Here is a 68960-nt window from a genome sequence, read left to right as displayed (position 1 = left end):
CCACCGCAGGGCAGCATCCCACCGCAGGGCAGCATCCCGTGGTGGGGCAGCATCCCAGCCCAGCCCCAAGGGGAGGAGATGCTGCCAGGAAACCGAAAGAGCAGGACACGGACCAAGCGAGGAGGGCAGAGGCACAGAGGTGTAGAAGAGGAAAGACCCGGAAAGAAGTGGTCGACTTTGATTTTCAGATTTCTAGCTACCCCACGACGCCCGGGGCAGGGGCCACCCCGAGCCCCCGTGCTCAGGGGCTGGCACCTACCCTAACGCAGGAGGTATTTCAGGCACATCTAAGGCATCACAGGAGTTGTCTTTGCTTTCAGAATCGCCTCAGTTTCCTCCCTACAGCTTCTCCCACCAGCACGTGGTGTCAAATGATAGAAAAAAAAAAAGTCTGGAGCGGATGAACAGAGATAAGCTCTCATGCAACTACCACTGAATGTCGTCACAGGAGTATGAAGCACCAACCACGACACATGATTCACTTTTACTTGCAGAGCCGAAGCTAACCATATACAAACTGTTAGAAAGTGGGGTTTGCTAGAAACAGGGAGCTGCCGGCGCCCTCGCTAACCCGCCGCGGGGCCGCTCAACCCCTGTGCTACGCTACCGCCAGAACTTAAAAAGCACAAGACCGAACATTGAGTAACATCATAGTTATCTAACCTGTCGCTATATATCTGACAACTTAAATAAAAAATAATATTTTGGAAAGAAACCAACAATATCATTCCAAGAAGGTTATACACATCCTTAGCAGTTACTTTGCTCAGCACAGCTCTGGTGCTTTAAATATGGAACAATCAAACAATTTTGTGAGCAGAAAAGTGACACAAATTTATTCTTTACATATTTTTTTTTCTTTCTAGGCAACTCTATAGACTTCAGATCTTTTGCCTCGCAATGCAGATCATCTTATTCCCCCAAAGGTGGCCAGGTTCTTTAAACATGCACATCTCTGTAGCTTCCAGGCCGTGTATTTTACTTATTTTTGTTTAAATTCTGTGGACTAGCAGGTCGTCCCCGTTCCTAAAAACTCTACATCAGTGTTCAGGGTGGCCTGAGTGCCGGTCAGGCTCCTTGAGGGTTTACAGGATCACGCAGAAGAACTTCTTCTCTCTAAAGGGGTTTTCTGAGGCCGGGACAGGGGTCAATAGGGGGTCCTCCTTGGCGTGGGCTTCGCAGTACGCCATCAGGTCTGCTGCCGCTTTTGACACCTGGAATAGAAGGAGCCCCGCGTTAGGGACGGGCTACGCTGGGGACATCCCACCCCGAGAGATCCCAGCGGTGGGGCTGGGCTCGCGGCATCCCCAACCCAGGGTTTGCAATACCATACCCTGGCCGAAGACCAGACCGGTGAATCGACAGCATGTCCCCGGTGGGGCTGGTTTTTCACCTCTGGGCTCTAAGCTCTCCTGTCGGTGGGTGCTCCCGTGAGCATCCTTCACGTCCTTCACCCATTCGCATCCTTCACCCGACTCGATCGTAGCGAGGACCGACTATAGCCGGCACCGCCGCGTCCCTGCCGGATCTGCGCCCCATCCCTCAGCAGGGATGTCTACAGCTGCTCTAGCAAGGTTTGCTGCCTGTAGCCACCGACTTGGCTATTTATCCAGGACATGGTGGCAGCTCCCGAGCTGCCGGAGCTCGTCCCAGCCCTCAGAGGTGAGGTTTTGCTTGCAAGCACCCAGACGTGCCTACAGCCACCAGCCGGCCCCGGAGCACCTCTCTTCCCGGGACCGGCTGTCATCCAGAACCTTGGTGGAGAAGACAAATCCTATGGGATCTCAAGCGTAAAGCCGATGAGCTTTGGCATGCCCAGAAGCAGCAATTCTACCGGGGTGGAGCAGAAGCGGTCAGAGCAGAGGAAACGCCTCCCAGAAAGAATTCGGCTTTCCATAGGAAAGAGGCTTCAGGACAACGTTGTTTTTAGAGTTTCCCCGCTAACCTCAAGGCTGAGCACCGACCACTGCCCAAAGGACAGTTTTAACAGCAACTGTGACAAACAGCGTGGGGTTTAACTTGTTCCCAGGAAGGTGAGATGCCCTGGGGAGAGTCACCCCTTCCCACGCCCCCGGCAGGGCTCCAGGCGATGCTTCCAGCTGCCTTCCACGGGCGAGCATCTCCCGCTGCCTTCAGCCACAGCCCCCGGGATCGCTTAGACAAGCATCCTCCCTAAACACCGCCTGCCACCGCGTCCCCAGCTCCCACAGCGGGTTTTTTGGCAGCTGCCCAGCAGCAGACCCCACCTCGCAGCATCCCTCTGAGCCGACAGCCAGCTCCCGAGCCACGCTACCTTTATCCTGTCGATGTTGGCCTCCATCTTCAGCTGCTCCACCAGCTTGCGGGCTTGCGCTATGCTAGCAGTGTTGTTGCTAGCCATGGGCAGGCCAGGCGAAATCTCCGGATGGGCTGCGGGCACAAATACACGGGGATGAATTCTTGAGAGCTGCTCCCGGCCCTGAAATCCCCAAAACAAAAGGTTAGGGTTGCATCTGTGGAGCTGTTAGAGCTGAGCTGTGTGAATGAGGGCGTGAAGACGGGAGATGCAGACCTGGGCGTTTCAGACAGCGTTTAATTCTGTGTTTATACAAGGGCAGTGAGCCGCCAGCCTTTGTGGGTGTGCGGGTAGTCGCACGCTGCCAGTGGTACCCTCCTGTGTCCTCCCCGTCGTCCCCAGAGCGGGGGATGCCCTGTGAGCCGTGCTTAGGGGCCACGGGGACCTTCTAGATCACAGCCTGCAGCAGCAGGACCCCGGCTGAGCTGTATTTTGGGTTTTGCTGGTATCGAAAGGCTGTGGTGGCAACAAAGCAAAAGGAAATCGGAGAACGGGCTCCCCCCAAGCAGCCCCGTGCTGCCCAGAGCTTCTGTGCTAGGCTCATTCCCCTGGCCCGAGCCAGGCACATCATCCAGCCCCGCGCCGGTGCCCAGCAAGCGTCCGGTGTCCCTTGGCCTCCCTTGCTTTGTCCCTGCTGCCAACTCGAACATTGAGATGCTAAACAGGATGCTGGAGTTTCCTGTTTCTCGAGATTTCTACCCCAGGCAGGCGGGGGACGCTCATTAAGTCCACGCTGTCTTGATCGCGGATGTTTTTCCGTCACCTTATAACAGCAGCGAGCTCCGGCAGCGGCGGCCAGAAACCCAGCGTTCAGCTCCTCCGGCAACCGACGTTTTTACAAGCAGCGAGTATTTTACAGCAGAGGCACAAGCCGTGCTGTGCTGGCCCCTGCCTGGCTGGGGCTGCCCGCGAGCTCGAAAATGGGGGGATTTTGGGGATGTCCTGCAATAGCAGGGTGCAGCGAGCCCCCCACCAGGCCCCTCGGGCGATGGGACAAGGATGGCACAGTCCTAAAATTTGTGGCTTGTGGCATTTTAGGGAGGGGACCGAAAAGCTGTGGGCACATTTAGCTCAAGCCCGTCTTGGGGGATATAAGGGTGTTTGGACAGAGGCTTATCCTGGGACCTACAGAAAAAAAGCAACCTGGCACTAAGCAAGGTGCTTGTGCTCGGAGGTGACTGGAGAGCAAGTTGTGCCGGGGCCAGCCGGGATTTTGGGATGAGACCCCTCCCCAGCCACCCCCTGCCCATTGGGAAGCGCGAGGAAGAGTTCTTTTTTACCAGAAGCAGGTCTCTCCGGGGATTTGTGCCTCTAGGGGAAGATCTGCTCCTCTTGGCCGTCCGCTACCTTTAAATAAAGAGAATATTAAAAAAAAAAAAAAAAAAAAGGAGCCAGGTTAGGTTGCTGTGATGCCAGTCAACGCAACGAGAACATTATTTATGGCACCAGGAAACTCAGAGCCCTCGCAGACGCCGAGTCCCGTACCCTGCCGGGGAGGCAGAGAGGCTGTGGGTTTCCTTCCGTATCCCCCCCCCGCTCCGTCCCGTGCCCTCCAAGCGCAGCCCCCAGCAACAATATTTGTTTGCATTCAGTGAGGTTTTCTGTACAGGAAGAGGTTTCAAGTCAGCAGGCAACTATCCGAGGGCTGTCGGCAGCAGCCGGGCTTTTTGCCGTTCCCCAGCTTGCGGCGAGCCCCACGGCGCATCCGAACACGCCGTAGGATGCAGGGCGAGAGGGGATGCAATTTAACCGTCTGGTGCACAGAGCACGTGGCGGGGCGGAAAGAGCATCCCCCCGGGGAAGGCTGCCAAAATCCTCCCTCCCTTCGCCGCAGCCCAGCTCCCACCCAGCATCCCCGACAGCCCGAGCTCCTGCCTGGGTCTGCCCTCATCGGGCAAAGCTCTGCACCATCGCTTAAGGTTTAGCTCAAGCATTTGTCCTCTTTCCGCGCTGGTTTTTCTCAGCTCTTCCCCAGTTTCTTTGCTGGAGAAGCAGTTGAGCAGCAGGCTACCAGGGTGACTCTCTCCTGCTTTTGCTTTCAGTTCTCCCTGCAAAGCCACAAAGTGGATGGCGGTGGCGGTGCCACCACGTTTCTGATGCGGCAACCGGTGCTGGGCTCATGGGAAAGCCGGTGGCCGTATAGGTTCACCGAGGTGAACATCAACCAAGACGCCGTTGCGTGGTTTGGATGCCGCAGAGACTTTTCTAAAGCAGTAAAAGTTATTCTCGGTGATGTTGTGCCATTTCACACAGAGGACCGTGGTCTGTTGCTGCTCCGGCGGCATGGAGTCACTTAGGGAGTGAAGTTTAATGTCATGGAAGGAGGCATGGCAGCAGGGAGGACTGCTAAGTGCTTCTGTACGGCTGCTACAGCCTCGATCTTTTAAAAAAATATATGCATCCAACCCTCAAGCAAGGAAATCCTCCCGTGCTCTTACTACACCAAACCCTAGAGGCGCTAAGGTGGAAAAGAGCCTCAAAAAGAAGGCCAGAGAAGACCGAGACCCTGCTGGGACAAGAGGAGGGGACATTTGTGTGAGCATCCTGCCGTGCACCGGGCTGGGACGATGCTGGGGACCCGGGGGCAGCTCAGCCAGCTCGCAGGACCAGGAGCCGGCCACGCACCCCGGTCACGCTCGGCCCCTCTGCAGATGCTTCACGTAGGAACTTGAACCAGTTTGGGGCCAGCGATCGTTTTACAGCATTACCATGCTTCGAGCAACTGGGCGTGCTTCCTTCAACACGAATAACAAAAAAAAAAAAAATAGCAGGTGACACTTCGAAGTGAGCTTGTGAGTATCTCCCACTGAAAAACAAGCCCTGCGACAGCCCCAGCACCACTCGGGCAGCAGCAAAGCTGTTCAAACAGGGCAGCCACAAAAGCAGCTTTTTTTTTATCCCAACGTGAGAACACCCCACCGTACCCCAGGAGGTCGTGAAGCCACCAGGAGTAAACCCAGAGCCTCCATGCCTTTTCGTTTGGATTTGATTTAAGCCAAGCCAAGCTGCTAAGCATCCTCTTCTCCTCCCCAGTGCCTCTTTACTACCGATTGCAATCAGCCAAACCACCCTGGCAGGTGCTGCTGCCCCACAGCAATACATGTATTTCAGACTAGACATAAGGAAGAAATTTTTTACGCTGAGGGTGGAGAAACACTGGCACAAGTTGCCCAGAGAGGTGGTAGATGCTCCATCCCTGGAAACATTCAAGGTCAGGCTGGATGGGGCTCTGAGCAACCTGGTCCAGTTGAAGATGTCCCTGCTCATTGCTGGGGGGTTAGATGAGATGACCTTTAAAGGTCCCTTCCAACCCAAACTATTCTGTGATTCTATGATTTATTTCTCTTCCCCAAGACCCAACGAGATGTGGGGTTCCCTGCCGCCAGACCCCACGCTGAACTAGAAAATACTTGTTAGTGTGTAGATGCCAAGAGCATCAGACTTCAGACAAATTAACACCACACCGAAAAGTATATAAATCCTCAGATCGGAGGAAAAAATGCCAATAAATTTGAGAATGGCTGTTAGAAGGAAATTTTCTTTCCAGGCAGCTTAATTCCTAGCGGTGTCATCCCTCTGTGGGCCGGCACTGGGATGGAAGCTTTCAGAGCCAGGGCTGGAGACCCGGTGGATGCAGCGAGCCCGCCTGACCCCGTTCAGGGAATCCAGGTATTCCCAGCACGGCGGGGTCACGGCAGCTTTTGGGCACAGCGGGTTTGTACGGGGATCGATGGGGCTGAGCGAGCGCAGAAGGAGCCATCGCGCAGGAGGGACACGTGCCGGCGTTCGCCGCCTTATTCCGATTTACCTATAGGTCCCCTCCGGCTGGCAGAGCTCGGCTTCTGACCCTAGCCATCAAAATCCCAACCATAAAGCTAAAAATCACCACGTTTCCCAATATTTCCCGATCCTCCTGTTGTCATGGGGCTGTTCTCACACCCGATGCTGTCGTGCTAAAGTTTGCCTGCAAAGAAAGGGCTTTAATGGCACTCACAGGGGAATACGGATGGCGTCTTATTTCACCCGTTTAATGGCTCGTGTGCCTGGATAATAGGATTCCTGCCTTGGAGCCCACAGGTTAATGAGTACGGATGCTATTTTATTTTCTTGCTAATGATGTTTAGCATGTACAGTACATAGATATCGTCTCTTTTGGGCTCTGCACTGTAATTACAACTCAGGATCTCGCCAGGCTGTTTTGATACTTGTCTGTTGTACAGAGGTGTCACAAGTTATTTACTGCATGTGGCAAGAGGTTGAATTCATTTAAAAGGATGCAAAAGCGCTTGCAATAAATGTCTGGACTCAGAAATTTTGCTGCTGATTTTTGCTAGCTGGTACCTATGCTCCAAGAAAACACCTAATTTATTGTTGTCTCTGTGTTTAATGATGAGCGATTGATAAACAAATGATATTTTCTTCTTTCACCAGTGGCACCCAGCCAAAACAGGCACCAAAACCTGGGATTTTGTTGGGCAACCGGTGAGGGATGCCCCTGACATCGGGGCTCTGATCCAGCATTCATGGCTGTGTCTGCTCTTGGTCTGCTTGCTCTGGCTTTGCCAAAACCTTAAGCTTTTACCCGTGACGTGGAGCAACAAAACCCAGCCCGTGAGCTGCCCGCTGTCACTGTTTCAGCATGCACACAGCGAGCTGCTGCTCAGTGGGATGAGATTGGGGTTTAATTTGTTCTGCGTTAAAAGCCACCATGGCTTCAGGCCAAGGGACAACCAGCCCTCCTCCATCCCAGTAGTTAATCACATCTACCTTGCTTTCTGGATGCATTTCTCCCTCCCAGCACATTTATGGATCCTGCACCCCCTTTAAATATTCTTCTGATCCAGGGGAGAGCATTGGTGGTCCCCGAGCGAGGTGGCATGGAGGCACCGACCCCCATCCCTCCTGCCAGCGCACAGCCCAGCCGCTGGAGACTCGTTTAAGTCAGCAGTAAATTAATTTGCCAAGTTGCCTGCTGCTCCCCATCCAGCTCCGGCCTGGTGACTTGCCGGGACTGCCTCCTGGCACGAACCGCTTTGCCACAACATCGACCGAGGCAAAACGCCGTGTACAACCCAAAAAAGCCACTGTGAAAGGAGCATTGCTTGATGCCGGAGCAATCGAGCTCTCCTGCTAAGCTGCCATCCTACTCCTTCCTCCCTAACTGGGCTCCTATGGGGCTCTGGCATCCCATAGCTGCCAGCCCTGCTTGCAAGAGTAATTAGCCTTCGTTTGCCAGCTCCTCGTTAGCACGAGCTGCCGCCTGCTTTGCACAGAGCTGTGCCGAAAAGCTGCAGAGTAAGCGCTTCGGCATCCCTGGCCTTGGCACGCCTTGCGCCAGCTCCATCACCAGCCCCAAACCCCCAAAATCTGAGCCCAACCTCCCCCCCAGCTTTTTCCCCCCCCCGCCTTTTGCTTAGGGTTGTATCTCAAGTTGCACGTGGGTGGAGACTGGAATTCTCCTAAATGTTTTAAAAAAATGGCATTTTAAGGGTGATTATTTACTCCAATTACCTTAAACAGGCAGCTATCTTTACAGAAAGGGTATCTCAAAGCATGTTTTGCACTGGGTTGGGTCCATCACGGTACAAAGGCAGCGCTAACCCTGGCTGGGACACCAGCACCCTTGGAAAGCATTTTCTTACGTTCTTGAAGGTGCAAACGGGCATCGAGTGAGATTTTACAGGTGTCACGAGACACCTCCTGCATCTCGAGGGGTCTGCAGGCTTTGCCCACCCAGCTGTGGTCCTCCGCGGTTTTTAACCTGTGGATCACACCCTCTCCTGTCGCCCAATTTTCCAGACTTTTTTCCCCTGCCAGTAGGTTTTTCTCCATTCTCCCCACACCTCCCAGCTGAACCGAAAGGAAAAGCGGCGGAAAGAAACCGAAAGCGCTGACATCTGCCAGGGCAAAACCTTGCTGTTCCTCCACCATAAAGACCGAAAGCAGTTCCCCAGAGCGCTGCATGGCATCCCCCACCACCGAGAACGGTTCCTTTTCAGAGCGAAAGCAGGAGCCTCCCTGCTTCTTGGTTTCGATTAAAAAGTCATGCTTTCCATCACTGATGCACCAGTATTTTCCACTCAGTTAGCAGCAAAGTGGGAGAACCCCACTGGAGCAGCCAGGATTTGGGGGAGCGCAGGGCTCGGGCTTGTTCCTACCAGGCAGGCATCACCCAGGGTTTTTTTTGGTCCAGAAAAGGTGCCAGGCTGGGTATTGTAACAGAGGGATTTGTTCCAGCTCCCATTCGTGCTGGGATTGCTCCTGGCCCCTGCACATCCCAGCGGCTGAGGCCAGCCCAACTCGCTGCATCCCAGAGGCACAGCCAGATGCAGGACCAACGCAATCCCCACCGAGGCAAGCGGGCTCTCCTGAAAACTGCCTTTTCCTCCCCAAAAACCAGGTGTGATGCAGCACCCAGAACAGATAACCGAGCGTACGGCCGTGCCGTCACCCCCCTGCAGCCGGCATTGCCGGTCACCGATCGGCTGGAGCATGGGAATCCCTCCCGCGGGGCTGGCTGGCTTTTGAAGCCATCCTGTTGCTTTTGCTAAAAACCATCGCTAAAAATAGGCCGCTCGGCTGAAAAATAATTACTAAATATATACAGAAAAATGTAAAAATATTACAGACAAAAAGAAAATAGCACGTTTCCAGGGGGTGGGAGCTGGTGTAGTCGCGTTGATCTCAACAGCAGTTGCAGACCTGGCTGGGAAAGGAGCCTTAATACGCCCAAATTACATGTGTTTCATTATTTCCTTAAGCAAAGAAAATGTTATGAGCTAAATTTGTGCCCGTGGGCTCCCATCGCACCACTTTGCTGGGGCAAAGGACCTTAATCCTCAGCGGTGGTTACAGCCACGGCTCCCAGCCCCCGTCCACGGGGATTTTATTCCCTTTTCCAAGGTCCATTTTTTACGCCTGATGTCCAATATGGTTTTAAATCACCGAAAAGCAGCTCACAGGACAGAGACATGCTGGCAAATAAATAAATTAATTAAAAGGCGCCCGAGTGGAAAATGAACCTGTTTCCATGGAAACGGCTTCATTATCACACCAGCATCCGATCCCTTCTGCCAAACAGGGGCGAGGTGGGATGGGTGCCCGTTTCAGCCCCGGTGCCGGTGTTTCGGCCCCGATGCCGGCGGGTTTCAGTGCCTGGCCTCCCACTGCTTCTGCAGCAATCAGGGAGGGTGCCAAATCTGTTGCCCACCTTAGCCTTGCGCAGCCCTATTCAGCCATATTTCACCCCAAAAAGCAGCACTGGGGTCAGACCCAGCCCGCCACTGGCTCCGCCAGCCCTGGGTCCCCTGACAAATCTCACTATCAAGGCAACGCAAAGCATACAGAGTGAGCGGGAGCTGCAGCAAAGATTTTCCCTCTTTCCTAATTTTGCTGGGGCGTTAAATAAAGAGCTCAGCTCTGGAGCTGGCTTTGCAGTGAGCCCGGCTCGAGACGTTCCCTCCATCCACCTTGTGTTGCCGGATCCGACCGCGACTGCTTCCCAGACCTCATTAATATCCACAGTCGATAGCACGTTTTTCCACAAAGTTTGCAAGCAGTAAAGGTTTTAACAACGTCCATTTATTTGGAGAGGCGAGCGTGTCCCAGCGCAGCCCGCCCGGGCTGAGGCTCCAGGAGAACCCTCCTTCCCAAGAAGCACGTACGAACCCGGAGAGGAGCAAGGAGGCAGCTGCGATGGAACCAGGCGGTTCCAGCCCCGCGGGGACATTTCGGGTCTCGCAGGGCTGTCCCTTTTGCCTGGAGAAATCACCACGCCGTGGGCGTCACACAAAAGTGAGAATCTCAGCTTTTTATTTTCTCACAGGCATCCTAACGGCTCAAAACGAAGGCAAACAGAAACCGACCTCGACTTCCTTTTCTTTTTTTAGTTTGGTTTTTTTTTGCTTTTTTTAAAGAGATTATTCGGGTGAAGGACCAGCCACCAGACAGCACAGTCTGGGACATCTGCTCTGGTCCCTCCTGCCACCATTCATAGAAAATGGTGGCTCTCTCCGGCGGGGTACCGCGGGCAGGGAGCATCGACCCATCCTCCTCCCGCTCCGGGGTCAGCACAAGGCTCCGGCACCGCGGGAACGCCGCTGGGGTTACCGATCCCTGTGCTGAAGGTCAGAAGTTTAACAGCAGCATCATTTCCCTGGCTGATGAAGCTGGAGATTTCCAGCGAGCCAAAAAAACATGCGACACCCCTACGCTGCCCCAGCGCTTTCAGGGACGTATCCAGGAAAATGAAGAGCTGCCATTTGGGGGAAAACCCTGGGGAAAAGTGTTTGGTTTTAAAGCACAAGGGACAAATCCAGCCGTCTGTGCAGGTCAGGCACTGGGAGGATGGGTGTCCTGGGAGCTTGGCCAAATACTGGGGAATAAGGATGCCTAAATACTGGGGAATTAGGATGCCCAGATACTGGGGAATTAGGATGCCCAAATACTGGGGAATTAGGATGCCCAAATACTGGGGAATTAGGATGCCCAAATACTAGGGAATAAGGATGCCCAAATACTGGGGAAGAAGGATGCCCAAATATGTGGTCCAGCGGTCCAAGGAAGCGAAGCTGCAGCCGAGCATCGCCTCCTTCCCATGGCCTGAGTTTTCATCCAGATTAAAAATACCCATCATTTTGCCAACTCACTTCTGACCTCCGGCCAGCCCCTCGTCGTGCTCTCCGCACCCACGCACGCTCGTGGTGACGCTTCCCGGGGACGAGCTGGGGCAATGCCTGCCAGCGAGCCAGCCGGGCTCCTCGCTATCTGCTTAGGCTGTGGCATAGAAAGAAAAAAGGCCTCGGCTGTCACGTTTCGGTGTGACACACCATAAGGGATCGATAAGGGCACGCATCCTGTCACGCCGTCCCCAGCACCACCTTTGGGGCTCTCCTCCCGCAGCGGGTTTAAGCACAGGCTCCATTTCTGCAGTCCCCACCGGGGCTGAGCAAGGCCACCGCTGCACTTCACCGAAAATGAAAATGATTTAAGGGTTGGGGTTTTTTTGGTTGTTGGGGTTTTTTTCTTTTTTTTTTTTTTTAGTTTAACGAAACGTTAAAACACACCCAGAGGCCAACGGGCGACTGAAGGCTCGCTGCAGTGCACGTGAGCGGAGGAGCAAGAACTCAGTGAGCCTCTGCCCTGCAAATCCTCTTGCAGCAAAACCCTCACAGTACGGGACACGGCTGTCTCCTGTGCAAGTTACAGTCAGCCTTCATCCTACCCAGATTTGAAAAAAAACACTAGTGCTCTCAGTTGCTTGCATTTTATTTTTATGAAATTTGCCTGAGAGGAGAACACGCAGCTTCAGAAATTCCTTAAAACCACCGGCACTCCCCGGAAAACCACGGTTTCTCAGAAATGCCCCATTAGCTGCCTCCTGCAAAGTGGTACCCGTGCTGCCTAGGGCATCCCCGACCTCCCCGTCGGGCTGGAAGATGGAGACATCTCCACAATCTTCAAAGGTCCCCTGGCCTCACCAAAGCACACAGATGGCCCAGTAAATATGGAAAAGAGAAGATCTCCCTTCCCCACGTGCCTGCAGTCCCCACAGCAGAACTCTCACCTTCCTTTTTTTCCCCTGCTGACGTGCGGGGCTCCCCGGTGGTCCCACATCCTCCCATGAGTCGGACACACGGATTTCTCCCCGTCAGGTCCACAAAAACCTTGGAAAAGTGGCCGCTAAGTCTCGGAACATTACAAGTCCGCAGGTTTCTCCCACACTGGAGGGTCTTTGCCCTGCATGGGGGTCAGCCCAGGCTGGAGGCCAGCGGCACTATCTGCAGCCCTGGCCAATGCACCTTTTAACGTTGGTTAAAATACCCCGCAGACATCCTTGAAAATACTCGAGTGTATTATTTTTGCATTTCTACCGAGCAACAGCCAAGGAAAGACTAGTTCCTCTTCCATAATGCGCTGCACCCACACTATATACCACAGCAGACCCTTTCTTTAGGGTTATTCTCAGCCTGGCAAAACACTTATCAAGGGCATGACTCTTCCCAGGCTGGAGTGACCCTGATATAACCATATCAGGGGCAGCTGGTGATAACCCAGCACTGCCAACACCCACACACCAATGGAGCAGCAACTATACAATAAAAGAACGAATGAATCGACCAAATAAAAAATTCCTATTGAGACCCCGATCATCTCTTGACCACCAAAATCCACCCCATGAAACCTGTTTCCTACCGATGAAGTGGCAACAGGCTGGGTAGTCACTTACTTCATGGGACAGAACTTTCTGCCGTCAAGGAGACTCTCGGACTAAGAAACAGGCACCACCTCCCAGCTGGCCAGGAAAGAGCAGAAACCCTCAAAAAAATCTCTTTTTTCCCATGGAGAGACCTCTAAGAAACCACAATCACCCTTTAATTAGAAGCATCATCACACCTATGATTTCTCAAGTCCTTCACTTCTTGATTCCTTCCCAAAACCAACTCAAATAGTCTCCGAAATAAATTTTTTGTACAGACCTTGCTCAGAAATCCCAGTTCCCTGCCCCTTGTCCCAGGAAAAAGAGAGATGGTTAAAGCTGCCGAGGAAGCAATGAGCTCCTGTACCAGGAAAAGGAGTTCAACATCTGTTCATACAGCTCTGAACTCCTGACCCTTAATTAAGGGAAGCAGCCAAGAGCTATTATTTCACGTTAATTAACTGATCCATTCTTGGGTTTCAGTTTTTAACATCCTGCTCTTAAGTATTTGCCAGGGTCAAGATAAAGACCTTTAGGGGAAGGTACGAAATGAGGTTTGAAAGCGATCGGAAGAAGCAGGGAGCGCTGCAAGGCAGAGGCGTTTCACCCAGCATCGCATTTGCAAAAAGATTTGGGTATTTGGCTGCGTCAACACCGCTCCCGAAGGGACAAACCCGCCCTGAGCCTCCCACAAAGTCACCCTGAATTCAAGGTCACGGTGACTTACCAACCACCCGTCGGGGGTACAGCCACCCCGAAGGAATCGGGGCAAGCCACTGAGTTGCCCTGATTTGGCTAAAATGTCGCATTTTTAGGGGGCAACCTCCCTGTGACGCCAGGAAATCGGAAGGAGCGTGTGGATTTTGCACTAGCTCCTGCCATGGTGCCAGGCTGCTGGGCTCATCCTTCTGCAAAGCATTTTTCAGCCCAGCTGAAATAAAACCAAAACCATTCCTTTAGCTTACAACGCAAGAGCCTCGCCTTTTCGCCCAAATAACTTCTGCAGCACGTGAAGCCCTCAGCTGCAGAAATCATTGCAATGAGAAATCATTCTCTGATGATTTCACCCAAACCAAACCTTTATTAGAATTTTATTTTAAGTAACACTCACACAAAGCCTAATAACCCTTTCCAGCCGCTGGGAATCACCCAACAAGTTACATCAGTAAAGAAACAACCCCGTTAACCATCCCATTAGTTTAAGCCCTCCCAGGAATTACCTTAGACTTCTTTAATTAGGTATCCACTGTACAAAAGAATTAATTAATTAGTGATAAGCACCTGAACCACATTACTCAGAAGGCTCTATTTCAAGCTTCAAATACAGCAAACAGGTCACAGCCTATCTGTTATAGTAGAGCAAAGCCCCAGTACTGCTGCCTGGTATTTTTCTTCCCATCCCTGCCATCAAAGCAAGAAGGCTGAAAGCTTTTTTTTCTCCTTCTTTATCTCTTTTTCAGGTTTTTCACGGCATCCAGAGCTGGTGCCTTTAGAGCCAATACTCAAATAGCAGATGCACCACGTGGAGATGGGAGAGCTTTGTAATTACTTTCTGAGATTTGGTGTGCTTTAGGCATGGGTTGCGGGGTAAAATCCTGTATCTTGCAGCTACGGGTACCTTGCAAAGGTTTCACTACAAAGCTGTTGTACCATGGCATCGCTAAGATAGGTAAAGCATTTGCTGATGGCCAGATCCCAAGCTGCAGGTGGAGAATCACCACTGAATGTGGGTGATTTCAGCAGGTTTCTGGGGAGAAAAAAAAGAAAAAAAATCCCCATGCTATTCTGTATTTTCACAACGAATAACTTTGAAAAGTAATTTATTGTGGCTTGTGCTGGCCCTGACATTTCACAGCCTGCGATTTCCCTGCCTGGCAAACTTGAGGCTACCAGGGTTTTTTTCTCCGAACTGACAGTCCGCAGCAGGGCTGCAGGCAGGGCTGCAGGCAGGGCTGCAGAGCCCTGATGGTGCTGCAAACCAGGTTAGCTGGGGCCGGCTGGGGAGAAGTAGGTTGCTCCTCTATCCCTGGTCGGTGAGCTGACCCATATTATCTCAATTAAATTTAACTTCTGCAGCCCACTGCTGCCTCTTTTTTTTTTTTTTCCTGTAACCTAATGCATTTAGGTCTAAAGTAGGACCCGGTTACGGAGACAGCGAGTACATCTGGGTCCTTCCCGATGTGACGAGGAGAGGAAGGCGCAGATGTGGCGGCAGAATTGGGACAGGGACGTGGAGGGGGATCGAGAGGCGGCAGCACCGCGGCCGGGGGCTCGGCAGGTTCCCCCCCGCTCAGCCCTGACCACCACGCTCCTGCAAAACAGCAAAATTGGCTTTTCTCTCCCAAGCTGTGCCCTCGGAGCCTTTCCCACGCTATTCCCCTGGCTTGGCGAGCCTGTCTCCATCCTTACCCCCCTCTCCGGCGTGCTCATCGCTTACTAACCTCTGCATACAACATCTTGGTTTTCCCGTGGAACCCAAAATCCCTGAACCAGCCCGTTTTGCCCTTAAAACGCAGGCAAAGCATCCCTGCCGCTCCTCCTGCTGAGTCAACGGCCCTGCTTTTACCACCACGCGTTATTCTGGCTATATTGTGAAATGACACACGCTCAGCAAACACTGATATTACGCAGACGGGAGGAGAAAGCCACCGCAGAGCTGCTAGCCTGGGCGGTGTTTTTACACTTGCAATAGCAAGCATTGCAAAAAAAAAGAAAAGGAAAAAAAATTTAAAGCCAAAGAAACCATGCAAAGCCCAGATTAAGCAGCACAAAACGACGTTGCCCATGCCAGCTCGCCCTCCCCTCCCATGCATCGATACCTCCTGTGCCGGAGATCAATCCACCCCGGCCACGCCATGGGCCCCACGTGCTTCATTTATCCCACCCCATGCCCGTTCCCAGAGCTTTAATCCTTCTGCCAAACGAGCCGGAGCCACTGCGTTTGGGCCCCGCTGCTCTGCGAGCTGCTTTCCTAAGGGCAAGCGCCTTTCCCTGCCTACCTGGCTGCTGGGAAACCTCAGCACGGAGCTGTGAGGTTGCTTTCCATATTTTTCCCAGCGTGAGCTATGGAAATCAATGAAGGCAGCTGGTCTTTGAGGGGCTGGGTTTCAGTTCCAGGTAGGATGGAGGAGCAGCATCGATTCACAGCCAGGCTAACTTTTACATCATTTAATGGCAACACTTACACAGGCCTAGATTTAGGCTTAAAAAAAAAAAAATCGGTGCCTCCCTTATTTGCTGCTTATACCTCTCCATAAGCCTGGGTTGCTGTGTTAAAATAATCTTTTTATTCCCCCCCTGGCATGATGCAGAGGGAGGAGGCAGCGTCCCCCCCGCTGGCGTTAGCTGGGGAGCGAGGGAAGCACCGGACACGAATACAAACCCCCTAAGCCAGGATGTGAGGCTGAGCAGCAATTATATTAAATCAGCTGATAAATAATGCAACGTATTTTGATGGTACCAGCCCTGCAAGCACCGCACAAACACCATCGCCTCTCCACGATATTAAAAATACAAGGGATGAAGCGCAATCAGGTCCGTGTGACTTGAATAATTGAACCTAAAGCCCTTCTGAAAGGCTGTCCTTGGGGCACACCTCTGGCAGAGCTACCAGACCGTTGCCTCTTCGCAAGGTCCTACACAAACCGACGGACTCCGCCAGACCTGGTCAACGTTCAAGGCTTTCCCATCCAAGGTGGGAGACCTCTTTTTGGGCACTTTCCAGCATGAGCAGAGCTGCTCCAGCAGCAGACACAGTCCTGAAGACTAATTAGAAGTGGTCCAAATAGGTTTACAGGTTTTGGATGGCTGATGACCGTCACTAAGGACCCCAAACCACTGCAGACCCAACGAGGGGGTAGGAAATCCCCGAGAAGGCACGTAGAGACATGGAGAAGACCCAACCTCATGGAGAAGACCTGGCCACGTTTCTGCGTGACACCCTGGGGGTACCTGGACCCACATGGACTCATACGATGTCTGTGGGGACAGCACTGATCTGCCCATGGTGTTGACCCTCCTCTGAGCAGGACGTGAGACCAGAAACCTCCTGAGGCCCCCTCCAACCTAAATGAATCATTGACCATGCTGGTTTGTTACCAAAATCCCTGTTCGCTCACTAGAAAGCCCCTGAGGGATCCAGAAAACAACAGGAAAATGAAGGGAGGTGGCACAAATCCTTGGGCAGCTCTCCCCATGGCCACCAGCTCTCAGGACTAACGCATCCCAGCTTGGCAAAAGCCAGAACTGCAGCCGGTGACTCCTTCCATAACACATCTTCACAGCACAGGCAATCAACGGCCTGAACTTGATCTGCAAAACCAGCCAGCCCACTCCTTTATCCCCACTCAGGCTGTCACGGAGAGGTAACCATCTCCCCATGCTCTTCACCCAGCTCCTGCCAAAATGGGTCAAAGTCAAGAGCCGATACAAGCAGAAGGAGCCCTTGGAGCCGACACAACCACAACAACAGTCGCAAGCGACGTAAAACTGCATGACGTGCCAACAGAGCATCCCCCAGAGCAAGTAAGGAAGCCAAAAACCCAACCGTGAGGACAAAACCCAACCTCCTTGTATGTGGCGGGGGGCCACGGTGAGCAAGCCTCCACCATGCAAACGCGACGGTCAGATGTTTTCTACACACCCGTTGGGACCCTGGGAAGGCGAACACGACCCGCAAAGGATCTGCTGTCCTCAGCAGCTCCGGGTTCACGAGAGCCTTTGCTGGGGCGGTGGAGGGGAAGCGCCAACCCGAGACACCTCCCATGAGCGGCTGTGGTCGGAGCAGCAAACAGCACAGCTCCGCTCAAGAGAAACTTTATGGAGATCACGAGAGGTCTGGTTTTGTCAGATAAGAAGAAAGAAAGAAAAGGAAATGTCACAAGGTTTACAACCAAGCAGCTGAAGATTGAGTCTGTTCACCTCCAGGGTGACTAATGAGCTTTGTGCAGCTGCTGGTATGTTCAGGCCACACTTCAGGGCTCCCCAAGGCTGCCGAGAGGAAAAAAAACCCATAAACCCCCTCCTAACAGGTTACCAGCACTAGGGCTGCCCGTGCTCCCATACTGCCTTAGAAAAACGGGCACCGAGAATTTCTCCTGGTGCTTTGGTCCTCAGGAGACTCAGACCAAGGTCTTGGTGTCCCTCCGTCTGAGATGACCCTTTCAGGAGGCGAAAGGCAGCGAGGATCTGGCAGGTTTTGGGAGCAGTGATGCAGCGAGGAGCTGGTGCCCCTGGGCTCCATGAGTGCAAAGGGATCTCCAAGGACATTTAACCTTCCCCCAGAGCCATAAACCTCAAAAAGCTGGATGCGGCCCGTACAGAAGGACCCGCTAACACCGTATTGACCCGAGAAGATGTCTGCAGATGCTGGGGACACGCTAATCCCCATCAGAATGGTGTCTGCAGATTTGAAACCAAAAGAAGCAGCGGGGGAAAAGGTGGTCTCCTCAACTCATCCCCCACACATCTCCTGTCCCGCAGTGTCCCCTGCGTGCGTGGCCCAGGGCTCTCTGCAGGGCACAGCCCCAACCCCAGGGATGATGCTTTAATCTCCCGCACCCCCAACACCCACCGGTTCCTCCCAAGGTCTGCTTGAGGAGGAACACATCGAAATGGAGAATAAATTCTTGCAAGGTGATTTCTGCCTCGAAATGGCTCACGTGTCGCCTTCTTCCTGCTGATGGCAGCGGGGAGAGCAAGCTGGAGCCCCGGCCCCCCACCCTGACTTGGGTGGCAATCACCGTCCCGCTCTTCTCCACCCCCACGGGTGATGGATAACTCCCCACGGGGGGTTTGAGGCAATCCGGCCCAGCCCCGCGGCGAGGTTAAGGCCACGGCAGCCGTGCTGCAGCTCTTCGGTTTGGGTTCAGCCCTTTGGAAAACCCAAAACCTACCCAATGCTGTCGAGGAAGGAGAGGGACAAGCCCAGAGCCCAAAGCTCATCTCGTGGGTGCTCCTTACCCCAGCCCTACCCCAAACCGGGCATCATAGCTGTAAACATAACGAAGCCCTAACGATGACGCTTGCTGCATGGAGAGACACCCTGGCACCAGCCTGGCATCCCCCGGTGACAGCGGGATTGCGAAGACACATTTCTGGCACCCCTGTCGCGTTCCAGATCCATTCCCTGACTCCCAACGCCTTCTTTATCCTCCTTCCCTCCCTTCACTGCACCTACTCCAAACCAAAACCAAAGACACCGGGGCCAAAAAGGAATGAAATCAATACCAAGCATCTTACATCTGCTGGCGGCTGGTGCTTTCTTACCCAAAATGGCCCAAAAAGCACAACTCCCGCAAACCCATGGTTAGCGCAATGTGCTCAGTCTCCAGGAATTCACGGCTACGGGGAGGGTTTTAAGACAACCGAAGCCTGAAGCATCCCTTCGGCATCTCCCTTAAGGGGATCACCCCTCGGGTTCGTGACTCTCGGACGCCTGGCAGTGCTCCCCGCTCCGTCCCGGGGAGATGCTGCGACAGGTTAAATGCTCCTGCACTTCATCCAGCTTCAGCTCCCGGTGTCTCCTCGGGGACGTGGCTCAGATCGGAGCAGGCAAGAGAGAAAACACGGCTTCTCCGCATCCCCGCGGATGCTGGTGGATGCACAGGGACACCCTGCCTGTCCCCAGGTCCCCAGACTGGGGGAGCCGTAAGCGATCCAGTCCCACCATGACCGCTGCTTTTCCCTGGCTGCAAGGACTCAACGCCACGTTTGCTTATTGGCAAATAACCCAAGAAAAATTTTTCTTAGAAGAGAATCAGCAAACCTGGGTGCCAGCATTAGCACAAATCCTGCTCTTGCAAAAGCCCGGGGCTGGAGCAACGCTGGCGTTCGCCGTGACTTGGCGTAAAACCCAAACCGCTGGTGAACCACGCCACGGCGGTTTCAGAACCCCAAGGAGGTGCAGCGCTGGGACAGCCCTCTCGGCCACCATGCCGGGGATGCTGCGGGGACCCATCCGGCTACAAAAATCTGTCCCCGGCTGCGCCGTTGCCGGAGGAGCACAGGTTTCCTAACACAGCAGGGCTGACGCAGAGAGGCACGACAGCGCTGGAACGACCCGACTATAATTAATGCACAAACCCACCCAAACCCTGTCACTATTTTTGCCAGCCAGGGGAGCACCGGGGCGGCTGAGTTGCTCCCGCACGAGCAGGCGGAGGAAAGGGGTTTCTTGGTGCCGACTTACTCTGGGCATCTTCCATAATTAGGTCTGTGCCTCTGCGCAGAGGTGCCGGTGGTGGCACGGGGCACCGACGTCCCCGCGGTCCCTGGCTGCAGCTGGGGGCAATGTCCGCAGGGATGGGGAACGGGCAGTTTTGCCTGTAGGGATGGGGAACGGGCAGTTTTGCCTGTAGGGATGGGGAACAGGCAGCTCTGCCCGCAGGGATGGGGCACAGACGGCTCGGACCACGGCAGACAGCAGCCAGGCTTCGGGGCTGGGGCTTAGCCACCCCGGTTGGGAGGATGCTGGAGGAGGAGGGATGCTGAGCAGCGCGACTCAGGGGTAAAACCAGCAACACAGAGGAGTTTGCAGTCGGAATATCCCATGCTATGCCGGGGATTTTTCCCCTTTGGTGGGATCTCATGCGATCCGGGAAGGAGCACTGATGCTCGGGATCCCTGATGATCTCCAAGGCTCGGGCAAGGCTGCTCCTTCCCACCCAAGTTGCTCCCTCTTACAAACCCAGCTGCCCAGCCAAGACCTTCCTGGCCAGGAGACCCGCTCGTAGGGAGCATCACGGGAGGGACAACTTTCCCTCCCAAAACCCTCAGGAAAACAGGACAATAAACCTGTTAAACCAAGACACCGACTCAGCTAAAGGACCTTATCTGCCGCGGCAGCACCTCTGCCCTGCACCGGCTCCCGGGGTGCCCTGCCACGGCGGGTACAGCACTTTGGGGTTCACAGCAGCACCCCTGAGAATAACCAACCTGCAGCTCAGCTGGCTTTTGGATACTAGACAAAAGCATCACCCACCACCGGAGACCTCCCCGCGATGTCGGTACCTGCCGACCACAATTCAGCAACGCCTGGACCTTCCCTTGGATAAACTAATTAGCCTGAGTTACAACGATGAGGACAGACAACAGGGGAAGAAAACTGCTGTGTGAAAAGCAAGGGAAGGACGAGATAAGGTGAAAACTAATTGTGTGTGGTAGGATAAGCAGGTCCTGCTGCAGCTGCCCCAGAATTGTCGAGGGTTTCTCAACTGCATGCGAATAGCAAGGTGGTGATTTTTTAAGGTTTGGTACGATGCCATTTCAGGGATTTTTTTTTTTTTTTTCCACTGAGCGTGTGAAAAATTGGGTTTGGTGTTTGAAGTCCATCATACCTCCATGAAATGCAGGAGATGCATGATTTTAGACTTCAGGCTCAGCGCGGCTGCATCCTCGCACATCCTCGCCCAGCCCAGGGGCTGCCTGCATCCAGCTCCCGCTGCCTCCCAGTCCGCAAAGCGCTGGTGATTCGCTTACACGGCTCTGATCGAAGACATCATTAATTAATCACTGGCCTGACCCAAAGCCCAGGCTCAACGGACACCATCCCAGCGACTTCGGATGGGGTTTGGAGCAAGCCCTACTTTTTTGCGGAGCCAAATCCGTGTCCTCCCGGCAGCTGGAGCCCATCCTTCTCCCCAGCTCAGACCTGCCTCTAAACGGGGCGAGTGCCAAACGGCTCGTGCCAAGCGTGTGCGGAAAGCCGGGAGAGACAGCCTGCGTTCCCCCGCAGCCATCACGCGCTCCCCCACGAGCAGCAGAAGCAGGAGCCCCCCCTTTTTTCGCTTCTCCCCATGAGTTTGGGGGGGCAAGGCTGCTCCCGCGCTTGAAAGGGACCACTTTTGGGGGTGTTTGCACCATGCATGTTGCATGCAGAAGAAAAAAATAGGGTGAGGAAGAGCTGAAGCCCCACTGGAAGTGAGCAGGCGATAAAACTGTGTAAGGCCAAGCACAAAAATCCCCTTGCCAATGAACCACGCTGCACCCCACGCCCTGCCCCGCAGCGTGGGGTAGCATCTCTCTCTGCTTTTCATCCCATCCCTCCTCCCAACAGCCGCTGCGACCCCACGAAGCAGCTGAGCAAGAAACCAGAGAGGGAGAAACAGTGAGAAAAGAGTCTGAAAAGCAAGAAAAATTGAAACCCCACCCTAATCCCTTTGCTCGTTCCTCCCGCTTCTGCGCCGGCTGTGAACGCACACGGCCGTATCCCGCTCCAGGCGCAGGAATGAAACGCTTGGAGAAGTCGCGCTGAGAACTGATGCAACTCGTGCCGAGAATGGTGCTTTTCCCAGGGCGAACCCCTTATTCCCAACCCAAAACGGGGCAAGGAGCCAGCAGGACGGAGCAGGCGATGCAGCCCCGTGGTACCCGGTGGCGGCACATGTGTCACGAGCGTGCCGGCCTCGAGCATCCCGGCACCGACATACGGGATGGAGCGGCATGGCCGCCGCCGGGCAGCGTTTTTTGGGAACATGGGGGGTCCACGGGTCTCCGGCACTGGCTCGCCAGTCCTAATTACTATGGTAACAGCCTGCGCCGGCGCCTGGCTGTCCTCCTTCGGTGACTCACTGGGTTTCAAAAGGCGAAGTGGTGTCTCGGCCGCCGCCGTTCGGAGGCCAAAGCACTGAAAGCCCAGCGGACACATCGGCATCTGTGAGGCCACCGGCTGGGAAGGCATTGCCCACCCTTGCAAAGTTTGCCTTTTTATCGCATTTTCCACTCGCAGACACCCTGGCATGGGGTGGCAAAGCGGCAGGCTTGTTTGGGGATTAAAAAAAAAAAAAAAAAAAAAAAAAAAAAAAAATAATAATAATAGAGCTTTGTCACGGGTTCGCAGCCATCTACCCATGGGAATCCCATAGGGCTGCAATTGCCTGCTCCTGGTCTCGATAACCCCCGTGCTGCGAGTGGGCCAAAATTTCCCAGGAGGAAAATGATAACCCTCGTGCCGCGAGGCAGCCCCGTGCCAGGCCCTGATGCACGCCGGTTTTCATCCCCCCCAGGGCCAGCCATGCCACGGTACGGCCACTCATCCGAACCCGCACGCAAAATGTGCCCCCACCAGCTCACAACTGCAAAGACCCCGGAGAAAATACAATGGGCATCCTTAATGCCAGTACACGCACTACTGGGAGCAAAGCTGGCAGCTCCCAGGAAATTTGGGAGAGAGGATGGGCACGTGCAGGCACTGCGCTAGTAGTGGGGGGACCCACAGGTCCCCCCAAACTGGGGTTGCCCCATTTTGGAGGTGAGGCTGCCTCCAGTCATCATCCAAGTGATGCTGAGACCGCCAAACTCGTGTCACAGGTGAGCAGACAGCAGCACGTGGTGCCAGCAGCGGCAAGCGACAGCCCTTGCTTCCTCTCGCAAGCAAACACGAGGCTGAAAAAGCCAAAAAAAACCCCCCAAAAGGCACTAAAACTGGTGCCAAGGGAGCAGCACGGCCGATACCCGGCCTCGCGGGGCCAAGATGGGAGCTGGGGTGGGGCTGAGCCACGTGCCCCCGAACCCCACGGCACGGGATGCGAAAAGCCCCGTTATAAACCCAGGAGCCCCTCGAAACATCCTCCTGGAGAAAGGCTTCGCCCCAGGGCTTTCCTGGCAATAATTAATTGAGTCATATTTCAATCCAGCCAACGGCCATATGGTTGAAAAGAGGATTAAAATCGCATGCTCCAGCTGCATTCAGGGAAATCCAGTTATAAGGAAAAATCCTCCGTGCCTGGCCCCAGCCTGCTGCCAGGGTACGTGCCCCGGCCCCTTTCCCTCTTGTGGCCGGGGAGCACGGGTTCGCTGGCGGGGCGATGGTTATTTGGTAATTCGGGGGCCCAGAGGGAAAAAGGGAAATAAATAACATACCAGACCTGCAGCGATCCCCTGCCCTGCGGGCAGCAGGTAGAGCAGTGGCAGATAATGCGTGCTCCGAGTCACTACCCTTTGGGGTCGCATGCTTTAAGTTCGTTAGTAAAGGGTGGGGGATCGCCGTGCTTCAAGATTTTCCTTAAATATAAATCCATTTTCCACCGGCGAGGCAAGAAGGCAAAAGTTTTTTGCTGGATTCCCCTCTCGCTGGGGCAGGCGAGCCCTGGACCGGGTTCTGCCGAGCACACCTTCCCGGCTGACCGGGTATTTTCCCAGGTTTACTTTTCCCGAATGCTCGCCCCACAAATCACCGCTGGGAAAAATAAGGGTTTTGATGGAAATGATGGGGAGAGGGCCACTGCCGCGGGGATGGCGGGGTGGGGCGCGGGGTGCCCCTCCACCTGTATGGGCATCGCCCCCAAATCCCCCCCAAATCAGGCTGGGGGGGGCAGATCCATCCCAACTGAGGTTCCTGCAGGGATTTGGGGTTGGGAAAGTCTCCCCCTTCTTTCCCAGGGAGAAAAAAAACCACAAAAAAACCCCAACAACCAAGAAATAGAGAAAGAAAGAACACTACGTCTCATTCATCCACGGAAAAAGCCTTTCCTGTGATGGCAAATCCGTCGATTAACTGAGGATCAAACCCTCTAAATTAAATCTTTGTTGGGGAGACTGAACTCTTTGTACGAGGTACCTTTCCCCCCACTCCCAGCCCCAGCGGGATGGGGGGGGGACGACACCCCCACGCCGCCCCCCCCCCGACACTACCCCGCCCCAGCGCAGGTGCCATCGCCACCCGAGACTGTGGGGTCCCCGTGGGGTGGCCAGCGTGGGGTGGGGGGGTGATTGATACCCGGGGGGGGGGGGGATTTTCTGCTGATTTCAGCTTGCGGCTGAGCGGGTTGGGGGGGGGGGGGGGGGGCACTAACAGCCGGCGGCCGAGGCTGCCGACCGCCCTGTCCAGCCCCAGTATGCCCCAGTCCTTCCAGTCTCAGTCCTCCCAGTGCCCCCCCCCTCCCCAAATCCCGGTTCCCCCCCCCCCCATCCTTGTAGCCGGCGGTACCTGGAGGCGGGCGGTGCTGTCCCGGGTCCCCCCGCGGGGCGGGCGGCGGCGGGACGGACGGACGGACGGACGGACGGAGGGATGGAGGAGGGATGGAGGGAGGGAGGATGCAGGAGGAGGGTGGTCAGCAGCAGCCCCGAGCGGCGAGTCCCCACCCAGCTTTGTCTGCGCTCATCCCTCTGCCTACAGGAAGCGGCTCGGCCCCGACTTCCTCCTCCTCCTCCTCCTCCTCGTCCTCCTCCTCCTCCTGCTGCTGCTGCTGCTGCTGCTGCTGCTCTCCTCTCCTCTTCTCTCCTTCTCCTTCTCCTCTCTTCTCCTTCTCCTCTCCTCTTCTCTCCTTCTCCTTTTCCTTCTCCTTCTCCTCCTCCTCTCCTCTCTTCTCCTTCCTTCTCCTTCTCCTTCTCCTTCTCCTTCTCCTTCTCCTTCTCCTTCTCCTTCTCCTTCTCCTCCTTCTCCTTCTCCTTTTCCTTCTCCTCCTCCTCTCCTCTCTTCTCCTTCTCCTTCTCCTTCTCCTTCTCCTTCTCCTTCTCCTTCTCCTTCTCCTTCTCCTTCTCCTTCTCCTTCTCCTTCTCCTCCTCCTTTTCCTTCTCCTTCTTCTCCTCCTCTCCTCTCTTCTCCTTCTCCTTCTCCTTTTCCTTCTCCTTCTCCTTCTCTCCTCTTCCCTCTTCTCCTTCTCCTCTCCTCTCCTCTCCTTCTCCCTCTCCTCTCCTCTCCCCTCCCTTCCCCTCCTCTCTTTTCCTTCTCTTCTCCTTCTCCTTCCCTTTCTCTTCTCCTTCTCCTTCTCCTCTCCCCTCCTTTCCCCCGTGTTTTGCAGATTTTTCCTCCTGCCCCTCACCCCGCCCCAGTCCCTCTCCCTGTCCCTGCCCATGTCCCTGCCCTTTCTGCCCCAGTCCCTTCCACCGTCCCTTGTCCCTGTCACGTCACCCCCCCCCACCGACCCCGCGCCCCACACATGCTACACACCAACCCCACAACCCTCACACCCACCCACTGTACCCCCAGTCCTGCACCCATCGCATACCCTGCACCCCACACACCCCTCCCTGCACCCACAGCCCCCCAGCACCCATCCCTGCCCTCTCCCCCCCCCCCCCAAACTCCCAGCCCCATGCCTGGACCCCTTCTGTCCCCTGAGCCCCCCAAACCCTCTTAGCACTCACACCTCTGCCCTGACCCCCCCAGCCCCCTCCTTGCCCCCCTCAAGCCTTTCCCAGTTCAAAAGTTCCCATCCCAGCCCTTACCTGCCCCTCCAGGGCACAGCTCGGGGGAACACCCAGCACTCAGTATTTTGTATTTTCTTTTTAATCGGTGTGAGCCCACATGCCCGGTTTTTAGGATTTCAGGTGGAAGATTTCGGAAAGAGCTGGTGAGCGCTGGTGGGGTTTTTATAAGGCGACCCCTTCCTCCACCTGCACCCCAAAACATCCGCAGCCAGCCCAGCTGGGTGCTCATGGCTAAACCTTCAAGTCCGCTCTCTGGAGGACTCAACAGCCCCATATTACACACATACATTGAAAATACATTAAGGTGTTCCCCGGGCAGGGGACACAGCAGAGCTGGGGTGCAGCACGACCCCTCCAAAACAAGGTGCTGCAAACCGCGCCGGTGCCCACGACGGCAGCGCCAGCACGGTGGGATGCAGCTCCCCGTGGGCGGTAGGCACGGGCATCCCGCAAAGGGCAGCGGTGGGACACCCCCCCCCCCCCCCCCCAGGGCTGGCAGCGGTGGGCAATGGGGGGGCTGCGTGTCACCCCTCCGCTGGCCAAACTCTGCAGGATTCCGGGCAGAGAGGTGCTGGCTGCCAGAAACTGGGTTTCCCCTCCCGTTTCCACAGCAACACTCGATGACTGATTTCCTTCGCTTGCCCTGCAAGCAGGGTGCTGGAGCTCAGCCCTGGCACCCCACCCTGGCACCCATAAAGTCCATACTCCTGGGATCCTGGCAATCCCCCCGGGAAGCACCCAGCACAAGGCTGGGGCTGGCAGGGTCCCCCCCCACCCCGTACTGATCCCAAACACAACGCAGGGGACGCGCGGTGCTGCATTAAATAAAAGCGTTGCATCCAATGATAATTTCGGGATGCAGAAGGTCACGCCAGCCTAAAGAGACACGGGCACACGGGGTATCTTTGTTATTATTGCCAATCAGTTGTTGGTGCCTAATTGGGATGATGTCGAAGGGTACGTCCAGCAATCCTTGTTTCGGAAGGGCTGATAAATCGAGGATGCTCTGCGAGGCGGGGACAGCCGTCACTGCTTAAGGGCAGGAGAAAGCACTGCCTGTTTTGATCCTGGCGGCAAAATTTAAGAAAAAAAAAGTATGCTACTGCAACATTTCGCTTTTTTAAGTCCATTTTTGCAGCTGGCTCCGTAAAAGCGGCATTTGCATGTTGTCGCCCTACAAATCCCAAGCCTTCGACCTGTCAGGTTGTCGCGAAACGGTGACAGGAGACGCAAAATCTGGTAGTGGAGCGACTGGAGAGGAACTGGCCCAAGCGCAGCCTTTTTTTGTGAGAGCTTAAATTCGTGAAATGGTAACGCAGAGCAGCAGAAGAGCTGCCAGCGCCGGGGAGCATCCCAGGGAAAAGGCCAGCGTGGGTGCAAGGCTGCCTGGGGACACGCCGGGATGGGAACTGGAGGACCTTTCCCCCCCCTGGGGACCTCTCCCACGGCGCGATGAAGGAGAGATGGAAGCCAAGCCATCAAATGCCTTCAAACGGAGGGGGATTAATTTAAAAGTATAGCTGGAGGTACTGGTCTTTGCTAAACGCAGCCTATGGGGAGGGGAGAGCCCCCTCCTTCTCCCCCCTGGACAGCAGGGCTGGCTCGCTCCGCAGGCTCGTGCAAAAAACCGTTCGACGTCTGGTTTTTAGGAAAATACAGGGGTTTTTATAGGCCAAGGATGAAATCTGGAGGCTATACTTAGTAGCAGACAATGCAGCCCCCCACCACCCAGAAGTCGCTCGCTCCCTCCTGCATGAGGCAATTAGCTGCCCCCAAAACGGCCGGCGTTAGCAGTAATTAGCAATTAGGCACCGAGACCCACGGTCAGCGCCCGCCTCGCTGAAGACGAAGGGCTATTTTTAGAGGACAAAAGGAAATCGCTGGTAACGTGCCATTATTTTCGGAGCCTGTAGAAAAGGCACAGGATGGTCCCCGGCACCGCTGCGCCGCGGATGCCGAGGGTGCCGGGGAAGGGGGGCAGAGGGGATACCCCAACATCTCCATCCCCATCCCTCTCCCAGGGCGTTTGGAAGAAGGATGGATGGCAAAGGCAGGGAGGCTCCAGTGCAGATCCCAGGGATGTCCCGGGCTCCTGGGGGATGGCGGAAAGCTGTTGTGGGAGGTACTGGTAACCACAGCCTTGGCTGGAGGAAATAGGTGCCAGGCTCAGCAAACCTGGCAATATCAAGAAGAAAAGAGCTGGCTAATTATGTTCCGAGGAGTTTAATTAGCGCTAGCGGCATGGGAGACGGGAAGGTGGCCCTGGGTGTTGGAAAGGGGGGAGGCTGCAGCACCAACCCTCTATCAGACACTGGAGAATCCACACGCTTCATCCAAAAACATGGACTCAGGGAAGAGAAAATGAAGAGCCTCCCCTGCCCACGTGCTTGGAGAGAGTGAGGCCTCGGGAAATCCTCACTGGGCATCTCGAGAGGAGCTCTCTCTTGGAGGCAGCAGCTCTGCCAGCATCCCTGCGCTCTGCCTGAGGCTGGATGCTGTCCCGGGCTCTCGGGCAGGATCCTGCTCGAGGTCACGTCTTTAACTAACATGGTGGAGCTTCCTCCTCTGGGGAAATTCACCCAGGTGCTGCCCCTAAATATCCATCCCACCCTCCCCAAGCGGAGCCCGCTCCAAGCAGAGGAAGAGGGAGAATAGAGGGATTAAAGGGATGGAGTGTGGCAGGCAGAGAACGGCTTCACTCATCACACTGGTGACCGCTGCCTGGCAGCCCCCGGCCCCAGCCTGGCAACAGGCTACGGCCCCCCCAGCCCGCTGCGGTCCCCGTGTCCCAGGGCCCTGCTGTCACCGTCACCCACCCAGGCTATGGGGTGATGCCTGTGCCGGGCTTCGCTGCTTTGGACACAGGGGAGCATTTTTTGGGGGGGGGGAATCATTAGGAAAAAAGCAAATCACGCCTTGCTCGGCAGCCTGGGTGCTGGAACTGGATGCTACTTTTATAGAAATCACCAAAAACCAGGATTGAAAGGATCAGTCCATCCATTCCTCCGCCCGAGGCAGGAGTTGCCTTAACCCGTTCTCCGGAGCCGAACGATGCTGGAGCAGAGAGCACAATAAATGTAAAACGCGTTCATTAAATTCATAAGCGTTTCATCACTCACTTAAGCCTGGGAGCATTTTAAATTCACCAAGAGTCAAAGTAATGCAAACAACTGTCACTTTATTGTCATTTCCAGCCGTACCGCAAAAGGCACACAACAAACTTCATTGGTACAAAATAATTTCGCTGCGGGGTTTTTTTTTTCCTATAGTTTTTCCTTGCGTTTTTCTTTCGCAACGCAGTCACTGGCTCTCCCATCGCCCCGACGGGAGGATCCTTTCACAGAAAGGACTATTTCGTTCGTGCAGACAGATAGCTCATTATTGCAGGGGGAGCGGCACGAAGGGCAGGCGGGTACGGCCACCCCGTCCCCCGCGGGACCCGCGCGGCCGCCCCGGCCACCTGCGGAATAAATGGCACCTCTGTGTCCCCCCGCTTCCCGGCTCGGCCCCGTCGGCTCCCCCGGCTCCGCTCCCGCTTGCCCAGGGGTGAGCTCCAGCGCGGCCCCCACCATCGCTCCGACCCCGGCTGGGCTGCTGCGGGTCGGGTTCGGTTGCAGGATAATGGGCTGGGGTGGGGGGGGGCCAAGAAATGCATTTCTTTACACCAGTTACCCTTTTGCTCCCTCCAACTACGTGTTTCTGCAGGGTGAGGGTCCCACGGAGGAACCCCGGGGCTCGCCGGCGGATGGGGTGCCAGCAGGACCCCCCCCATCGGGGTGCTGCAGCCCCACTGCCTCCCAGCAGAAAGAGACTTGGGATGAATTTAGGGGATTTTCCTGCCTGTACCAGCCCGTGGCAGACCCACGTTGCTGGTGCACGCACCGACCCCCCGGCACACGGGAAACCCCGCGGATGGGGGTCTGCGGTGGGGCTGCTGCTAGCAAACCCCGGCATCCCAGCCTGGGACGCGGTGTCCACAAAAGAGGCTTTTGGGGTGTTTGCTGGGGTCCCCCCGAAAACCAAAGCAGGGCACATAGCCCTGAGCCGCCGGGCAGCATCCCCCCGGCTGCGCTGGGTGGCTTTAGGGGAGATAAAGAGAGGTTTTAGGGACCACCAGCCTCCTGCTCACCCTGCCAGCGTTTGGCTACCTACATTATTTTCCCATAATATCCAGCGTCGCCGGGCGCTCGTGCCGGGCAAGACCAAGCTCTGGGTTGGGGACACGCTGTGCCGGTGCCACGGTCCCGCAGCGCAGAGCCACGGCAGTGCCCGATGCTCTCCCCTACCAGCTCCCATATCGCAATAAGACTGAGGGTTTTTTTGCACTGTGCCAATAGCTATGCTCCTTTTCTTTTGGTACCAGTTCCCTCTTCTCGGCTCCCTTCCCCAACGTTTCTTATAAAAATAAGATTGTGCTCATTTATAAAATAATAATATTTTTTTTTAAGAAAAGTTTCCAGTTAAAAAAAGGTGGTATATCAAAATATGGCAAAACTTTGGCTGTCAATAGCTAAACTCTAATTAAAAATACCGACTAAAAAGGCATTGTGCTGTGAATATTAGCTGCTGTAATGCTTTACCCTCCGGTAGCGATGGTAAATGTTACACCTGGGCAGGCTGGCTTCCCTAGGACACACTCAGAAGCCACTCTTGGGTTTTTCTAGCACATCACCATCATCCTTTAGCAGAACTATTCAAACTGTAAGAGACTTAAAGACGCATGAAAAGCCTTGGTAAAATACAACGGAGACTGCACCGGGAAGAGCCACACTCACAACGCAGTTGCATACATATTCTTCTTGAGAGGAAAGTCTGTTTTCTCACCTTAGTGCTTAGAAAAAAATATGATTGTTTATATGGTTCATTAAAGAAGAGAGGCAGATCCTTTGTATAAAAGGTATTTTAGAGCAGAAGTAAAACACAAATGGGTCTATAAGATCCAGACATATATAAACATACATACCTCGATATATTTATATATGTAATCTCTATATATCCAAAGTTTGGGATGCATTATTGCAATATCCTTACAGATGACCTATTCCTTTCCATTCTCCTTTGCTTTTGTTTTTCTTGGGTGGGTTTTTTTTTTTTTTGGTTTTGGGTCGCTCTGGCCTGACCTCCAGCACGTGGTTTTTTTGGAAGAACTGGGTTGATGCTCTGCCCCAGCAGCCGCTGGCCTTCCTCCACGGTACATCACCTGTGCCTGGAGATCCCCGGCTGGTTATTGCTTAATTCTCCCTTCCCATACTGGCCTTTAGGGTATTTACACTTCTTTGGCTTGACTTGAACACAACAGTCTGGCACTTTTCTCTCCGGCGTCGGTTGCCACCGAGCCGCCGCCGGAGCCGCCGGCAGCGCTGAGGATGGGGGCAAGAGGAGAAGAGGTCACCTCGCCACGAGGAATGAGAAAACACGAGTTGGCTTCTGCTAGCTCCGACGAGTCGCGCTTCTCGCAGTCGAAATAAGACAACTTGTGTTTGGCACTAACTCATCCGCAGAAGAAAGGATGCTTGGAGGACTGCCGGCAGGGCTCCGCCGTGCCCAGGGGTCTCCATCCCGCCCGCCGTCGGGGCGATCCTCCGAGTGCAATGGTTTCCATGACCTCGGTTTTCCAGGGAAGCGCTGCGGGGCGGGGGGAAAGGCGGCATCGACGGCCCCCGATGCTGGGCAGGGAGCCCCAGCCTTCCCCCCCCCGGAGAGCGGGCAGCCGGTCCTGCCACCCCCCGCCAGCGCTCAGACGACAAACTCGGGGACTTCGTCGTGGGTGAGATCCAAGGAGAAGTATTTGCTGGTTCTTTTGACGGGGAAGGTCTCCTGGATGTTGATGCACTGCTGGGCCAAGCAGCCGTTGCAGTAGAGCCCTTCCTCCTCCAGCCCATGGGCACAGCCGAAGGTGTAGCTCTGGGCCGTATCCTGGCAGAGGTTGGCCAGCTGTAAGAAGTCCTTCTGGTAGAGCCGAATGTCATCCAGGCTCAGGCTGTGCCGGTCCGTCGACGTCTTCGGTTTCCTGCACGTCGTCTGGGCAAAGCAAAGAGGAGGCTCAGGACCCGCCGGGGAGCCAAGGGCGTCGGGGAAACCCAAACCCTCGGTGCCGGCAGGATTTTGGGTTTCACCAAAGCTCCACCGGCACCACGTACCTGGGGTAAGGAGTCGGTGCTCTGCCCTCGCAGCTTCACCACCGTCTCCGAGGAGCTGGAGGTGGAGGAGCTGATCTCTTTCACGATAAGCCCTGCGCGGAGGAGAGAGGAAGAGGAGGGTGCGAAGGTTATTTCGAGGCTTCTCAGCTCTCTTGGGATCCGTGCCCGCCGCCCTTGGCGGCTTGCCCTTCCTTTGGGGAGAAGGCACCCTCGGCTCAATGGGGTGCCTTCACCCCAATGGCTCCGCTTGCAACCAGCTTTACCCACAAAGCATCCCAAATTTGCACCAAAATGGCATCCAAAGCCATCCCCAGGGAGCCTGGCACCCCGGAGACCTCCTAGTCGCACCCAGTATGGAGCTGGAAATGCGGGTGACTCTCTGGGCGCAGGCACAGCCCCGGAGAAGCCAGGCTCACACATGTGATAACAGCACCCGTGCTCGTGGGAACAAGCGAGGGGTTGTCATGAAAAGGAGAGCGGGGGCCAGCAGTTGAGAACATCACTAAAATTACATCCATCGCCCGCGGGCAGCTCCTGCCCTGGTATCTCCAAATAACCTGGCGTGCCTGGGCACAGCCCTCTGTGCCACGGGGCAGCTGCACGGAGCATCAGTCCTGCTCCGAGCAAAACCTGCGCCTTTCCTGGACAACCCCTTCTTTTTATAGTTTCACCAAATTTACACCATCTCTCCTTTGACCCCGCGGGCAAATGGCTGTTCCCGGCGTCCCAAATGGACGCCTCGGGCTAATTTCGCTCTGCCGACCACCGAAGGTGTGACTTGCATTGGGGAATTGGAAATAAAAAGCATCCGCCGCCTTACCCGAGTGCCCGTTGAACTTGCGCGACAGCAGCATGTCCTCCGTGATGTAGACGCACATGTCGGGGCTCACCTCCATCTCGCCAGCCTGCTCCAGCTCCCGGGGGTCATCCACCAGCATCTCGATTTCTGCAGGCGAGGAAGAGGTGGGACGAGTCATCGACGCGCGCCTTCAGAGCACCCTCCGACCCCAATGACCTGGGGAAACCCAAGCTGGAAAGCCCACGCGTAGCTGGTTATCTCACCGTCATCCTGGGAATCCTCCTCCAGCCGGTCCTTCCCACCGCTCTCCACGCCGGAGGTGTGGGAGCTGCCGTGGCTGGTCATGGAGCTGCAGGTCTTCAGCTTGCGGTGGGCGCCGGCGCCCGAGAAGCCGTCCTCGGGTCCCATCTCCCTGGGTTTGGGGTCGGTCTCGATGCCGGAGGTGTGGGAGCTGCTGTGGCTGGCGGTGGAGTGCCGGGAGAGGCGCTTGTGCCGGATGCTGCCGGCGCTGCTGCCGCTGGCCCGCGAGCGCTTCTCCAGCTGCTCCATGTCCAGGTCGAGGGTGTCGCTGATGTAGGACTCGCGGTACTGCTTCTTCTCTGCCAGGCCAGTGGCACGCCGTCGGCACGAGGCAGCCTGCCCCCCCCGCCAACCCCCCGGGGTGCCCTGGTCCCCCCCGCTCCCCAACACCGAGCACCCAGGGTCACCCCCAGCCCGGTTTGGGTGGCACGCCAGGAGTCAGCCCTGTCCCGGTGGCATTTGGGGATGGGGAGGTGGGGAGCCTCAAATTTGGTGTGCTCTGTGCCATCCCTCCAAAGGAGGAGGAGGAGGAGGAGGAAGAGGAAGCAGAGGAGAAGGAGGAGGAGGAAGAAGAGGAGGAGGAGGAGGAGGAAGAAAAAGAGGAGGAGGGAAAAAAGAGGAGGAGGAAGAAGAGGGGGAGGAGGAAGAGGAGGACAAGGAGGAGGAAGAAGAGAAGGAAGAGGAAAAAGAGGAGAAAAAAGAGGAGGAAGGAGAGGGGGAGGAGGAAGGAGGGGAAGAGAAGGAAGAAGAGGAGGAGGACAAGGAGGAGGAAGAAGAGGAGGAGGAGGAAAAAAGAGGAGAAAAAAGAGGAGGAAGGAGAGGGAGAGGAGGAAGAAGGGGAAGAGAAGAAAGAAGAGGAGGACAAAGAGGAGGAAGAAGAGAAGGAGGAGAAGGAAGAAGAGGAGGAGGAGGAAAAAATAGGAAAAAAAAAAGAGGAGGAGGAAGAAGAGGGGGAGGAGGAAGAAGAGGAGGAGGACAAGGAGGAGGAAGAAGAGAAGGAGGAGGAAGAGGAGGAGGAGGAAAAAAGGAGAAAAAAGAGGAGGAGGAAGAAGAGGAAGAGAAGGAAGAAAAGGAGGAGGACAAGGAGAAGGAAGAAGAGGAGGAGAAGGAGGAAAAGGAGGAGGACGGGAAAGAGGAAGATGAGGAGGAAGATCTTATGTTTGCACAAGGGCTTTGTGAGCTTGGAGACGGGATGCGGGGCACTGGGAAGCCCTGCACTGAGGCACTGGGAGGAACTGGGCCATCAGGGACCGCAGCAGGGCTTGTGCCCATCCCTAAGCAGGCGGGGGGGGTTGTTCCGCGAGCACCCAGCCCCGCACGGTCCAGGGGGGACGTGGGGACAGCCACCCCCCGACACGCTCCCAGCCACGGGGCTGCCGCAAGGACCACGCACTCGTACGGGCAGAAAAGCCGGGTGGGAGCCCGGCACCGGTGGGATTTGCGTCCTGGGGGGGGGTCGCCTACCCTCGTTCTCCTCCAGCTTGCGGACCTGGCGCAGGACGGGCTGCAGGTTCATGTAGAGCCGGTGGCTGCTGCTGAGCAGCTGCAGGAGGTGACGGGAGCGCAGCGGGCAGCCCGTGTAGTAAATGAGTTTTCTGGCCGAGGGCAGCCCGTCTGGCAGGATCTCAAACTTCTTACCCTACGTGGGAGAGGGGGAGACATCAGCCCCGGAAAGAAAAATACTCTAATTCTCGCCCGGTCCTGCTACAGCCCAATTATTAACCCCCCGAGCCTTCAATCGCTCCACTTGAGGTCTGTGCAACACCCCCCCATGCCCAAACCAGAGCCCAGGAGCGACGGGGGGCAGAGATGCTCTGCCTGGGGATGGTGGGACTCACCACGAACACCAGTTTCCCCACGTTCGTCCAGGGGAAGTCGTAGAGGAGCTGCTTTTCTTCGTCCAAGTTCTGCAAAAAGAGAAGGGACAGTTCCAGCTGAGGATGCCGGCCGTGGGCAGGGAGCCGAGCGGTCGTCCTCGCTCAGCCGCCTACCTGGAAGATCTGGATGCCCCGCGTCGTCAGCCCCAGCGTCAGGGAGGCGTCTACCTCCCTTTTGTCCTAAAGGGGAAAAAAAATTAGATGGTTTTAAACACATTATTTGCAGTATGAAGTGGGTAAATCTGCACCCCTCCCAGCCCAGGTATCCTCCTGTAGTCACCCCATCTCCCGTGTAGCCACATGCGGTAGGTGCCACATTAATCATAGAATCATTTATGTTGGAAAAGACCCTTAAGATCATCGAGTCCAACTGTTTAATTAACGAGGCACGCACACCACCCGGTCACATCCTCAAACATCCCCCCTGGTCTCACCCCCAGGCACCTGCCACCCCAATCACCACCCAGAAACACCCCGGCTTAAGGGTCTGGACGAACAATTTAACCTCGGAAAACTTGGAAGGACCTTCAGAAACAGACCTTGGGGCACTTTTACGCTTGAGCCCAACCTGCTCCCGCACCGGCACAGAGCTGCTGACGGTGGGGCAGCCCACCCTGCCTGCAGCAAACCAACCTCTTTGCTGGGAGACAAACCCAGCATGTATTTCTTAGGGAGAAGATACTAAAAAATAAGATCCCAGAAACCTTGTGGCCGCCTCCTCGCACGGCGGCAAACCTCTCGCCTCCCCGTAACTTCTAGAAAATGGCAGGACTATAAAAAGCTGCATCTCCCTGCCTCTGGGAGCAAAGCCCTGCCCTCGAGACCGCTCCGCTCCAGCCGGCGAGTGCCAATTCAAACGCCGCTCTTCCCAAAATACCTTAGAAATTGCTCGGCAGTTGCTTCTTTCAATAAAAAGCAACCCCAAATCCGAAACCCAGCCTGGGCTCGCAGCCGGGGCTCACCTTGTACAACCTGTAGTAGTGCACAGCTACGTCGTCCAGCCGGACGGCCTCCTTGATGTACTTGAGATGGGCTTCGGAGGCCGTCAGGGCGAACTGATCCTTGTGCATGTTTGGAACGTGCTTCAGGATGTAGTCCTTGCCCCTCTTTGCAACCACCTGTATGGAGAAGAAGAGGAGCTCGTCCAAGGGAGCTGCTCCGTGCTCGCTCGGGGCCGGTTGCCAGCCCCGGCGCTCCCGGCCAGCGGTGATTTCCAGGGAAAAGGGAAATCGGAGCAAGACGCTCCATTTTAGAGCTGCAAGTTAAAATAAAATAAATACAGCGGCCAACAACTTCTCATTGCCAGAAGGATTTCCCACCGGGAAGTAGAGCTTTGCTTGGCGTGCCCGTCCCGTGGAGCTCACACCTCCGGTGTCACCCCTGCCAGGGCAAAACCCAGAAAGCACATAAAGCGGGCAAAGGTGCCCACAACTTTATTATTAATCTTCCCCTTCCCAGCATCTGCTGGCAGCCCCAGCTGCGGGGAACCACGGGGGAGGTTCCGCTGTTTGGGGTCCAGAGGCACATCAGACGTGGCTGCGCAGCCCCTTGCCGCTCCTCTCTAATATTTACCCATCTGGTAATAAACGGACTTGGTTTTGGGTACCCTGCAGAGGCTGGTGCCATGCCCTTGCTGCGGGAAGGGGTGTCCCTGCCGTGCCGTATGGGACTGCTCCCTACTCCGCTCCTGCGCAAAGTCATCGGGACGGCATCGCCCCAGTGCCCAGCTCTGCCTGCCGGTCGGAGGTGACACGGGGCTCAGTGTCACCTCTGTGCCCTGCCTCAGTTTCCCTCCAGGACCGTCCCAGGAGCTGCTTACACCCGCAGCCGCTGCCAGCACGGAGGACACCGCTTCCCAAAGGGCTGCAAAGCCTGCACCCGACGACGGTAGGGCGATGCCGCGATGGCACGTAGCACGCGGAGAAACCTCCCTGAGCATCCCTGCAGCACGCAGGGCAATCCCCACCAGCGGTACGAGCTGCCCCAGCCACCACACCGACCCCAACCCTCCCTGCCCGCAGCTATTTGCAGCCCCGCAGTTGTCGGAGGTTATTAATAACCGGGACTAAGCCAGAGATAGGGAGGCAGCAGGAACGCCGGCCGCTCGGGAAGCCTCCGAGCAGCCCAGCATCAGCAGCCTCGTGAGCGTTCCCGCAAGCTTAGGAGCGGGGACCCCATCACGGCACGCTTACCCAGGCAGGGAAATAGGCTTCGGGCTCGAAGTACTTCCCGTAGTGTTTGTTGCGCTTAAAGTCGCCCAGGTCGGCTTGGAGGGCGAAGGCGGTGAGGAGGAAATAAGCCTCCTCGCGCAGCACGCACTGCGAGTGCAGCACTTGCTTCCGCAGGTGCCAGTAGTAGTAGTAGCGCGCCGTCCGGTCGCTGCGGAGAGCAGAGGAGAGAGGGGAGGAGAAGGGAGCCGGCGGGACACCCACCCACCCACGACCGAGACCACGGGGTGGGAGACGGCTCTGGCACCTTCCTCCCGGTGCGAGGCTCTTCAATAAAAAAAAAAAGAGCACTGGCGCTGAGTCGTTTGCTCCCTTTTCTGTGCTGAAATTTCCAGACCTCCCACAGCCAGAATAACCCCCCCGAAAGCAGCCCTGCCACTGTGTCCCCATGCACCCAAGACCCTGAAAATGTTTTTGGGTTTTTTTTTCCCAGAAACAGGACCTGCAGCTCCCATCCGGCCACAGGTACACGCGTGAATTAAAATCAGGCTGTGCCGCGGGTTAAGCTGTGACAAAATCCTAAACGCGATGGCCCCAGTCCCCCAAAAGGCTTTGTCACCGCTGGCTGGGAGCGGTGTCCCCACCTGCCCCTGCCACCCAGCCCCAACAGAAAGGACGAGTTTTTGGGTGCACGAGCAGCATCCCGCAGCATCCCGAAGCTGCGCGGCCCCAACGAGGGGTACCCGAGCCAGGGGCACCCCGGGGTGCTCCCCTGCCAGCCGTTTGCCCTGGGTGGGTGCCCACCGCGGTGGGGACGGGTGGGTGCATCCTACCTGATCAGCCTGCCGTTTTCCACGTAGTACTGCACTCGGAAGTGGATGATCATCGGGGGGCCAAACTGGTCGATCCCCTGGAACGGAGGAGATTTTCAGGGCTCCTGCGGAGACCCCGGCATCACGCCCCAGCCCTTCATCTCCGCTCACCCGGGGCCAGGTCTGTCACGGCCACCCCCTTGCCCCCCGCGGGGAAGAGTTCACTCACTAACACCAACCACAGTTTTTCCTAAATTACATTTTTGACACCTATTTTTCCCCCCAATATGCTGAACACAAAGGGGATTTGGTTTTAAAGAAGCAGGCAGCTGGGTTCGAGACCCCCAGGGGGGCTGTAGCCCCCCCACCGCTGCTGTCCCTCTCCCACCCCTCCCCAGCCCGTCACCCACCAGTCCCTGTACTGGGTGCCAAATCAGCGCCAGCACGGGACCCTTCACGCCAACCCCCTTGGCACGTTGCATTGAAATAATAAAAAGGTGTTTTGGGGGGGAAAAACCCCAAACGCTCGAATTTTAGAAACTGGAAGAAAGAGCCACCTTAAAAATTCTGCTGAAGTATAAAGAAATACGGGAGGGAAAAAAGAAAAATCACAGCCCCGGGGTGGGGAGCGTGGAGGACGCGTCCCCAGCTGGTTGCGCGCGGTGGCACTGGGGGTGACAGCCATCAGGCATCATCCGGGTTTTATTAATTTTGCACGCCCACCCTCCCCACCCCACGCTGCCTAACAGCCAAGTGCCCCCCCCCCACCGCCTCGCCCCTCGGCTGCGTTCCCGTGTCCTGGAAGTGACCTGCGATGGGGACAGAGGTGGCCTTACTGCCGTCAGCTCTCCATGCAAGACCTCACCGCTGACCTTGCTGGCCTCCTTCTTCCACTCCTTGGGGCAGTACTTGTAGAGTTTCTGGGCCAGGTCCATGTACACGTGCTCATTGTCTGGGTGGGACAGAGGTGGCATCAGCATCCCCCCCCCGGCGTGTCCCCTGCATCCCGCCAAAGCCCTGCCCTGGCCCCCCCCGACCCATCGGCGGGCGGTGTTGGTGTGGGGGTCCATAACCTCCTCGTCACCTAAATGAGAGGCCACCAAAGGGTTGGGTAAGTTGGCACCCACCTTTGGGCAAACACGCAGCCCCGGCGCGGTGGCATCGCGCCGAGCCGGGACGGCATCGGGCTGGACCGGCCACGGGCACTGACCCCACGGCGTGAGCCCCTCACTTACTCTGGATGACGCTGAGCCCGAAGAGGTGACAGTCCTTCAGCCTCAGGAGGTCACACACCTGCACCAGTAACTCGTGGCACAAAATCTTCACCTGCAAAAAAAACCCCCCACACGTGGTCCCTGCTGCATCCGTGCCCGGCTGAGCCGGGCAGGCGGCACCGAACCCCCCCGCCGGGTCCCCGAGCAGGACTGGGGGGTGACAGGCTGGGCTATGGGGCTCATTTTTCCATAGGGACAACGTGGAAGTCCCCAAAAGCAGGCTCCCACCCTGGGCTGCGGGACCAGAGCTCTCCTGGGGATGGGACGCACGGGGCAGCTCGAGAGCAGCAGGCGGTGGTGGAGACCTCGCTGCAACCAGCCCGGCGCCAGGGAGATGGTTTTGGGGGCAGAAACCAGAATATTGGGTGGTGCTGAATTAAAAAAATTGAAAAGTGGGGGAATTTCACGTTCAATGCTACATCCGAACCAGAGCCAAACCCCCTCCTGTTTATTCCCTGGGGTACAGGAGGCTGAATTGCCATCCGCAACGGATGCCGCCCCGTGGGATGGCACGCAGCAGGTCACCCGCCGAAAATCACGGCGCTGCCGGCAGCGCCTCGAGTCAAGAAGCAGCAGGAGAGCGTAAAACGCTGCCGCAGCCTTCAGAGGGAATAACTCGTGTGCATTTCTCCGGCAGGGCGAGAAGCAGGCAGGCTCAAAAGAAAAACCAGAAGCAAAACCAGAGCTTGCAAACGCACCCGGTTGCAAGCCCCCGGGTGTGATGAAAACGTCGGTGCTCAGGGGGTTTCCCCGGCCCCCCCGCGCTGCCTTACGTTGATGATGATGTTGAGGGAGTCGTCGTTGGGGAGGAAGATGCAAACGCTGCGGCGGTCCTGCATGACTCTGTTGTTGTGGAAGGTCAGTTTGTTCATCGTGGTCCGGGCTCGGGGCTCGGGGCGGGCGGCAGGCACCTCACCGGCGGGCCGGGGCGGCCTCGGTCCCCGCGGGCACCATCCCTGCGGGCGAGAAAGGGGCTGAGCCCCGTGCATGGCACCCTCGGCTTCCCGCACCCCAACGCGGGCATCCTTCCCGCCCACCACCGTGTCCCCCCAGAAGCAGGTTGTCCCCCAAAACCCCCGAGCGCACCCCACCACGGCCACCCCGCAATCCCAACCCCGGCGCCGCGGTTAGGGCAGCGCGGGATCGCGGCCGAGCCCAAAAAACCTGACCCAGCAGTTTTATTCTCCCGGCTCGGATTCAGAAAAACCTCAGGAAAGGCTTTCCTGGCATAATTAAAAAAACATAAAAGTCTATCTGCTGGGAACAAACCCGGCTCTGCCGGAGAGGAGCGGCGCGGCAGGTTTTGCTGCCGGCAGCAAAAAGGCGAGGGGCCGGTGCGGGGTCCTGCGGCAGGACCCCCTCATCCCTTTCGGCATCATTCCCCCCAGCTCCAGCTCTTTACAGGGGTTAAATAAAATAACCCAAGTGCTAACAGTGATTTGCAGGTGGGAATCGCTGTCTCTCGACATTTCCCAGCGTTCGCCTAAACCCGTACCGTACTGGGGCCGAGCAGGTGAATCCGGGGGCGAGCGGGTGAATCCGTCCTAGCGCTAACCCCAGGCAATTCTTCTTTTCAAGGGCAAATATTCCTTAAGCACTTTTTACCCCATGACCATCCCCAGGGACACAATGCACACATGACACCATGAGCAAGGATCTTTAAACTCTAAACTAGTTCACCGTTTTTCTAACCCATAGATTTATACAGTATAGCGTCTCCCTCTTCACCAAATATTTGCTTTGGTCGACATGAAAATGCCTTTGGCTTCCAAAACAGTTTAACTTGCATATTTGTACAGCAGGGAAAAAAAAGCACCCGGAGGTGACTTTGTGTTAGGTAGTTACTGGGGTTTTGCAGAAGTTGGGAAATCCAGAGGTGATGCTCTCTCCCCATGCCTCTCTGGGTTTGCAGCACTGAGGCCCCGGGCAGCTGTGCAGCGTGGCCGTGCATTGCATCCATGCATTGTGGCAGTGCATCATGGCCATGCATTGCAGCCATGCATTGTGACGGTGCATTGTGGCCATGCATTGCAGCTGTGCGTTGCAGCTGTGCATCATGGCCATGTAGTGCACCCGTGCATTGCATTTGTGCATTGTGGTTGTGCATCGTGGCCATGCACTGCACCTGCGCAATCTATTTGTGCATTGTGCCCGTGCCTCGTGACCATGCGTTGCATTTGTGCATTGCGGCCATGCATCGTGGCCGCACGTTGTGGCTGTGCATTGCATCCATGCGCCGTGGCCACGCGTCGCATCTGTGCATCGCATCTGTGCATCGCGGCCGTGCCCAGACACGATTGATCCCAACTGGGAGCAAACAGCGCAGCCGATGGATTGGTTTCAAGGTTCATTAAAAATCACAGCGGTGAACAAAACGGGGCTGAAGGTATTTGGCAAACGTCCTCGTCCCGGCCGGGTGCCCGGCAGCTCTCGTGCACCAACGCGGGGCTGGGCGTGAAGCGACTTGCGTGGGCCGTGGCGGGGAGGGTGCCACATCCCCGGCAAAGCAGCCGTGCCCCGGGACACCCTCCAGCACCCTCCGCACCCCCCTCCCACCCAAAACTCTCCAGCAGCTCCAACGGGTGCACCAGAGCATCTTCCCACCGCAGCCCCGTGGGCTACAGCCGGCTCAGAACTACAGCCACAGGCACAAACCACCCCTGATTTATTGGTAAATCCATCACCAGGGGGTTATTCTCTGCCGCCAGCACCGCAGCATCAGCATCCCTGCCATGGGAACGAGCCCGGAGCAGCCGGTCAGGAATGGGTCCCCCCTCTGCCACAGCCTCTGCACCAAGCTCTGCTCGTAGCAGGATCCCGAGGAAAACACCTTCTTAAAAACACTTGGAAATGAAACCAAGTCTTCAGGGCGCTGGCAAAAACCCCGGTGTCACAGCTCATCACCTCACTGCCTCCAAATTGCCTTTAAAAGCCAGGCAGGGGCCGGGCATCGGGCCCCACCATACAGCTTGTGTCCCCCCTGGGAGAGCTTCCCCGTGGCACCGCACTGCTCTTGGCACCCCGGGGCTGTTCATCCCCACCCCAGTCAATATATTTACCCCTCCTCCTGCAGCCTGAATTGGTCCCTGAGCATCGGGGATTAAAACCCACGAGCTGGCATCAGCGGAGCACGGGCATCGTGCGGCTCGGTGGGGACGGCACCACCGGAGCCAAAGAAAAACATCTCCCCCAGCAGCAGCTCTGCAGGACCCTACCTCCGAGAGCAAGCACGGGAGGACAAAAAAAACCCCATATGTTTTGGTATTTGTATAGAAAATGCTCCAGATCCTGCTGCTGAATGATAACGCCCCATCAGACGACCGCATAGGGCACCGTAGGGGTGGCCAGCGACTTTGCGAGACCCCCCCCTCAACTCCAAGAGCTTTCCCCGGGGCTCTGCCAGCCCTCTGCGAGCTGGAGCCGGGGCAGATTTAGCAAGTGGGCACAAAAAGCCCTTTCCAGGGCGATGTGCCTCCAGCAGCCTCGGCCAGACGCCGGCAAATTCTTTCCGAGCATCTGCTGCTCATTCCTACAATGTCAGCTTTGATTCCCCGGGACCCCGTGCCGCTGCTCTCACCGAGTCGCTTCTGCTGTGGCGCAAGCGCCGACACGAGGCATGAATATGCCCGGCTCCGAGCTGGAAAGAGCCTGGATTGCAGGGAGAGCCCCCCTGGAATACCACGCTGCGGGGAGGGAGGTGACACCGGTCACCCCACAGCCCAAGTGGGAACCTCCACCCCGGGCAGTTTTGCAAGGGGTTTTCCATCCAGAGAAAGCAAAGCCAGCTGGAAAAAACACTGGGAATGAGGACTCGGGCACGGATCAGCCTCTGCAGCGCCGGGAGATCCAGGTCTTCCAGCCACGTTTTTCCCTGCTGTAGGGAAAAGAGCGTTAAAACTCCATAGGAAGGCATTGCAAACCCCTTATGCGCCTTGTAACTCCAGGGCTACGCGGAGAAAATTCCTCGATCTGCCATGTTTTTCAGCCCAGGCTGCCGGAATATCGTCTCCCTCCCTCGTACCAACGCCACGGGATAAACCCCGTCGCAAAGCTCTGCTGTAAAGAAAACATCACGCAATAAACCTGCCGGCTGGCGCGGCTTGGAAAAGCAGCTCGGGCCGTCGCTGCTGACTCGGCGGGGGATTTATTCAGCACGGGGTCTTGCAAACACGGCCGAGGGCAGGCAGAGGCTGGGCCCGGTTCAGACGGAGGTGCCGGAGCAGCGTGCCAGGCTCTCGTCGGAAATATAAATTTGGATGCCATTCTAGGGTTGGGGATTTAACATCGCTTGAACTTGCCGGCTGAGGTGGGTTTTTCTTCCAAAGAAGCAAGAGCGCAGCTTCTGCGCACGCGAAGCGAGGCTGGTTTGCATGTGCGGCATTTCTTCCCCGCTCCGTGGATTTAATTACATTTAAAAGAAGCGGCTGAGTCTCCGTGCCCATGGTTTTGGGTCAGGTTTGTACCCCTGTGGTAGCCACCAGACCATCACAGTGCCCACCGCTCAACCCGGCCACAATCCCCAGTCCCCAGACAGATCCAGCCCCTTTCTCCATCACCCAAATTCCCTTGCCAAAATATCAATTTTTTAAAATTTCTGTCCTATCAGCCGTTTAACCCATCGTCAGGCTTTTGTTCCAGCCCTCCCAAGCCACAACAGGGGTGAGGGAAGGAATTCGGCACGGGACCCACACGTAGGCACGGGCCGTCCCGCAGCGAAAGGCAGTCCAAAGTGCAGAGCGAGATGGGAAGATGAATTCACAGGGCAGGAATTTCTTGTTTTTAAGAGTTTAGAGTCGGTTTTACCCCACATCACAGGGCGCAGGTATGCGTGAGCTGTTATTACAAGTTTTAAGGCCGTCACTTAATGCAGCTTCTACTAACCCAAAAGCTAGATTAATTCCTGCTTGTGGTTGCCCCGTAATTAAAGTTGTCTCCAATTCTTCATGAACTCAACAGTTTCCTCCTAATGAAGAGAGGCAGATGAAAGAGACCTTCACTGGGAAAAAGGACTCGGTTATAAATATTACATTACTTCATCTGCCACAAAAGCTATTTGGATGCTGGAAACTCAGCCTGGGCAGCCGGGGGCCAGCCCCACCAGCCCCACCAGCCCCAGCAGATGCCCTCGAGCACTGGAGGTGTCCAAAAAGCCTCTGCAAGGAAGGTTCCCCCAGGAGCTGGCCTGTCTCCACCTCTGCAACACTCCTCCTCTTCCTCCTCCTCCTCTTCCTCTCCTTTGGCTGCTGCAATGGGACAACAGCGACGGGCAGAGCGGGTGCTGGGGACACCCGGGGACACCCGCAAAGGGCCGAGCCAAGCGCATCATCCCCAAAATGGGATAACGGCCCCTCTGTCCCCTCCTAGTTGTGTCGCAGCTGCGATGGCAGCGAGCGCTGGGGACGAGCCCCGTAGGACATCCCATCAGGGCACGGGGAAACACGGGCCGAGCCGCGGCAGCTCGGGAAACCGCTCCCTCTCCGCATCCTCCTGCCGTGCACAGAGCTGAATCCAGCCTGGAAGCGCTGATTTCTTCCATCCGCCTGCGACCCACGGCAGAGCCGTCCCAGGCCTCTTTGTTCCCTTACTTTGGAGCGCTAAAATATAAATAAAGCAGCCCGGCCTCCGCCGAGGATGCACGCAGAAGTGGATTTTGCCTGGCACAGGCTCCAGCGAGGGAGGGACGGCGCCTGCTCTTCCTCTTCCCTCTTCTGCTATTGAACCAGCCCCTTCCATTTTATTTCCTTCCGGAAAACTTCACCCCGAGCCTTTGGGATTAGAGCAATATCTGCTAAGAGAATCCAGTTGCATCAGGACTGGGTTGAGGGGGGGGATCGTGCTCAGAACATCCCAGCTCCCCCATCTGGCTCCGGATCCTGTCCCCCCTCACCTCCTCCGCGTTCCTGGGGGCTTTAGGAACCATCCCCCAGCGTCACCAGCAACAAGCCCAAACCTCCCAGAGCTCAGGTGCCGCTCCCGGGACCGCAGGCATCATTCCGAAGGATGCACGTGGACGTGAAGCATCGCCTTTGCTCCCCCCTCCGTGGGCAGCCTGCAGCCCACACTAGCGGCAGCATCATCCGTAAATCCCTTGGGATTTGGTGGCTGCGGGATCCCTGGACCACAAAGCAGCCGTAAGGGCCAGAGTCACCATCCCGCATCCCCACGTCGCAGAGAGCACAGCCCCAAGTTTCCAAACCGTGGACATTCCTATTTCATAAACCACTCACCCACCCCAAGACGCTCTGGCCCTGGGCAAACCCTTCCTTCCCAGGGGAAAGCGCTTTTCGGAAGCCCCATCCCCAGCATCCTGCTCCCGGGCACGCTCCCGTATGTGGGATCAGCGCCCAAACCCATCCCCGCTCCGGGGAACGTGCAGCGCTTTGTGCACATGTGGAGGAAAAAGAAAAAAAAAAAAAAGGGATGCGAAGCGCTCTGCAGACAGCCGAAAGCCCAAAAACCGGCTCCATTTTATGCCGAAACGCCCGTAACCGCGCCTGGGCTATCCAGAGCCCCCGCTGCAGTCTTGTGGCGTCCTCGCCTCCAGCTCCAGATCCGGCAAAACGAAGCCAAACCAAGTTACTTTTTTTTAATCCTGGAGCGGGCAGAGGGGGATTTGTCTTCCCCTGGCGCTCTCCGCTTCTCCGGCTGGGAGAGCTCCTCGGCCACGCCAGAGCCTCCATAAACTTCCCTGCCCCGGCAGCAATGGGGAAAACCTCTTTCTTTTTGGGGGGTTTGAAAAATATCCTAAGCCCACTTTTCAGACAAGGGGAAAAAAAAAAAAAAAGCATAAAACTCAATTAAGAAGCAGGCAGATATTTTAACCACCGCCATCATTTGTGTACTCCATCTGGAGTCCAAAGGCTGCTTTTTTTTTTTAGCAGGAGGGAGCTGACATCATCTTAATTTGAAATTCACATTTATTTTTACATCTGGTCTGAATTAATCTTTTTCAGCATACTGACTTTCATGTAATGGAATAATTGCTTACAGACTCGGGGTTTAAAGAGCCTAAATAAACCCAGTTTAAAAAAAGAAACCCCTTTACAAAACGATAGTAAAAAGCCAGTACCTATAACCAAACCCCAATACGCCTTCGGGACTGGGAGTTTTAAATTAAACAACATTGCTTTCAAGCAAGAGAACTCGAATTAAACCCCGCTCTATCCAAGAATTGGAGAGGGTGAGCGGAGCCCCATGGAAAAACACCGACACAAACCAGCCGGGGAATTAGGCAGAGCAGGAAAGCTCCACATGCCGGGCTCCATCAGCGCCATGCCGAAGCATCTCTGGAAAAGGAGAGTTTGGCTTAGAGGGAAAAACATCCTCAAACATCCTCATGGCCAGAAACGCATCGGCCGTGAGCAGAAAAAAGCCAATTCAGGACTGCAAGGCCACGGCAAAAGTGGCGGGGGGCAGGGGGCACGGCGGGGCCGGGCACAGCCTTACTCCCACGTGCGAGTCAAAGGACACGGGAACACCAAGGACGGTCCTGGGAAACCTCAGCCCCGAGTTCCTCGCTGCCACGAGGGCACGATGTCAGTTAAAGGCCAATTTGAACGCTGCGTGGGTTTATCCTCGCCCCTTCGAGAACCTGGCGGGGATTCGCATCCCCGGTGGGAAACATGGAGAAGACCATTAGTGGCGCTACCAGGTACCAGCTTGCACCCCGAGCCATGGCTGACCCATGGGTGGGGGCACCCACGGACAACGGGGTCCCACGGGTGACCGCGACCGAGAAACAGGAGGATCCATGGATGAGAGGACCCGTGGGCTAGGGGACAAACAGACGATGGGACCCACGGGTGAAGGATCCCATGGGCAAGCACCACCCACAGCCAAAAGGACCAACGGGTGAGGGGACCAACAGATGAGGGGACCCACGGGTGAGGGATCCCATGGGCAAAGCACAACCCACGGGCAAGGGGACCCATGGGTGAAGGGTATCCATGGGTGAAGGGGACCCATGGGTGAAGGGGACCCATGGGTGAAGGCGACCCACGGAAACGAGATTCTTACAAAGAGAACCCAAGGGTGAGGGGACCCACGGGTGAGGGGACCCATGGATGAGGGGACCCACTGGCGAGTGTGGTCCACGGGCAAAAGGACCCACTGGCGAGTGTGACCCACGAGTGATGGGACCCACAGGCGAGGGGACATATGGGTGAGTGTGACCTAGGGGCGAGGGGTCCTACAGGCAAAGGGGACCTGCGGGCGAGCGTGACCCAGGGGCGAGGGGCTCCGTGGGCGAGCGTGACCCACGGGCGAGAGGACCCACGGGCGAGGGTAAGCGCGACCCACGGCTTAAGGAGACCCGCGGGCGAGCGTGACCCGCGGGTGAGGGCACCCGTGGGCGAGCGCCACCCACGAGCAAAGGGTCCCACGGGCGAGGGGGCGTACAGCCTCCGTGGCCGTGGCCGTGGCGGGGGGGGGGAAGCGGAGGGTCCGGCCGCTCTTTCAAGCCTTTCCCGTCCCCGCGGGGCGGGCGGAGGAAATGACTCGCATTCCTGCAGCCGGGAGCCCCTTCTCGCACTTCTCCGGCACCAACTCCATTCCCCCCCCCCCCGCCAAGCGCAACAAGCAACCGCCCTCGGCCCCACGCCGGGCCCACCCGCGGCAGTGCCGGGGAAAGGGGCCGGGGGAGCCGAGCCGAGCCGAGCCGAGCCGGGAGAGCGGTGCGGGGCGCCGGGCACGCACCTACCTGCGGCTGCGGGGACCGCGCTGCCTTGCCTTTTGCCTTGCTTTGCTGAGCCGAGCCGAGCCGAGCCGAGCCGAGCCGTGCCGAGCCGAGCCGAGCCGTGCCGAGCCGTGCCCAGCCCAGCCCGCCGCCCCCGCCCCTTCCCGGGCCGCCCCGCACCGCCCCGAGCGGCACCGGCACCGCCTCCCGCCGGAACGCGGTTCCCGGGACAGCCGGAGCGGGTTAGGGGAAGGAGGAGGGGGGGGGAAAAAACCCAAAAAAACCCCAAACGGGCAGCCCCCCCGGGGAGGTGGAGCCGAGGAGCCCCGCAGGGAACCGAGAAGCTCGGTCCCACCGAGGGGACCCGAGGGTTTGGTCCCCCGAGGGGGAGCGGGAGGTCGGGTGTCCCCATCGCGGTACCGGGGGGGTTCCCGTGGCGGGACACGGACCTGCTGTGGAAGGGACCTGAGCATCCCCTGGGGATCTTGAGGGTTGCCCGGGAGGGGACGCAAGTCTCCCCGGGGAATACACCCACCCCAAGGTACGCAGGGAGAGGAGCCGAGCACCCTCCGGGACGGGGACGTGGGCATCTCCCGTGGAAGGGACGCACACGTCCCCCGTGGGGACCCCAGCATCCCTGGAGAGGGGACTCCAAGCACCCCCCGCACCCAGCCCAGTATCCCCAGCCCCGGCTCTGCCTTTGGCATATTAAGCCGGTACTTAGGAGTCGGGTGGAGGCAGGAGCAGAATTAGGGCCAAATCCTGTTCCCACCAAAGCCCCCACTGATGTCCCGACAGCCGGATCAAAGGTGAGTTGGGCTCGTTCCCTCGAGGGCCAGCCGCCGCTCAGCGCACGTCACGGAGCTAACGCGCACACGGATCTCTCCCCATAGGTGACCCAGGATGGGAATAGCAGCAGCAGCGGCGGCACCATAAATTAGCAGCAAAGCATCTCCGAGCCGCTCCTTCTTCAGAAGTGCCATCTGATGAGATTGTTTTCGGAGTAGTTATTTATTCCTCACTTTTAAGTGTCTATAGGCATTTTTGGGGATGACCTGCGAGGCCGGCTCTGCCCCCGCAGTCTCTACGAGGCTCCAGGAGAGAACAGCCGCTTGTTCCCAAACCTAAATAAAGAGCAGCTCTGCTGCGAATACTCTGACACTCATTTCTGAAATCTGTTTGCAGCTCAACAGATCGTGCTGGGTAATTACATTATGCGAGTGCGCGGTACCAGCAGTGGGAATCCAATGCGCTGCTCTCCTCATGGAAAAAACCAGCCTGGCTTTCGGCAGAGCCGGGGCTGGAAAACCCTCGGCTTTGGGCTCGCTCTCGTGCTCTTATCCGTGCCATGGGAAATTCGGAGAGCGTTTCCACCCGGCAGCTCGCTCCTGCTTGTGTCGTGCTGAGTCCCCACGAAGCCACCCGTGCCGAATGTCACCGCAGCCGAGGGCACGGCCAGGATCGTGGCTGAGCGGGGACCACCACCCCAGCCAGAAATGCCTTTTTTTCCCCAAAATTCACTCTGGAAACACCCCTTCCGCAGATAACACAGGGGGATAGCCAGGCAGGGGCCAGGCGCGTGGCAGAGCTGCCGTTCGGCTCATTTAGTCCAACTCGTAAAGTATTTTAGGGGTCGGGAAGGGCGCGAGCGGGACGCGGCCCCATCGTTTGAGGACGAGTCAGTCCTGCTGAGCGTGTCCTGCACGGCCCCTGCCCCATCGCTTGCACCCCCCCGGCCTCGTGTAATACAAAAATACAGTAACACAGCGCCTGCCTTGCCGCAGAGGCTAAATAAAGCAGCAGGAAGAGCTCTTGAATACCAGCAAGGCGATATATAAACATGTACGTGGATGGCACGTATGCTAATGCTGTTATATAGCCTAAGAGAAATGCCATGTCTCGTATCGACGCGAGACGCTTTCGTGGCCGGAGGAGAGTCGCCGGGAAAAGCCACGCTCGCCATGAGCCGCCCCAGGGTCCGACGTGGGGAGAGCTCGGAAAGATGGACGTTAGCCAGTGTCCGGTCTGCCTCTCCTCTTTGTGAAAGGAAAAGCCCAAAGATTCCGGTGACATTTCTCTTTAACAATTCTGGAATTAATCTTGCTCGAAGTCCCAAGAAGCGGAAACACAGATGGAAAATGTAATAAATGGAACTGGTTTGGGTTTTTTTTTTTTTTTTTGGACAAGGTTTAACTGAGCTAATTGCACTGCTAGGCGTATCTCAAAAAAAAAAAAAAAAAGGTGTTGTGGTTATGACTGAAAATACCATTCACATAAAATATACAGATTTTTCTCACACTAGATATATTTATATTAAGAGGACGGGAAATAGCAGCTGTTCACTGCGATCCTGCATTATCACCAGCCGAGTATCTTCCATCCCAGCATTTCAATAACAGCATTGTTAATGGCAGGGATGGTCACACAAACGGGTGAGCTCTCTTATCTCATACATAGTTTCCCTATGATTTTGCTAATGGGATAAAAATTATAAACAAAGCAACAGAGTAACAACTAAATCCATCTGGGTCTCAGCGCCCGCCTCCCTTTCCCAAGGGCTGATGCTTTTAGGGGATCATTTACAAATTCCCTTGGGGCTGTGCCGACCCATGGCGTGCTGCTGTCGGTGCTCAGCATCCACCCGGCTGATTTTTAGCATGTCCTGCTAGGAAAATTTACCCTGGACCAACAGCATGGGGACTTCGGCGTCCGCCTGCGATGCCTGGCTTTCGGGAGGGCAGCCAGCGAGCCTTGTGGGGTGCGTTTGGGGACAGGGATGTCACCGCTGTTTGACGACGGCTGGCACGGCATCAGGGCCCCGGCTCTGGCTGCAGCTGAGATTTAGAAATTCTTCCCTGGACCAGACGGGAAAACAAATCCCAGCTACTGTGAACGGGCTGCGCTCAGGCTGGGGATGGTTTCTCAGCCCATAAGGGGAAGAAAATAAATAAAGAAACCCCGGCGCAGAGCCACAACAGCCGGCGCGTTGCTATAAACTCCAGCGAGGAGCTGGACCTTGATCTGTTTCTTGCATTTCACGGGGGATTTCCAAGGAAGTTCTTCCTCCCTCCCCATCCAGGCTGGGGCGGACGTGTTCCCCCCCGGCACGGGAACAAGCGGGACGGAGGGACAGAGCCGAGTGCCGGGGAGCGGGTGCTTCCTCCGGCGTTTTCTGGGCCCTTTAGGACAATACTGTCTGATTTTTGGCCAGAAATACCCACTTCACAGAGACATAATCATGCCTCCACTTTAACTGGGTTTATTATTAAATGCCTGGGCACACATCAGGACCCATCCTCAGGGTTTTTGCCCTAATGCTGCCCCACTTTGCTATTTGCCTGCGTGTACCCCCCCGGGACAGCCACCCCCCCGACAGCCCCAACTCCATCCATTCCAGTCCATCCCAGTCGAACTAGTCAGCGAGCTGGGAAAGCCGGTAACCAGCACGCAGGAGCCAGCCCTGGATGGTGCTAAGCATCCCCAGCTGGCCCCAGGGAAAAGGGGGAGCTTCCCGGGGGGGTGGGGGGGGGTGGCCCAGGGACACCCCAGCTCAGTACCCGGGTGGTGGCTGGGAGCGGGATGACCCGTCGAGCGTTCCGGCGGTGGCACGTAGCCATTGGCACCGGAGCAGGAATGCCAGAAATGCAGAACCACCCCCAGCTCCCCGGCCGTCCCGGGGATGCTCACAGAGGGGGTGCTGCTGTCAGGTTTTGGCTGGGGTCAGAAGCGGGGGGGGTATTAGCATATTTAACTAGAACCCCAAATCTCCCTCCCTATTTACCCTGTTATCCCCTCTCTTTGCTTGGGAAGTCAGCAAGGATGAAAATAAAAAGGGGTTTTATGAGATCTAAGTCAAACGGGGCTGGAAAGAGAGAAAATCCAGCCTGAATACACAAGTATTGGAAACATCAAGAAAATCTAAGCGTGTATCCCGGCGGGGAGGCATCCCCCCCTGCTTGCCGCTCCGCCAGTAGTGCTGATACGGTATATTCTGCTAATCTACCCCACAGTATTTACAGCTGCCTATAACCCAGGATCCTCTTTAACATCGAGTTGCAGCAGCCGGATGCGATTAGAGCCTGTGAGATTCCTCGGGAAGGCTGGGTGGAAAGGTGGAATCGCTTCCCCGCCACCGGACCCCCGGCTCCTCGCCCGACCCGGGACCCCGAGCTGGGTTTTATTACCAAGTTATTGATAAACCTGGGGTGAGATGGGCAGGTCTGGCTTTGCTGCAGCCCCCCTGGCCCATCGCACGGCAAAACATAAGCTGCGCTCAGCATCTCTGCAGCCCCCCGGTAGAAAAGCCCGTGCCCCCCCTTCCCATCCCTGCTCCCCCATCCTTTCCCTTTTCTGGGCCCCTAAAGGGGCTTTTTGGGGTCTCTGGGTTATTCCCAGGGTTTGCTCTCAGCCTGCCGGAGCTGCTGAAAAGCCCGTGGAAATGTGTTATAAAGCAGGAAAGGCAGCGGCCGGCGGGGAGGGGCAGACGGGGAGGAAAGATCACAGAAGTGGGGGAATATTTTTAGCCCGTCTGTGTGCCGGCTTCTCTCGGCGAGCTTCAGAGCTGCTCGGCTGACTTCAATCACATCTGATGGAGGGGCAAATGTCTTAGGGCTGCTCCTGTCCTCTGAAAAAGGAGAGAAATCCCAGCAAGGGCCCCCCCAGGGGGATCGCCAGCAGCCCCAATGCTATGAGACATCAGAGAATCCACAGCAGGGTGGTGGGGCGGGAGGAAAACTGGTCTGTGGATTTCTCTGCTGAAAAATAACTGCAATTTGTGCAATTGGGGTGTTGCACATCCCACCCCCGGCGGCCCGGCAATCCGGTTCCCAGCTCGGTGCTCACCGGCGCGCACGTGCTTTCCATCGCAGCCCTTGGCCAGCGGGTTTTGATTACGAGCTTGCAGAAGCCAGCTCACCTCTCAGCAGGGCGAACTCCGGGAACGGAGTTACGAAGCCGCGCGTTTCGCTGCAAACCTGATCCCGGAGCAGAGGGAAGGAGAAAGCGACATCGGGAATGGATCGTGCACGAGGGGTCACGGACCAGCCTCGCATTCGCACTGGGGGAACTGGAGATCCTCCAACGTGCTTCCTCTGCTGGAGTGACTCCAGTTGCACCCTCGTGCTCTAAGCCAACGGTTAGATTAGGCTTTCGCCATAAATATATTTAAACCAGCCACAACGCCAGTGCGGGAGGACACGAAAGGCCCCGTTGCATGGGGCAGTGCGGGCTCAGCATCACCTGAATCCCCAGCGCCGTGCCCGGGGCACGCCGGGGAGATGCTTTTCTTTGCACGGGACGGTTTAAAACAACCCGCAGCTGCCTGTTGCCAGCACAGGTTTCAGGCGTGCATTGCAAAGTGGATGATGTTCCCCCGTATCCCCAGGGAGGGTGGAGAGCCAGGGGTGCAGGTGGGCACCTTTTTGCCCAGGGAACCGTTACCAGGCTTCATGCTTTGTAAATACGCAGGATTACACCAGGGAAAAGCCAGCCCAGGCCACCCGTGTCCGTCCCCCCCCCTCTCTGCCAGCCCCAGGGACAAAGCACCCCAGGGAACCCGAGGCAGCGAGGAGCTTGGCCGTGGCCCGATGTATCCATCACCCATCTATCAATGATTTACCGCCGCTGTGAAGTGCTGTTTGTGCTGCCGGGGCTTCCCAGCGGCCCCGGCCAAGGTCAGCGCTCCGCTCGGCGGGGGGACAGACGGACGCCAAGGGGGGAGAGGGGCCGGGAGCCCACGCGGTGCCGGTGGGCACGAGGCAGGAGCAAAGCAGAGCCCCCTCGCACCCCGCCGGCACGACGGGCTCATCCCGAGCATCCCTCCTCCCGCCGTGCTCGAGGATCCCGGGGCAGCCGGGGACATCCACCTAACCCCGCTCGTCCACCCCAAAGGGTTACGGGGCCGGTGCAAACAGCCCTTGCCAGGGCTCCGCGCCACGGGGAGGGGGGATGAAAACCATCCGGCGGCTGCTGGAGCCGGGACTGGGAACCGCTTCCCACCGGGGTCACCGGCACAGCGGCCGGCACAGCCTAAAACCGTCCCCGCGAGCACCGGCACCCGCGAGGCGCTGGGGTGTTGGCGCTGGACCGTACCGGGCACCTCGCACAAAGGGTTCCAAAGGTGCCGGCAGGGCAGGATTTGTGCAATTACTCTGCTTTTTGAAGCAGCCGCGGCATCCTTTAAATGCCCGACCAAAACACAAATTGATTTTTAAGCAATGGGCTGAGCAGGCCTCCACAAGGACCCACAGCTTGGCTAATATTTAGCTACTGGGCTCCCACGAGTAGCTTCTTAATCCCTTTGTATTTCAGTAACGGCACGCAGGACGCAGCCTGCTGCAGCCGAGCTCCCCGAGCACGTTGCGGGGGTCCCCGCAGCCCCGCGTCCCTTCGCTCTGGCCACCTCCTTTTTTCTCCCCCCTCCACCCGGTGTCTCTCCTTCCCCCCCACCCTCGCTCCATCCCACCCCCACCTGCACCCCAAGGACACCCTCCTCTGCTCCATCATCCCCGGGGCTAAAAAAGCCATTTGCGAGGCTGCATGGTGAACCAGCGCTGAGCACCAGCTCAGAAACAACCGCGGGCTTTGGCTGAGCTGTTTTCGCCCCGGACCGGTTCCCCGGGACATCTCACCGGAGAGGTGGGATCACCAAGTGCACCAGCACCCACGGGGGAAGCTGGAGGGGGCCACCGCGTCTGAGCCCTCTCCCAGAAAAGGCTTGAAACCCCACAGCTTTAGGCACCGATTGCAAATGTCTCACTGCTGTTGCAGCAAATGCTTTATTTATCTCCTTACTTATTTAGCTGGGAATTAATATCAGAGGCTCAAGACTGTCCTGGTAAATCCATGATAAGTGAGCAAATGCATTGGAGGGCTTGCAAAACTGCAGTGCATAATTTCAGTGTATTTGCCGCGGCAGTGTTTTGGGTCTCTCCTTTTGCAGAGAATGCATGTGCATATGTATATATACATATATATAGGTATGCACACACATATGTATGTAAAGCCCAGGGAATTCAGCATTTCCCCAGTGCCTGCAGCTGGCATCTCCCCTGCCAATACCCACATCATTCTATTTTGCAGGCAGCTCGTGCCAGCGTGCCGGGATCCCGGCCACCACCAGCCCAGCTCTCCCAGCCCGGGGGCTCCCCAAGCCACCAGTTTTGGGGTAGACCCCCCCCCCCCAGCACAAAGGGCTGCTTTAGGGTGCAAGGGGGGAGCTCGCCGCCCTGGCAGAGGTGTGCGGGGTGCCTGGAGGACGACAGCCTCGCTTTTTCAATTACCGGCTGCCGAATTTCTCGGCGTGATGCTGCCGCCAGACCATCGCCCGGCGTGAAGGCGGAGGGTGCCTGAGATCGGAGCAGCGCTTCCAGCACCCGCTGCCCTCCCTCCCTTCTCTGCAGCACCAGCAGCAAGAAACGCACCGTTTTGTTTTGGGTTTAAGGGCGATTTTCAGTGGAAACATTTCCCAGACGCGCCATTTCCCCGGGAAGCGGCAGCTGTGCCGTCTCCGTCCCGCCGCGGGTTTCCCCCGCCAGCTCGCGCATGCGACTCCCAATTAATCGCACAAAGAAAAGAACGTGTTTAAATGGTGAGTCAGGCGCAAGCACGGCCCCACGCCAAAACGATCAACCCCAGCTTTCCACCCGGCGTGGTTATTCTGTCCCAAAGACCACGTACCCCTCGGGAAGCTGGCGAAGACCCCCCCAGCGAGGCATGGGAAGGCAGGGCAGGGAGGGCAGGCAGGGCTCCGGTATTCGGATGGGTCGGGGGGACACCGAGGCCGGGTCGGGCTCGAGGAAGTGCCGGGGACCAGCCTGGTCGGGAAGAACCAGATGGTTTCCATCCTGGATTCCTCCAGCATCGGCTGACGTGGATGGGAGGCCCCGGGGTGAACGCATTGCCCAGGCTAACCCACCGTTGGGTGCTGTGGGTGCCCCAGCATCCCACGGATAGAGGAGCGGACCCAACGCTGACCCCAACCCAGGGTCCCACATCTCCAGGAGGGAGTTTGCTTGGTTTTCCAACCCCTGAGAAATCCCTGGGGCTCCCGGTGGCCCCTGGGCTGGAGGAAGCCGGGGTGCTCGCTGGGAGCCCAGGCTCTGGTTTCATGAAAGCAAACTGGGAGGGAAAGAGCCGGCTCACCCTTCCCCGAGTCTGTGCACGGGACGGGAGGGAGGAACCACGGCTTTGGGGACCCAGCTGGGCCACCCCAAAAATGCCCCAGCCCCCCCCAACCCTTTTTTGGGGTCCCACCCCAAAAGCGGGTGCTGCAGCCCTCACCTACGTGCCCGGCGGAGGGGGTATTTGCACCGCGGCACCCGTGCCCCCAGGCAGGGCGTTATCAGTGCAAGCCCCGATCAGCAACACCCTGATCTGCTCTCATGCGTGCTCACATTTTCATGACACCCTAAAAATCCCCAGGAGGTTTTGGGGGTGCTGCACGCAGCCGGGTTCCCACTGCAAACACCCCAGGGCAGCGGCAGGAGCCGGCACCGTGCCGCTGGGCCGGGTGCTCTCCACTTTGCAAACCCAAGCTGTTTATGAGCTATATGAGCACAATAAAGCAAAAGCAGCTGTGGCTACTACCTCCTTTTATGTAATTTTTTTTTTTTTTTCCTTCCCCCCTTCTCTGATTTTTTATGACCCAGATATAAAGCCCTGGGAAATACAGGTTTAGAGTAGAGCACTGACACCCGTTAACGCAGGGGCATGAAATGCAGCGCCCTGACTCTCATCCATCCCAGGAGCTGGAGGTAGGGATGGGGATTACGGCGGTTCCCACCAAGCCAGCGTGCACAGAGCCTCTGCACCCCAGGGCACTTATTTCCAACGAACTTTTTTTTTTTTAAAGAAAATACTAAAAATAAAGTGCCTGAAAGCCAGTGACAGGCAGCGGGGGAGAAATCCCAGGTGTTTCTCATTCGGCCCTGCCACGGCTCATGTTTGCACAAGCCTGCCCCATGCCAACATTTCTTTGCCCAAGGCCTTACCCAAACAAAGGCAAATGGGTGAAGGATGCTGTGGGCATCCCAGGAAAGGACTGGGAAATAATATTGTCACCCTCACCGAAACCCTGCTTTGAGCATTGCTGCCGGCTCCGATTGCTTTGTCAGCACTTGCTGTATTTAGGATTAGCGTATTTTTGCTTTTTTTGGCTTTTTGGAGAAGAGCTTTCAGCTTCAGAGCTAAGAGCAGGAGAGGAAAGCAGGGCATTAATATTAGAATGCCATCACATCTCTGAGGCCAGGGACACCCTCGGGGAGCGACCGCAGGAGGGGGTTTCTGCCCACTGAGCTGGACCAGGGGCCGTGGCCTGGCAGGGGAAAGCATGCTGGAATATAGATTTTTTTTTTCAAAGTAGAAAAACAGGGTTAAGCTGATTTCCCACCCCGTCCTTCACACCCCAGGCTGTGGCAAAGCCGCTGTTTGCACCCCGGCGCTGCTTGACCCTGGGGCTGGGCTGGCACCGTGGGGACCCAGGCACCCCAGCTGGGACACTGGCTCTGTCCCAGCACCTGCCCTCTTGCACCTATGAAATACTGGAGTTTTTCTAACTCAGCTGAGCAGGCTTCTAAAATCTGCTGGGAACCTGCCCGGGTTGTGGGTACGTACCCCCACGGGCGAGCTCAGCTCTCCCGGTGTTCACCTGCCATGTTCTCGGTGCCGTCCCCTCCAACGTGGAGCAGAGGGACCGGGGTCCCCCTGCTTTATCCCACCCAATAACCCCCATCCCGCTGACCCCCACACCCCGTCCTGCTCCAAAGCCCAGAGCAGGCGGCACAGACACCTCCTTCATCTCCAGCCACGCTCGTTTCTGGTGCAAGGCACCCACTTTGCACCCTCCCTTCTGCAAACGCAGCCCTTAGACCCCTCGCTCGGATGGGGTTCATTCGTTTCGGTGCTTTACAAGAGAAGGGGGTGCCCCCAAGCACAGCCGTCCTGCCTAACTGAGCCCCCCCCTGCCAGCTCCCCCCTCAATTTATACCCCTCCTGCCATTGCATTTGGCAAGGCAGCGCGTCCCCCTCCTCCTGATTTACGCAGACCCTTCAGCACACACTTGTAGCAGCTCTTTTTAGGTTGCCGGTGATTAGAGAGATGCTGCGTTGCCCCGTAGCCTAATTAATAATTGGAACTCTGTGCTGACCTGGCACTTTACATCTGCAGAGCCGAAGCGGTGCTGCCGACGCAGGCAGCAGGCTGTCTGCGAGCCCTGGATCCGGCTGTCGGCGGGTGGTTTTGCATTCCCATGGCCAGGACATCCCGGTCCCCATCCCGGTATTGGGCAGCGGTGCTGGCTGGAGCTGGGGGGCTCTCCCCCGGGAAGGGCTGGAGGTGGGCTGGGAGCCTGCACGCACCCGAGCATCCTGCAGCCCAGACTGCAGCTTGCGGCCACGTTATGTGAAACAGCATCTCCTTTGGTCTCTGGTTTAGGCTGGTCCTTTGCTAGCTTAATTAGATAGTCACTGATTCCTCCCAGTTCCCCTGCACATCATTGCTGGGACCCTCATCCCTTGGCTCGGCCCCGGGGCGGGAGGGTAGGATGGCTGTCCCATGCGCAGCCCCTCTCTCAGCTTTGCCTTCCCCACCATTTTCCATGATTAACCTTGAAGAAGGGAAGGATTTGGCCTGTGAGAACAGGGCACGATGGCTTTCACCAGCATCGCGGTGCTCCGGCGAGCCTGGGGGGTTCCCAGGGCTACCCTGACACCGGCTGCTCCAGCTCGCCACCCACAAACCAAAAAGCCCTTGATAATAAAACTAAAAAATCAGAAAGCCCCAAATGATACGCTCTGTATGTAAGGAAACAGCGGCAGCCGCAGCATCCTCCAGAGCAGCTGGGACCCCCTGTGCCCGGCACAGGTTGCACCCCCGGGCCAGGCTCCATCAGCTCCATCAGAGCCCCCGCGCCAGTTTTCAGGTTTCAAGAAGAGCCTTTTTGTGCTGGTACCGGTGCTGGGGGCTGGGACAGGACAGTCCTTCCCGCGGTGGGACCCCCAGCCCGGGGAGGAGCAGCCCTCGCCCACGGTGGGGATTTTCCCCTTTTTACAGCACGGCCAAGAAGCGCTATGTCCCTTGGCTGAAGCTTTCTTAGCTCTTCAGGGGTATGGGATGCTGCTGCAGATGTGCACCGGCCCCGCCAGCGATCCTAATAGGTGAACAGCTAAACAAAGCAGAGAAAATAAAGCTTACAGTATATTTTTCCAAGGATAAATCCCTATTTTTCAGGTATAATCAGGCCAGTTTCCAGGGCAGAAAAGGCCTTTTCCATTTCTCCACCACCGAGCTCAGCAAACAACCCTACCCGCGGAGCAGGATCGGATGCTTTATCACATTCCCCTGTTTGTGTTTATGACAGGGCTGGATCTTAAGCTGTTGCATGAAAAAATACCAGGCCTGCCCTCCTTTGCATCGGGCTTCACACCCAGCCTAAGCCGATACCGCGCCTCCTCCTGCCCCTGTCCATCAGTCACCCCAATTACCCTCCGCAGAGATTGCTCAAAGCTCTCCTACCAGCACCCCAGCCTGCGCTGCTCCTTCCTGACCCAAACCAGCTCGCTCGCCGCATGCGATGGAGAGAGACGCATTCATCCTCGGCCATCCCAACGACACCGGGAAAGGATGACGGTCCTGCGGGACCAGCAGCATCCCAATCCCGGCGCTGCCCCATCCCGGCACTGCCCTATCCCAGTGGCGTGGGAAGCTTCCCGCAGCAGTGCCTGGGCTGGCCGGGTGGGGTGAGCATGGAGAAGACATTTAATTACACAGCGCCGGGTGTTTTTCCAGTTGCAGAGGGCTGGCTGCGTTCGCTCTACCCGCACCGGGTGCCATTAGTCCTGTTTGACAACTAATTGGCAATTAATAATATCACTGCATTATGCAAACGGGTTGTGAACGCTCTGCAGATTGATTTTTTAATGCCTTTGCATTTGCTTCTAAGTGTTTTGGGGCTTGGATTGTATATATATTTTTGCGATGAGCTAGAAAAGCGGGTGTTTGGGGATGCAAAAGCAGGTAATCCCTCCCGCAGCACCTAGCGTGAGTCGCCAGCCCAGGGGATCGCTGGCGCGGGAGTTTCCACGGCTGACCCAGCGCCGGGTGATGGCTGCGAGGCAGGGCTGAGCCTGCTGGCAGCGATGCTGCCGCTGCCCGGCCGATGAAAGGCCACCGGGAACGCGTCTGTCTGCCCGTGCAGGCAGCCGAGACGTGCCGGGCTGGCCTCGTCACTCCTGGTAATGCTTTAGGTTGCACGGCGGAGTAGGAAAGAGCATTAAAAATAGCCTCAAATACCAATAGGAGCAGCAGCTTAGCGCAATCGAAAAAGAGCTTGCGGACAGCATCCAGCCAGTTTAGCTTTGCTTATGCTCATCGGAGAGAAGACGACTGCAAACAGCTCGAGGTGAGAAGATTGGGCGGCGAGGAGGAGCGAGCTGGGACTTTCCACGGGCAGGCAGCCAGCGCCGTCCCTTTTATCTGCTTTTGGGAGCGTCTGGTTCCTCGGGGCCAGGCTGCCCGGCCGCCCCTCGCCCGGCCGGTGCCGTGCCCGAGGCACGGCGCTGGGGATGAGCCCGCGTTCCCCGGGTTGGGGTGAGCAGCGAGGTTCGGCTTCCCCCCAGCATCTCGTACCTGCGCCCGCCTGCAAGAGGCTGGGGAGAAGTTGGACAACCAGCACACGGTCAGCCTGGTGTCCTCCGGCGGCTTTGGAAATGCTGCACATGGGGTTTTTTTGGGGAAGGCTAGGAAACACAGTATCGTTTATTTTGTTTTCTATTTCCAAGGGCTTAAATGCGGAGCATTGTGCAGAGCGGTCCTTTCCCCTCCACCTTCAAAGCCCCTTCCCGGTGGGACCAGCTGTGGAATTGGGGGTCCCTGGGCTTGCAGTAAGTAAAAGCCATGGCGGTAACGACCCCTGCTCAGCAATGCTCAGCCATTTAGCTGCCTTAAGTTCACTGGGACACAAAGCTGAGGTGCTCTTTTGTAGCACAGGCTACTTTCCTATGCTCAAAATTGAGCTCCAGCATTGCCATTCCCTTTAATTTTGGAGGAGCAGATAGTTTGCATCAGCCCTGCTAACACTGCTGGCTGCCCAGCAAGTCTTGCTCAGGGCTTAAAGAGGCATCTTTAAGAAAGATAAGCAAGATAAAGAAATGAAACCACCACCCAAAAAAAAGAGAAGAGGCATGCCGAGTGCAGTGTGAACACCTGCACTTTTGCCTCCCTGACTCTGGGACTGGTTTTGCAATCAGATCTCCCGGTATATGAACTTACACAAAGAACATGGCAAACCAGCAAAGGCCCCATTTTTTCCCAGTCTGGGCAATTCCCAGCGATAGGTTTGCAAACTCAGAGACCAGGAAAATGAAACTCACTCGTAAAATTGGCTGCACAATGCTGTCAAGTGCTTGGGGGGAGAAGCTATTTGGGGAAAAGCAAAGGTAATTTTTCCCTGTCTCTGCCCAAACGCTTTGCCTTACATGGCACAGACCCTCCTCAGAGGAAAACTCGATAAACACTTTGCTTCCCAGGCTATACATGAACTTCTTAAAAAAAAAGATAATCTGTGTTCCTTTGATAAATCGTTTGCATTCAAGGTAATTAAACTTTAATCAGCAAAGCCAAAGAAACTGAGATTTTCTGCCCAAGGTGAGATAGAGACAGACCCAATTACCTATCAGATGTAGCATGCACCATTAAAACTGCCCAACTCCTGCAGGTCTCTCCTTCCCTCTTGTAGCTTGGAACAAGATGGGGAAGAATGAAAGGCAGGGGGGAAACGGCAGGAAAATGCATGCATTTTCCAAGTGAAATGACATTGCTTAGTTCATGGGGATAAAAATTACCTGCTTGTTCCTGTCTGCTTTCTTATGCCTCAGTTGCAAACCCTCAGCACTGGAAAAATCCTCCCCACCCAGGCGGGGAAGCCGAAGCGCAGCTAACCTGCTTATTAGCTGAGCTGGATGAGCCGGCGAGCAGGCAGGACTGCGGGCAGCCTGGGCACCGCAGGCAGGAGGGTGCTCCCTTTCCCTTTCCCCATCCCCTTCTTCTTCCCAATCTCCTTGCCCATCCCCATTCCTATCCCTGTTCCAGTCCCCATCCCCATCCCCATCCCAATACCCATCCCCTTCCCCATCCGCATCCCTTCCCTGCAGGGGACAGACTCCTCCAGCAGCCGGAGAGAGATTGCAGGGGTTTTTTTAGCCAACCCTGGGTTTTATCAGGTTTTTAGCTAAAGCCCAGGTTTTGGTGGAGAGGACGAGGCTGGCCAATGCGCAGGGCTCAGCCAGATTCCTGCCCAGTCTGTGGGACACTGCACATGGGTGACAGCCCGGCTTGGTCACTTCCCCAGGGATAAAACCTCCAGAAAGCAAAGAATAGTGTGAAAACAGAGAGAAACCAGCCCTGGGGACAAGCTGTTTGCAAAGCCATTGAGCATTCCTCCTCTTCCCTGCAATCCTTAACACACGTCTGTCTCTGCTAATAACTCTTCGGGATGCCAAAATAACAGCCTGCACCTTTCCTGTATCACAGGGCATGCCGGCTCCTCGGCCAGCATCCTTGTGCTGGAAAATGGGTGTGCTGAGAAGGGCCAGAAAATAATGGCCAGAAAATAATAGCCAGAAAAACAAGCTAAAATCCAACATCGTTGGGGCTCTTTGAAGGGCCAAAAGTGGGTCTTAAGAGGGGAAAGGCTGGCAGAGACCCCGGGATCTCTTGCTGGGAGCAGCATGGATCCCTCCTGCCACCCACCGCATGGACGGGGGACCAAGAGCCGGTGTCCCAGGGCACGTTTGTGGGAAGCCAAGCTCAAGGGTGATGGTTTGGGGAGGGGATGCTTCTGGGGTGGAGGTGAGGGTTTGCTTTGCCTCATTGCTTTGAGAGAGGGGCAGGCAAGACGGGGGAGAGGGCTCGCAGCAAAGGGAAGGAAGGAGAGGAGGAGGAAATGAAAACTAATTAACTAATAAATGTGCTGGGTTGGCTCGGGGGCAGCAGGAGAGCAATCCAGAGGGCTGACTCACTCTGACTCAGTCTGCAAAGAGTGGGTTGAAATCTGGCGTGGGCTCATCTCCTGCCCCGGCCACACGGCCAGGCTGCGGGCACCGAACCCAGACCTGCCGGGGCCCGAGCATCCCCGCGGGGACCTGCCTCGCACAGGCGCCGCTTTCTTTGCAGGAAAGAAATCGCTTTCTCGAGGGAAACGACGCCAGATTCACCGGCGGGAGCAAGCCGCTCGGATGGAGCCAGGCTTTTTAGATGCAACTCCCCGTCTCCTTGTTTTCACCTTAAAACTGGCCAAGTGCGGGGCGGGTGGGAAATTCCCCCTCTGCACAACCAAAGCCACCTCCGCCGTGGGAGAAGACGACGTTGCCACCGGTGCGGGGATCCCAAACGCTCACCCCGAAGCTCGGCAAGCACATCCAGAGCCAGCGGGATGACCAAAGGGATGGCTTTGAAGGGATGGATCGAATCCTGCCCGCCTTACAGAGCAGGGACCCCGGCAGGGAGGCAGCACCGGTGCCGCCCGGCGTGTCGGCGCACGCCGGCGGGGAGGCACAACCTTCCCCTCCGCTCCCCTGCGCCCCGGCTTCGCCTCGTTCCTACCCGATGACTGGGTGCGATTGCTTCACCCCACAGGCTCCGGCCGTGGGGTGAAGGTCCCCCTCGTCACCCATTCCCCCCTTTGGGGAGAGGGCACGGCAGGGGGATGCGCTATTTGGGTGCGTGGCAAGGAGAGGGGGGCAGGTTTAGACCCGATCGAGAGCATTGCCCAAGGCTGGTGGGGCGTCACCTCTCTGCACCCCCATTTCCGAGGGGCTGTGCCGGAGTTTTTGGAGGAGATGGGGCTCCTAAGGGGGGGCACAGCTCCCATCTCCCCTCGCTGACCCAGCGGGGACTGGGCTTAGCCGACACTGGTGCCGTTTGAGACGGCTGAGTGAGGTGAGAGGAGTCCTACCCGCTGCACAGGCACGAAGAAAAAGAGAGAGGAAAGAAAGTTCTGCAGTCGAGTTGATTTTTTTCCCACCCCCAGAGGCTTTGGCACAAACTTACTTTCCTTTTTTTTAATTTGTCCTCGCTCTCTTTTTTTTTTTTTTTTTTTTTTTTAAATATTTTCAACCAATGCATTACTGAAGCCTTTCACCTCCTGACAAAACCCGGGCTCCCTGCCAGCACATATTTCTGATAATTCATCCATTATTAAATGAAATCAAAGATACAAGTTTAAAAGGAAAAGACATGGGACTGTTTGCATCCAAGAGAGGCTGTTTACAGCTGGGCTGGGAGTTTCTTTAACTGCAAAAGGATCTCCCCAAGGAAAACCCACCCAAAATTCTTGCCCTGCTCTTCAAACTGCAAACATCTCTGGGTGACCATGCCAAAACCCAGGGATCCTACGGCGTTTTCCTGCCTGGATAAAGGCGATTCCCTCCTTGCCGTGGGCTGGGCTGATAGAAGCCCTAACTCGGGTGGGTGCTGGCTGGATATGTCCCCTCCTTGCCAGCGGGCTCCCCGGGGAGAGCCTGTAACCCATGGCCAGAGACAACCCGACTGGATCAGCCGGTCCTCTCCAAACCAGAGAGAGAGGAAAACCTGATGGAGAGGGAGGGGCACAGCAATTATAGCCTTTTCGCTTTAATAACCCTCGCTGCTTCCCCGAGTCCGTATTTACATCCTTCTCGGCACAGAAGTAGTAATTAAAGTCTCTCCGCTCAGGTCTAAACAACAGCAGACCCTCCTGTTATTAAAAGCAGAGAGACAAAGCTGAAAATAAACCTGATTTTTAGGGCTAGGGAGCCTCAAACCCCTCTCTATAAACTGGCTCGTCAAGGGGGGCGGCAGGATTTAGGGCCACACCTCCATGCTCTGCTAGGGCATCGATACGCTGTATTTATCTCCATGGGATGCCGGGGATGGAAAACCGCTTGGAAAACAGCTCCGTGCCACTGGTCCCTTCTCACGCCATTTTTTGGCTGTTTCCACCACCCATAAAGAAGCAAATGGATCTCGGGGTCTGCGGGCACTGGCTAGCGGGCAGAGCTGTGGCAGTGCTGGGAGCCGCTCGGCAGCAGCTTGTGCCTTACCGGAGCAGCTCGAGCCCTCTTCTCACTTTAACGAAGCTATGAAAAAAATTTGAGAAAATTAATTATTCACTAAGCCTGCTAATTAAGCTGATTTCCTCTGCGAGGGCATGGAAGGAAATGAGCTGGAGAAGCTCTTAATTGTTTAAAAAGGGCCGTCCTACAGGCGTTCCTCTCGAGCCGCTCTGCCTGGCGAGAGCACCCAGCCCCTTGTTTCACCAGGTCCGGAGGAGTTTGCCGGCATCAGTGCTGACCTCGCACCTTGCAGATGCTTTCAAAGAAGCAAAGGTCAACAGTGAGCCATAAAGTGCTCCTAAACCCCCGTCCCCAAACCAGGTCACCCAACACACCCAGCACCACGCTGCTGCCTTGTCTCCAGGGAGCAAGCCAGGCTCTGCCAGAGGCTCCATGGGGACCCTGAGTGAAACCAGTCCAAAAGAAATAGCACATCCCTCATACAGGCTATCTCTTGATGGCCCAAGAGCTCAAGGAAGACCTCATCCTGCCCCAGGTCCAGTGGGATGCAGCGGTGGCTCCTGGGCAGCCACAAGCAGAGAGTGGGTCAGGTCTGCACCGTGGGCATCCCTCGTTGCCACCGCTGGATCGCCGTGGGGTGCCCTGGTCCCAGCACCATGTCCAGGTGAGCCCAGCGGAGCACGGACTCCACTGGGCAGCTGGGAGGATCTCCCATTGCCACCAGGCTTTCAAAGAGGGGTTGAAACCACAATGGCATGGTCAACAAGGCACCCAGTCTGCCGATACCCATGGCCAGAAGGAAGCCCGAGCATCTGCTCTCCATGTCACGATGGTTTGGGCAATCCAGAGGGGATGCCTTGCCAAAAACACCCAAGGCACGGCTGCCATATATATATAAAAAACCCAAAGCTACAGGCAGCTTAATAGTCCAGCAATCTGCAACCCCAGCTCATTTCTCAGGTTATGGCACGTGCATGAGCTTTTAGCAGCAACCGGCACCAGGGACCTGCCGTTGCTCCCACCTTGACCCTAAGGCAGAGCACTTGCACCCACTCCCCAAAGCACCCTTGGGTGGGTGGGGAAGAATGAGCCCTCGGTGCCCTGCGCCGAGGGAACCGGCTTCCACCCGGCAGCTGTGGGAGCGGAGGTGCCCAGGGATGGCAATCCTCCGACGGCCCCCGGGGACGACAATCCTCCGGCAGCCCCCAGCCCTCTGCCCAGCCTCCCACGGCAAGGAGTGGTCCCGCTGCCCACGCCGAGCCTTGCCCTCCCACTCCCACCACCATTTCGTTTCGGTCCCTCTTCACCAGAACCTTCCCTTCTTGTCCTGTAGGGGTTGATGGAGAAAAACGCTCCGGGATCTCACATGGCAGAGAACAAAAGGAGTTCTTTTCAACCAAATGGATTCGCTTCCGAGGCACCTCGCCGAGGACACCGGCTACCCTGCGCCAGCCTTGCTTCTCCCACAGAAACCAGTCCCAGCACAAATGCGGTGGGCTTGTGGACGGGGAGCCCTTCCCCTCCACCCCAGCCCTTCCCCCTCCATCAGCTGCAGAAATTTGGGGCTTGGTGCAGGCAACCGCCGGAGATCACGCGAACAAAACCGAGGGAAAACCGAGCGGATCCAGCCGAACGGCATTGCGGCGGGAGCTTGGGGTTTTCCCGAGACAGCGCTGTGCTCCACAAGCATCCCCGGGGACCTGCACTGTTCCTGGCACAGTTCTTGTGCCAAAATGGCGTAATAAAGGAAAACGCGGCCCCGAGGAGCAGGCCTGCCAGTGCTTGGCCAACCGTGTCCTCACCAGGAGAAGACAAAGCTTGATAACGCCACCATTGCCCTGAGATCCTCTGCTGAGGTTCCAGCAGCTGGAAAGCATTTACAACTGTTCGCGAGCCACAGGTAAACACGTGGACAGGCACTTCTCAGTCAACGCCGCAGCCCCACGTCTCGGCTGGGAGCCAGCTAAGATGGCCCCTCCAGCACCAGGTCACCCTCCGCACCACCTTTCCTTTCCCTCCCGCAGCCCCACGCCGTTAAAAACACGCACTCGTTTTCCTACCTGGTGCTGGGAACATCTACGAGTCGGGTTCCTCCAGCAGCTCCATGGTGAGCTCCGGGTTATCTCAGCAGAGCTGGAATATAAAGCCACCGAGAGAAAAGCTCAGCGTCCCTGCAGAGGTGGGACACTTCAAGGCAGGTTCCTCCTGCGCGGCCGGCGGGAGCCCATCCCGCGGGAGCCGGTGGGACCGCGGGGTTCTCCACGTCCTCCCGGGCTGGTGAGGCACCAGGATCCCTGGGAATTGTGCTCCGCTTGGAGAGACCTACCCTTTTTTGACTGGTGTCCAACCCCAAAGCGCATGTTCTTACCTGCTCAAGTGGAAGACGGGGGAAGGCTCGAGCACCTTTCTGAGAAACACATGGGTCTCAGCGGGGTGTGGATCTCGCCCGGCTCCTCCTGCTCTTCGGCCGAACGATGGTTAGGAAAAAAGGGGGATGCAAAGTCGCAGCGAGCTGGAGAAAAGAGGCCGGTGGTGCAAACGCTCCCCGCAGCTGGTGTCTACACAGCTCTGCCGGTTGGTTAACAGTGGAGCTCTGATCAACAGGTATATTGATGTCAAGCTGGGACTTGTCTCCTCGGCGAGGAAAGGGAACAGCAGAGATTACTAAGCAATGCAGGAATGTGGTTTGTTTAATATGAGCCATCAACACAGAAGAGTAAAATAATGACAGATGTGTAATCACATTTCCTGAGTCTAAACCCATGAGATAGAGAATTTAAACACCACTTTTCCCAAGATCAAGAAGAGGAGCTGTTTGGCTAAGAACTCATTTGGTTACTAATTTCCTCGGCATTAAATCAGCTGTTTCCCGAATCTCTTAACATACTTTGCCGAAGCGCTCCAAGGACGGGGCTGCTCCCTGGCTCGCTTTGATGTGAGGGTAAGCAGAGTGAGAAGATGCTTTGGAAACACGGATGCGCCGGCTGACCGAGCTGGCCCGGATCACAGGTTTCTGAGCGTTGCTTAATTGGTTTATTTTAATGAAAGATGGCGAGATAAATTTCACGTGGCTCTTTATCGGGGGAGCAGCGAGTGGTGGGAGACAGAAATCAGGATCTGGGTTAAGCCAACCCTTTGAGGGCAGGCTGGGGTGAAAATGCAGCCCTTTCCCCAGGAAAAGCCTGGCAATCGTGGAAAGCCAGAGTTTGCTTTGGTTTGGTCTCTCCTGCAAGGCCGGTCTGCAGAAGGCACGTGGCCGAGGGTCGCCAGACTCGAAGCCCACCAAGACTGAGGGAAGAAATCGTGGCTCAGCCTCGGTCTTCGCCTCCGGCCGCGGCAGTTTCCCGAAGGTCACGGGTGCAGGACCTGGAGGGGAGCGGTTACGTGCCCTTGCCGTGCTACAGATGGCAGGGAAGGGCTGGGAGGGAACGGTGTCATTTGCTTGTCGGGTGTTTTTGTCTCTTAAGATCAAAAGTGGGAAAAGCACCAAGCAAATGGGGAAGGTGCCACCGAGTGCAGGAGCCAGGTGTGGAGGGACTCTGGTCTGCCTCTTTTCGGGATTTAGGAAGCATGTCGTTTGCCACTGGCCAAATTATCAGCCCTTCCTCTGCTTCCCCTCCCTGGCTTTGCAGGACCTGTGGTCCCACATTGCTTCACTTCTGTGCATCTACAGAATTTCTCAGGTGGCCTCAGGTAGTTGCAGAGACGGTGCTGGAGTGGAATTGCCGCCCAGCGTAGCCCATCCTCCTACCCCAGCACTGCAGCGAAGGGCAGGAAAAGCAAAGCTCTGCAGATCCTGCAGTAGGCTCTGCTAAGAAACAGGGGCCTCCGAAGCATCCCTTGCCATGGTGGCGGCCGTGGAGGGGTTGCTACACTGGCCCGAGATGCTGGGGAGGAGACCATCAACACGAGACCTAGGTCAGGTGTATTTTTCGTGCCAGGAACAGACCTGAGTGTGTGGGTGCATGGTAAGACAGGGCAGAGCACCAAGGATCCTCCACCTCTTGGCCTTGGAGCCTCCAAATTGAGCTTCATTTTCTGGATATGCAGATCTCCCCAGGGACCCTGCCACCGGGAAACCCCGCCTGGTACCAGTGAGGTTTGCAGCTGGCCCCCACAGCAGCTCTCCTCATCGCCACAGTCTGGAAGAAGCTCCCAGACACTCATCCAGAGAACCTGGAGAAC

At 56.6% G+C, this 68960-nt stretch overlaps 2 protein-coding genes across 7 annotated transcripts in view; both read right to left on the bottom strand.

The window, feature by feature from the left end:
- The window catches only part of GNG2 (G protein subunit gamma 2), a 26199-nt gene extending 1514 nt beyond the window's left edge, over positions 1-24685 (bottom strand). Inside the window, exons 1-4 of one of the 3 annotated variants that reach the window (XM_075029472.1) lie at positions 24460-24685; positions 3616-3682; positions 2294-2458; positions 1-1214 (exon numbers count right to left, since the gene is read on the bottom strand). The exon at positions 1-1214 is cut by the window's left edge and continues 1514 nt beyond it. In XM_075029472.1, coding sequence (XP_074885573.1) covers positions 1086-1214; positions 2294-2380 — 216 coding nt within the window. In that variant the 5' untranslated portion in view covers positions 2381-2458; positions 3616-3682; positions 24460-24685 and the 3' untranslated portion in view covers positions 1-1085. Of the gene's footprint in view, positions 1215-2293; positions 2459-3615; positions 3683-3820; positions 4034-24459 lie in introns of those variants that run through there. The other 2 variants (XM_075029470.1, XM_075029471.1) reach the window with 2 other exon arrangements.
- A 4161-nt stretch (positions 24686-28846) lies between these two features.
- On the bottom strand, positions 28847-67450 carry FRMD6 (FERM domain containing 6). Of its 4 annotated transcripts, XM_075029467.1 has the most exons (15): positions 67144-67450; positions 66836-66908; positions 39826-40008; positions 39014-39104; positions 38588-38730; positions 37800-37876; positions 36991-37177; positions 35761-35916; positions 34913-34978; positions 34760-34828; positions 34386-34560; positions 32885-33220; positions 32643-32768; positions 31823-31914; positions 28847-31703 (listed from the first exon to the last, which is right to left on the bottom strand). In XM_075029467.1, exons 3-15 carry the CDS (start codon positions 39922-39924, stop codon positions 31419-31421), a joined length of 1902 nt encoding a protein of 633 aa, XP_074885568.1. In that variant the 5' UTR covers positions 39925-40008; positions 66836-66908; positions 67144-67450; the 3' UTR covers positions 28847-31418. The 4 variants fall into 4 exon arrangements, with proteins under 4 accessions (XP_074885568.1, XP_074885569.1, XP_074885567.1 ...); XM_075029468.1 differs by lacking the exons at positions 66836-66908; positions 67144-67450 and adding an exon at positions 47747-47867; XM_075029466.1 differs by lacking the exons at positions 66836-66908; positions 67144-67450 and adding an exon at positions 47751-47866.
- Positions 67451-68960: the final 1510 nt, after the last annotated feature.

Source organism: Buteo buteo, chromosome 6 (assembly GCF_964188355.1).
Source record: "Buteo buteo chromosome 6, bButBut1.hap1.1, whole genome shotgun sequence".
NCBI lineage: Eukaryota > Metazoa > Chordata > Aves > Accipitriformes > Accipitridae > Buteo > Buteo buteo.
Note: the sequence above shows the minus strand (reverse complement) of the source record. Positions and strands in the feature narration are given on the sequence as shown.

Coding starts and splice junctions, on each gene's coding strand:
- FRMD6 (XM_075029467.1), bottom strand. CDS start 39,924: ATGAACAAACTGACCTTCCACAACAACAGAGTCATGCAGGACCGCCGC. Junction 35,917..36,990: donor AAGCCTATTTCCCTGCCTGG/GTAAGCGTGCCG, acceptor TTCTCCATACAG/GTGGTTGCAAAGAGGGGCAA. Junction 33,221..34,385: donor CAAGCTGGAGGAGAACGAGG/GTAGGCGACCCC, acceptor CTGGCCTGGCAG/AGAAGAAGCAGTACCGCGAG.